The sequence below is a fragment of the Coptis chinensis genome, chromosome 6 (assembly GCF_015680905.1).
Source record: "Coptis chinensis isolate HL-2020 chromosome 6, ASM1568090v1, whole genome shotgun sequence".
NCBI classification, from domain to species: domain Eukaryota; kingdom Viridiplantae; phylum Streptophyta; class Magnoliopsida; order Ranunculales; family Ranunculaceae; genus Coptis; species Coptis chinensis.
This window is the reverse complement of record NC_141461.1, coordinates 7007871-7079959: the sequence shown is the minus strand read 5'-3', so window position 1 is coordinate 7079959 and position 72089 is coordinate 7007871. Positions and strand designations below refer to the sequence as shown.

The 72089-nt window shown below is 38.0% G+C and overlaps 4 protein-coding genes across 20 annotated transcripts; 2 read left to right on the top strand and 2 right to left on the bottom strand.

Moving 5' to 3' along the window:
* Nucleotides 1-15487: 15487 nt before the first annotated feature.
* LOC147491163 (protein FAR1-RELATED SEQUENCE 5-like) lies at nucleotides 15488-17593 on the top strand. The gene is made up of 3 exons (XM_086567193.1): nucleotides 15488-15913; nucleotides 16097-16825; nucleotides 16934-17593. Exons 1-3 carry the CDS (start codon nucleotides 15488-15490, stop codon nucleotides 17591-17593), a joined length of 1815 nt encoding a protein of 604 aa, XP_086423319.1.
* Nucleotides 17594-19305: 1712 nt separating this feature from the next.
* Nucleotides 19306-22974, top strand: LOC147491162 (uncharacterized). 17 transcript variants are annotated; one of them, XM_086568729.1, is made up of 11 exons: nucleotides 19306-19490; nucleotides 19573-19647; nucleotides 19801-19872; nucleotides 20423-20494; nucleotides 20827-20887; nucleotides 20957-21074; nucleotides 21118-21249; nucleotides 21344-22057; nucleotides 22264-22343; nucleotides 22523-22621; nucleotides 22721-22974. In XM_086568729.1, exons 2-7 carry the CDS (start codon nucleotides 19621-19623, stop codon nucleotides 21143-21145), a joined length of 378 nt encoding a protein of 125 aa, XP_086424855.1. In that variant the 5' UTR covers nucleotides 19306-19490; nucleotides 19573-19620; the 3' UTR covers nucleotides 21146-21249; nucleotides 21344-22057; nucleotides 22264-22343; nucleotides 22523-22621; nucleotides 22721-22974. The 17 variants fall into 17 exon arrangements, with proteins under 17 accessions (XP_086424855.1, XP_086424857.1, XP_086424862.1 ...); XM_086568731.1 differs by lacking the exon at nucleotides 20827-20887 and adding an exon at nucleotides 20787-20826; XM_086568736.1 differs by having other exon boundaries at nucleotides 20787-20887.
* A 3483-nt stretch (nucleotides 22975-26457) lies between these two features.
* LOC147491161 (RNA-binding protein 1-like) lies at nucleotides 26458-28441 on the bottom strand. Its single transcript, XM_086565489.1, has 2 exons — nucleotides 28074-28441; nucleotides 26458-27479 (listed from the first exon to the last, which is right to left on the bottom strand). The coding sequence occupies exons 1-2, from the start codon at nucleotides 28287-28289 to the stop codon at nucleotides 26649-26651; spliced, it is 1047 nt and encodes a 348-aa protein (XP_086421615.1). The 5' UTR covers nucleotides 28290-28441; the 3' UTR covers nucleotides 26458-26648.
* A 6-nt stretch (nucleotides 28442-28447) lies between these two features.
* LOC147491160 (Thioredoxin superfamily protein) lies at nucleotides 28448-33913 on the bottom strand. The gene is made up of 7 exons (XM_086565490.1): nucleotides 33287-33913; nucleotides 31554-31600; nucleotides 29599-29713; nucleotides 29184-29228; nucleotides 29046-29105; nucleotides 28865-28960; nucleotides 28448-28785 (listed from the first exon to the last, which is right to left on the bottom strand). Exons 1-7 carry the CDS (start codon nucleotides 33587-33589, stop codon nucleotides 28669-28671), a joined length of 783 nt encoding a protein of 260 aa, XP_086421616.1. The 5' UTR covers nucleotides 33590-33913; the 3' UTR covers nucleotides 28448-28668.
* Between the last annotated feature and the right edge of the window lie 38176 nt (nucleotides 33914-72089).

The window sequence follows — 72089 nt, the reverse complement described above, 5'->3', positions numbered from 1 at the left end:
TCACGGGCATTCCTCACAGTGCGACCGCGTCTTGACTTCGGCGAAGTCCGTGTACCCGCGGACTTACGACCTAATGCTCGACACGCTAATCGAGGGAGAGTACAACATCGGCGGAAATCGTGTATCGGTATTTCGGTCGCGATGGAACCGAGCTAGCGATGACTCAATGGTTGGGACTGAACGTCATTGGCACCTCGAAGCCTTCGGACATCAACAAGACCTTCCTCCACCTTCTCGGATCCTCCGGGGCGAAAGGGTAACTTTTGCATCGTTACCTTTCTTTTGATATTATCACACATGCCACTCTTAGGTCACCCCTCTTGCCGTTCTAGTAGCGCAAGTTATGATTAATCTGGGTTTTTACATGCGCCACCCCACTACTCCTATACCACAATATGAGAATATTCTTGTCTTCAAGAAATGCATCACGGGACCCTTGGGAACCCACGGCACCTAGGGCTGCCGAACGCACGCTAAGCGTAGGATCCTCTCACCCACCATACTTTGATGAGACTGCCATGAGTAAAATCACCCAACCCATAGAGGCCCTACGTCTTTGTGAGCGATGGTGCGAGAGACATGTACACTCTCCAGGTATCGATGAGACGTACCTTGGGCGAGTTAAGGATAGATATGACCACTCGCCACGAGTCGATGACAGACAGCATAGGCGAATTCCAGCAGGAAATGAGAGCCTCCATGGCGCATTTCAGGGACAATATGCTTTTCTCGCGGAACCGGTTTCAGCGAATGTTCATGGCGAGCGACATCGATTTCGAGCTTTCGGTGATGGATACTCTTGGTGATATCCAGGGGCGATTAGCCTCCACGGAGCTCGGATTGCCGCGGCGTCGCGGGACTCACGGTTCTTCTTCTTCGCGCCCAGGGATTACGCTCTGGGGACACGAGGATCATCGGTAGCTAGATTTTTTTTCGGTCTTGTATAATATTTATATCAGATATTTTATTTACATGTTTGCATTTTCCAGCTTAATAGTAGATGGTTCCTAAATATTTCTATCTTGATATATTAGCTATATCTAATATTATAGTATATAGGTAGGAACATATATTGGTAATAACAAATTATATACATATATAAATATATATTTTACATGTCATACTTAAACAACAAATTTTAAACGTAACTAACGTTTTTAAAAGCGTTCAAAACCGATAATGAAAACGCATAAAAAAACGGTCAGAAAACGGTCATGAACCACATCTAAAAAACGGTCAGAAAACGGAAATTTTCTCTCTATAAATAAGTTCAACTCTTCCTCCATATTCACTTATTTTATATTCTTCCCTCTACACTTCTTATTCTAAAAACCATTTTTAGATCACTCCAAGCTCAAGATTCATGGATGCACTAGAAAAGTTTGAGCGGCCGGCCAGATTGAATATGCTACTCAAGTCTTCATGCTCGGTTGTTTTATTATAGTCATGTTGTTCATGTGGCATATAGTTCTATCTAACATTTAGGTTTGTATTTAAGTCATCGTATCATTATGTTGTGTTTCCATACCGTTGTACGTTCTTACATCTTATTGTAATCGTATACCTACATTTTCCTTGTCCTTCTACTTATGTTTTTCTAAAAATAAAAAAAAAAAAAAAAAAAAAAAAAACAAAAAAAAAAAAAAAAAAAAAAAAAAACAAAGGGTGCACTCCTTGTCACATGCCCCATTCTTCTCATCCACACTACATCCACTTTTGCGCATATCTTAGAAGATACACGTGGTCTAACTACCCTGTGACACCTCGAAACGTATCTTTTACATTTTCGGATGGGTGCCTATTTATAACAAGGATAGACACCTCAAAAAATATAACTTCCCTTTTCCCAAAATAATTTTTTTCACCACTCCATCTTTAATGGCCCTCACTCGAAGTTTCGTGCCCGAGCAAAATTTTATGGAAAATTTCCAAAATGGTCTTTTTCATCCTTTTTTTGACACTGAAATATTACGTCGAGGATGGTACCCTCTTTTACACCATAAGCAAGCATTTTATTCAAGAGAATTGGTTTTGTTATTTTACAAAAGCGGTTATTTCCAAAACGGACAATTCTTTGTCCGTGCTAACGAATCTTGAACATGAATTGACTATGGAAATCATCTCGAGGTACTTCAAATTCCTATTACAAACCAAGGAGTACACCTTCGGGATTCACCTTTTCGATAATATCCGGCATCGATGTTTGCAACTATCCTTCACGGGCGAATACAACCGGAAAAACCGTATTGTTTATCGGCAATCTTTACAAAAGAACCAATTATCGTGATCCAATGGGTAGCTCATAATGTCCTAGGCACGTCTAAGACTTCGAAATAACCAAACCCTCCTCCATTTACTCGGGTCTTGTAGAGTAACGCAATGATTTTGCATTATTAAATTTCTCTAGAATCACGATCGCGCGTGCGGGGAAAAAGGCGCTCCTTTACCAACCATTGTGACACTTATCATGATACATTGGGGTTTTTCTAGTACTTCTCCTCATACACCTCTTGAGCGACTAACATTCTTACCATTCACTTTCGGTATGTAGGAACGGATTTTGGAACCCGGCGTTGCAAAGAACCAAGTCGGTCGCGAGGAACCAACGAAGATTGTTCCACCGACAACATCTTTACTGAAAATGCATTATGCAACGTATTTAATCCCATGGAAGGGCTTAAGCTTAATTCAACAAGGACTGATGACATTATTCAAACGTCGAACATTATTATCACCAGCCTTCTTGAATTTCAGGACCTGCGGACAATAAACGAAGAGGAACAAGCACAATTCTTGCACAGCCACAACCAGTTCTTGGCAAATCACACTCTCATAATGGAGAACCACGCCAAGATTTACCAGACAGAAAGCAAAATGTTGCAAAAGTTTGCTGCGGATTAACGACATAGAAAATCTTATAAACGGATCCCTCCCACAAAAGGATCCTCGCCGTTACTTGGGCCAATGAAACCATTTAAATTTTGCAATTTTATATTATTTATCATTTTCTTTTTAGTTTTTAATTTTTTAGTTATGGTAATTTTTTTTTACTTAATTATTCTCATTATACTCTAATATTTGTTTATCCTTGTCTAAAACGGGTCACATTTTTTCACACAATGGAAGCTCCAAAGATGATTCGAACAATCTTTCCATTCATTCTTTGAATTCTCCGGCATATGGACATCTTTTCAGAAACTACATCACTCGAGTTGGTTGGAACTCTCTCATTCTACACCCGCGGACATACTCCCCAAGTTTGGCAACTTATTTTTATGATAACATGGAAGATCTACCACCGGTATCGGGGTTTCCCTTTGAATGGTTTTACACTACGTATTGGTAACACCCGACACGCGCTTTTATGAGCCAACGGTGGCTATGGCTCTAGACCTTCCTCATCTTGACCCGGATCTCCCCATTCAATACATGATAGAGAATGACCTTAATGACTATTCTAGGGAAGATTTTGTTGCCGGTATGGCGATGGCCTTGCCCGTCAAAGAACGTGCGAAGGCGGCGATGGCGAATTCACTATTCCACTAGCCAATATGACCATGAATGTTGGAACTGCCATGTTATTTATTCTTCCGAACATCATGGGCGATTGGCATTTTTCCACCATGCATCAAAGTCGGCGTGTAAGACATTCCATGCATTGGCCCGAAGAACATACCACCTTCGACATTCTGAGAACTAGTAATTGAGAATCTTAAGAAGGCTCGGTCTTTTCGGCAACACTATATCATCACCCTGCCCGCCATTCGGCATCACGGGATAGTGAGGGCGTACTTCCACGAGTTTGCGGCCACCTTTCGGAATTTGGGTAAAGGTCGACTCTATCGTCCAACAAACAAGATAATTAGTTCTTTGCGATTTTGGACATGGACCGCCTGCAAGGTATCTTAAGAAAGTTCGTTCTTTCCCTAATGATGATAAAATGATAGCTCATCTAGACAATGCAAAGAAGAGGAAGTGGAGTGAAGTCCGGAAAGCTATGATAGATTGGCGGGATGCAAAGGAATGGCATTTCTACAGAGGGGAGGCAAGGAGGGACTATCCCCCGCAAGGTTGGGGCAATGTGAGTTGATGCATGTACATATTTGTTTTATGTTTTCATGTGAAATAAATAAATAACCTAACGATTATGCTTCTACTTTTATGATGTATAATATATAGTGTGTTACAATAAATTTCTGTGGAAGATGTCAGCTTTATTTTTGCTCAAAGCCTCTCAGGTATACTCTTTCTTCCTCTTAACACTTTGAGGACCACGGTGTCCATTTGTTTGGGGGGTGGTGAGAACCTTTTGCAAAAATTAGGCATGTATAGTTGTATATAGTTTACTTAATGTCTAAATAAACGTATTTAGTGACAAATTCTCGTTTCTCTTTCTATGATGAAAAATATTTAGAAATCTCACCCTAGCATCAAAATTAGGACTTGTTCTTAGAAACTTAATTTAATACGTATGCAATAGTTTTTACATCTTTTCATGAGCATTCATGCACTGACTATCATTAAATGTACACAGCAGTAAGTTTCTGAGACCCACGGTTAGACAACTTAGTTTCCATATCCTGTAAGAATCTAACCAAAAGCCTCAAAATGTATGATATATAAGTAATGACATAGAGGAGTAGTTCTTCTGAATAGAGAAGTTCACACATCTACTTACTTGATCACTACCCAAATCCTAGGCGAGAATTTAGGCCTTCTTTGGATCGATATAGCCAAAAATTCACACCTGTAAAAAAAAAATTACCGCTATTCGCCCCACTGAACCTTTCATTAATCCTTTCTACTTCACCAAAAAAAATCATTACCCATCTAGTAACCACAAATAAATAAGCATACCTAGATGATGAGTATGAGAAATAGGATGAAGTGCAGAAAAATGAAGAGAAAAACCTTGTCACAAATCAAATTCAGTTACCTGTTTCATAAAAAAAAAATCAAAAATCAAAAATCAAAAATCAAAAATAAAAAATAAAAAAATAAAAAATAAAAAAATAAAAAATAAAAAAAAAATAAAACAAAACAAAAAACAAAACAAAACAAAACAAAAGGGAATACAAAAGCTTGAAAAATCCAAGTATGGAAACCCATGTTAGAAGCAGGAAAGAAAATAAGGATTCTCTAGTATAAATATCTTGAAGACCTTATTCTCTCATACTTATCATTTTTTAACTTTCCATTCCATTTTCTTCTACACTACCACCTAAGCCCCATAACACCTAATAAAGACCTCTAGCTCAATTAGGAATAAGATAGTGTGATAATAAGTAGTAGTTGTGACTTCTCGACCTCGGCTCCTCTAACTGTCATTGAGTATGTGAGGAAACGTGTGCCCACTGCACACTGGAGATAGCAAAGCTTGAGTGGAAAAATAAGAGAGAAATTGTGTTTCGACACATACCTGTGAGAACCTAATTAAGGACGCTATCCAAAGGATCCAGAAACAGCCCTGCTCGTACATTTCATTATTAGATTACTGCATGCATACTCATACGTAGATGTTTCAATTATTGTATGTATATTAACTTGAATTTGAAAGACAAATCCTTGTTTCCCTGCTAGTGAGATGTCTAGATACGAGATTAATTAAGGAAACAAGCCTTTATTCTTGAGTCATTGTAGTATAAATGAAGTTTGTGAGTATCTTCTCTGAAAAACTCTCACGAGGCTATAACTTCGTCCACTAGGAATTCCTAGTGGTTCAAGGCCTTGTTGCATACATCACGGTCAATCTGCAACCGCTCTGCAAAATAAGATTTAGCTTAGAAACACACATTTTGACCACTTATCGTTCTAATGTCTCTTCTTTGCTTGAGGACAAAAGTGTCTTTAAAGGGGGTGGTGTGATAAGCACCCAAAATTGTAATATTAAACCCCGAAAGACATAGCATTTTGGTCGATTATGTGTTTAATAATCATGCAATAATTATATTTTCGCCGTTACTTTTGCAGGATTCCGAATTAAAATAAATATAGTGATAAAACATGCATCAAAGTCACGGAATACGAGAATAATTGAAGTTTCCCACTCGACCCCGTGAAGCCCAACAAAGCGACTAAAGGCGAAGTTTCCAAAAGAACAAAACCAATCTGCGAAGCGGGTCCACATATAAAGAAGCAGCAAACTTTCGATGCTCAAATCGGATAAATCTAGATGCCGACGTTGGCTAGTGAAGCTGCCAAGTACAGGAATATGGGAATATTTGGAGTTTCCCACTCAATCCCGTGAAGCCCAACAAAAGGACGGACTAGAGCGAAGTTTCCAAAAAGAACAAAACCAGTGCAGAGCGGGTCCACATATAAAGAAGCAGCAAACTTCCGAAGCTCAAATCGGATAAATCTAGATGCCGACGTTGGCTAGTGAAGCTGCCATAGCGAATGGGGGCGGCGAACTTCGGTATGAAGGACAAAAAGTCGTAAAAACGCCAAAATCGGTGCCGCCACTGGACACACTAAGTGGACACACTCTGCGGGCCCAGAAGGCATGACGAGTCAGCATAGACAGGTGGCAAAGAATGGTTTCAATTTGGTACCACCTGGCAAGAGAGAAGACACGTACCAACTCAAACCAGGTGGTTTAAATTGAAATGAGCTAACAAACAAAACCTTAAAAGCAAAAAGACAAAAATTAAAACAGTTAAAACAAAATTTTGTTTCGAACCATTCAATTAGCATAAAGCCAAAATCTAAAATATTCATGGATAGCCTTCCTGTATCAGCCTATATATATGAAGTGGTCGCCTTCATTATTACCCGTTCAGCATATTAATGCTTTAGCTTTCGCCTAGTTAGTTTATTGCTTCAATACTTACGTACATTCTGTCATTTCCATTCCAGCAACTTAAATACTGTAAGTTATTTTACCCTTAATAACAGTCAGTTCTTTTCTAGTTTAATTCTTGTCCTGCATTTATTTACTTAATGTATACAGCAAGTTCTATTATTCCTTCTATGACCATGAGCTAATCCCCCCTCATGGGGAGGGTTATGCTACTCGTGTGAAAATCTGGATTGACTCGTTAATATTCTAGAATCACTACTTAGGAATTAGGCATAGATTTGATATCCGGTCCCAAAATGGTCGAGATCGCACAAAGTTGGATTTCTTGATGCTCCGGGGATGAAGATGTAGCGACACTAAAATGTCTCGCGACTCTTTTTGGTGTCAGATAGCTCTCCAATTCGTCCAGCTGATGTTAAATCGAGCCAGGAGCTAAAATAATATACCAGAGATGAGATATTATTGAAACTCCTTATGCTAGTGAAATGCGACCTAGAGATGTGGGCATGCAATAGGGATCAATACTTGACGTCGTCTCCGAACACGCGAGGAGGCAATTAGAGATGTAGTGATGTAATAGTAAAAATGTTGAAAAAACGATTTTTGCATGAGCATGATTAACTCTCTCCCTGTTTCTCCACCTTTGTTTACCTACATAAAAATCACCGTACTAATTTACATTAATTGCATTACCGTAAAATTTATTAAACTAATTAAAAAAAAACCTAAAAATCCTACTCACTAAAAGTTGTAATTCCAGTTGTTAACCTATCCGAGCCCTAAGGTTTGGACGATCCCTTACTCGACCTATCCTACCAAACCCACGTGAGTAAGGTAACTTGACTAAAACGTACGACTATACGGACGTTGGAATTTGGACTTTGGACTTGGGTCTTTGGACTTTGGACTTTGGACTGTGGACCTCGGACTTAAGAAAATAAGTAACTGAAAACCAATAAACGTGTATAAAGAGCGTTTTATCAAAAGCCATAGTGCAGGTGGCAAAGATTGTAGCAGATTGTATGCATAACTGTTTTAGCACATGGTGCAAGTCTGTCTTAGTCCTCGGGAAATCGTAAGCCTTGCTACATGTTAATTTTGTGCCACAAATTTCATTTGGTTTCTTTTTAAGTGACTTTTGAAATTATGTATTAATCTCCAGATGGAAAAGAGTTAATCGTATAAGACCAACACCAAAATGGACTAAAATCGAATGAAGGCGACATTTCAAGGTATCTACTCATAGTTGGAATCAATATATTCTAATAGCGTACCGGCTTATATTTTCTCTAACTATTTTCTCCCTTAGGACCACTTGCCATAACTTTGACGATACCAAGAACTAGCGATAGCATCTGGATTTCCATGAGTTTTGTGCACCTCGATCATATTATCTTGAAGGTTAGACAAATTTTTAGCCAGGCCATTGTTATTTTCTTTTTTAAAAAATCACATAATATGACATCTTACTTGACATCTGCTTCATTCTTCTATATTTTCATGTCTTAGTGATGTGCTTCCCATCATTGCTTAGGCTATCTTAATTACTGTCAATGAGAGTTTTAACGTGTAGAAAGAAATGGGAAGAGATGGGTCTTTCTTGGTAGTATCAAAACTTTCTTTAGACATTACTATCATAAAAAAATTTGACCTTACTATCATAAAACATGGACAATAAATCATACACCTGTAAAGCCATTGTTGGAAATGTCTTTGACACTAACTGGTACTATAATTCATGCAGCTAATGTAAGCGGAAAGTTTTTTTTTTAAAAGAATTCTAGAAAAATGTGTTGTGATTGTAGAGAATTGAAGGAAAGACGACAATAAAAGGTAAACTGCCATTTCCTTAAAACTTGAATTTGCAATTTGATTTTTGAAATTCGGTATGTATATTCTTCTTGCTCAACACCGGTGGAACTCAATAATATACATGTTTCTTTCACAATTTTTTTCAATGCATTTTACTATTTAAATCTAAAATTTTCAAACGAAATGGAGATTTCCAATATGGGCTTCCTGTATGATTTTGAATTTCGTGCTTCAACTATTTGGGGATTTCCACATCAAGTGAAATTTGGATCTCCAAACCAACATAAACTCATTTGGATTTATTATAATTTTAAAGTTTGTACTTTTTAAATCTCTTTGTTATTTCCTTTTCGTGTTAGATTTTGAAGTTGTTGCTTCATCGATTTGGATTATGTGCGTCAATTAAAGGTGTCATTTCTACATTCGTATTCGACAGTGAAAACTTGGGAGTGGAATTTTAAAATGTAAAATGATCTTTGATGTGTTTTGAGTTTTAATGTTGATCTTTTTTTTTCCTTTCAAGGCGGCGAACACTGTTTAGTAGTGACTATTGGTAGTTAAGTATTTCATTCTTCTCATCTTATGTTGCTACGTTAAAGTAATGTGCTCTACTGACACTGTCCTCTTCATTTTATTTTATTTTAGTGCTCGCCTAGGATAACTCTTTCCAGGAAAGTAACAAGGTTATTACAGGGTTGTAAGTTCAGCATAAGCCATATTTTAGCAACAATAGTTTTCTTCCTTGAAACCATTATTTTGAAACTTCTAACATATATATATATATTAGGCGGTTGATTAACTTCAGTTGTGTTTGGCTTGCCTAAATCCTTGGCAAAGCAATAATTACATATATGTATTCTGCAGTTGTTATGTATCTCTCGCAACCCCTTATCCCTCTCAAACTGTCATGTATCTTTTTCCTGATTTCAGAGACTCAGGTTAATGATCTTTCTTTATGATTGTATTTTAAAACTAAATCTACTTTGAGGCGTACAGTGTAGTGCCTCGACCGAATTTGGCACTTGGACACTATCAGCAAAAGCAAAGGTAATATCCACTCTCAGATAGGAGAAGGACAAGTTCACAGTTCACCCAAGGTTATTTTTGGTACCATTACCATGTATCCATCTTAGGCTAACTGACATTAGTGCTTTAGTCTTTTTTGGTGGAAGGAACTTTCAACCCCTATGAAGTCCAATAATTTTCCTCACTGTTATTTGTTGTTTTTTATGTTTTCTCAGAAGTATGTATTGAGAAAGATTTAGTAGATTTTAGCTCCATATTAATGGTTGCCAACATAGTAGACACTTTACAGCTATATGTTGTATGGTTGAAGCCTTCCTTTATGATGCATAATATTGTGCAGTAATCAAAAGTAGAAATTGCATCCATGTCTAAATCTTGCATTATAACAAGAGAGACCTTTTCAATGCTTGCGTGTGAGGATTTTTTATTTTGCAAATTATCTTATATGAAATTTGCTTAATTGTGTATGCATCGGAATGGGCTTCAATTATTTATGGGCATGTAATAGTGGGTTGGGTTTTTAGTTTTTTACTTTGTAGCATTTCTTATAGGATGTTGCTACACTTTAAACAGTTTGTTTGGTTGACTTTGTTCTTTATACCAACGGCATTGCATACTTGAAAACTTGAAGAATTGCATCTTTTAATGAATCAATAGGACAACAGTTCTTTTCATGCATTTAAGTTGTTGCTATCTTACTATCTGTAAGATGAACCCAAATCCTGTTGATTCCTCTCAGTAAGAGGATCCACCTTTTGATCTGTTGCTAGACATGTGGCCATATAAGCTAGGTCCATACTATTTCTTATAATGAAGCTAGGTCATTATGTGCCTCCATACTAACTTATTTTTAGTTTTTAATGAAATGATCTCATTTCTTTTATTGGAGCTATAAGACCAATTAAGGTATGGATATTTGTTAACCTATTTAGTCTATTACTTAGTTCTCCACCTGCCGCGGAGCTATTCTACAACAAAAAGCTTATTATTAAGTGATAAGATTGCGGTAGAAAGTAGGTGTTGCAAAATGGCCTATGTTGGTTAAAGGCTTCAAGCACATGGTTATTTGGAATTAAATGAAAAGATAGAGAAGGCAGTAACTAAGTTGATAGGTATATATGAAGAAGTAAGAGAAAGGGGAATGATTGTATCCCCATAGAATGACTATATATATATAGCCTTGCAACATGTTCATAGGTATATATAGAATGATTGTATCCCCATAGTTGATAGGTATCTCGAGATTGTAATGTAAAGGACAAGTACTACCATATGTATAGCCTTGCAACATGTTCATCCAATGGGTTGTGATTAGATTTCAAGTGCTATGTCTTTTTCTTCTAAACATACTATGTTAGCATGTTCTATTGTATTCTCTTTTGTGGATAGCTTCATGGTATTTCTAATAAAGCTGCAATACTATTATTATTGTATCATAGTATTACAATTGTAAACATGCGAAGATGTGTCGTTGTACTCGCTATTAAAAACAATAGTGTCTTCTTTGCGAAAGAACGAGGATGTTTAAGTATTTGATCGCTGCATGGTTTGACTATCATAGTGCCCGAATATGATTCAAATAAAAAAAATATTGATTGATATAATTCTATTTTTACGATTGATTTTACGATTGATATGATTCTACTATGAAAAGCAACAATAACGACATCTGTGCCGAAAGTGCGGGCAATACCTAGTTTTAAAAACATGACTAAAACATTGTTAATTTCACACACAACAAACTATGCTGATCCGGATTCATTGTGTTCCAAAATTCAAGCTAGCATAAAGCGTATGCAAAATTCAACTTGATAAAAATGAACTGGCACAAACCTTTTAACAAAGTCCCAAAAGAGCAAGTCTATATGAGCCTAAATCAGATTATTATGCAGACAATGGGTTTAATCTCCCGAGTACTTAAATAGTTGCACAAAAAACCCCTGTAAGCGAACAAATGCATAAAATCTCCCTATTATTTAAAACATAACATCAAATCCAAAACATACCAAAATACTCCTGTGAAAACCGGGCTGACGTCATCCTATGTAAATTTGTATTTACATATAACAATATAAAATTACACAGTCTTCTTAACCTATTTAAATTTAAATTTTCATATGAAATTTTTTTTCATAGAAAAATTTAAATTTATATTCTGTCTGGTGTCGTCGAAAAATTTTCAATTCCAAAAATTACTATATAAATTTAAGTTTTCATTAGCTCCAATGACTATTTAAATATAGTTTTACATATATATGACTATGTAAAAATACATTTACATATATTCTGTCAGGTGTCAGAAAATTTTCAATTCCAAAAGTTACTATGTAAATTTAAGTTTTTATAGCTCCAACGACTATGTAAATATAGTTTTACATATATATATGACTATGTAAAAATACATTTACATATAGTCGGGAAATTTTCAATACCAAAAGGGTAAAAAAAAAAAGATAAAATGAGAAATAAAAGCAAACTAGATTTAATCAATTTTTTTGGAAAACAGAGAGATTATTTAACAAGACCTAAATAATAGGGAGGTTATGTGATATGGGTCGATGAGAGAGAGAGTTTAATTCAACCGAATTATAACCAAGAGACTGAGCCTCATTTCTTGGATTATTATGTATTTTCAGGCATGCTCCCATAATTCAACCATACTACCGTGATGTCTCATGTAAAATGTGATTCAACTAGTATTCCATTTTATTATGATATTAATATGAAAACCAAACAACGTTGAGCTAAAAGTTGAAAAAGACGTACCGATGCTGAAACTCTTCAGTGTCCAGAAGATTTTTGATTACTAGTTCCGGTAAACTTCCATTACGGCTTTTCGGCCGAGAACGTTTTGGGCTGGGTCCAAGGCCCAATGTTGTTCGAAAACTATGCCCTCGAATGAATTTTGTGTCAAATTCTATGAAACGTTACTAGGCTGTAGCTTTCAAACAATTTTTGTCATGAGCGAGAAAAAAATGTCGTTTGGATTTTTCACGTGGAAACAGAGAATCTAAACAAGATGACATTATATATCGATGGGACGAAAGTGACAAACGACAGCAAAAGCTTAGGTAAGTATGGACAGCAACTGCCATTGACAAGGAAAGAACACATACCCTTAGAGGGAAAATGACAGGAGTCTAGTATGTGAGTTCCCATGCATGTTTGATACCATTGAACACTTTCCCTGCAACTCTTCTCTCATAAACCTGCTTTACTTTCCTTATCTAGTTTTTTTACCCTTCTTCTTTCATTAATAAGCTAGCTCTGTACCTCTATGTTGTATGAGAAGTTTTATTATTTCACACCTTAGAATGAATTGTCACAGTCCTTGCTAGCTAGGCATGCATTGATGCATGCAGCTCATGTCATCGATAGACTAGACATGCAATGTACTTTCGTGTTTGAAAAGGAGGAGGCAATTTGACTTTTAACTTTAAAGACATGGAATCCAAAATAGACCACGCAATTCACATTTTCACAGCTAAAGAAAGGAAAAGAAAGGCCATTATCTGGCTTCAAGATGGAGGACACATACCCACCTTTCACCATCAACACTAGTATATATTGTGATTAGGCAATTACTTGATTGGGAAGTGCACAGTGCACGTCACAAATAAAGTATAATGTTCACGAGCCCAACCTATATAAGACGGACACAGGGCCAGCCCGGCTCTTACCTTTAGTGGGTTCATGTTTGAATATACTCCAAAAATAAGGAAGTCAAATTGCAGACGGAGGCCATGAGATCAGAGGTGGGGGCACTGCCCTTCTATCAGTTCTATGAATAATAGACCCGACCATTAGAATGTGGGGTGGAGGACCACGCTTTTGTACTTGTGGGTGTCTAGGCCCCCGGCCCAAGGTAATCGGACCAGTAGTGTATCGGGTCTGGTGGTAATATCACAAAAGGTCAACCCGACGAAAATAGAAACTGTCTACCACAGCATTCCAGCGACGCATCTTGGTGTCATGGAGGCTAGCAATGGATTCTCTAAACTGTAAATTATTTCCTCGAGGATACACATAAACATAGAGTTATTTCGTTTTGCCAGGCAACAGTATAATGACAGAAAGAAGAACCTAAAATTGATCTCGTTATCTGAAAAAATATGTGAGTTACACGTCTATAGTGTATGTTTCTTAGTTTCTACGTACACATACACACACACCTTGTCCAGAGTTACACCTGTGTAACAAACTCGTAGCTAAACAATCTAGAAAACTTATACATTCAAATAAACAAACTACTGCCATATATAAGTTTCAAATACAAAGTTCTCAACTCTCGACACCATGAGTCACTAAGCAGGCACTGCAGATAGGGATCATTGGCTATTACGTTTCATAGCAGAGTTCCTGGTTCCACCACCACTGTGTATAACCATAACGGAACCCCACCCAATGGAAATAAACCATGTCTCTCTAAAGTGGTTCTCACAGTCCTACAACATCTATCTAAACAATCAAATCTCTTTTAAGCCTTTCAAGTGCATCATCCCCATAGACTTAGACCGATGAGGCGATAATCAACAATCAGAGATACAAATTTATATACACAAACATGAAACGCACTTCTAAGCTGATGATATCTCCAATTTAGAGTGAAAGCAACTTCTCAGCAGGCACTAGCTGCTGCTAGCTAAGTTTGCTATTTCCCTTCCTGAGTTGAATGGTAGTTTGATCACCGGATGGGAAGCTCCTCGCCAACCTTATTATTGATTCTCTTAAGTTTTGCTTACGCTTTTGTACGTACTTTAGATCATTTTAGCAAACAGATGATTACTCCATTAAGTGGTGTGAATTTGTTACTACCCACTCCACAATTTTGTTTTCCTCACTTTTGAACCGAGTAAAAGAAAATAAGGCAAACCCCATATATATTCTCAACATTGCCCACTTCAAAAGTTCAACTTTATTTTTGTTCAAGTTGACTGTGAATTACTAATATACACAACCAATGTATATTATACTAGTGTCCAGCACAACTCACCACATAACTATATCAAGACCTATCAGGTCGCTCATATATCAAGACCCGTCAGGTCATTCACATCAAGACTTCTGCCAGGTCGCGCATGTCATGACTTGCTGCCAAGTAGCTCAGCCAGGTCTCGTAACGCTCAAAGATAGAAATGCAGACATTACAACAGTTCTGTAACAGCAGCCATACACTTTAGTACATCCGCATTTAAGCTCATTCAAGAGCCACATTGCCAAAAGGTTACGAGCTATAAATGACGAGGGAACTACCAAGGGGGGATTATATGCTTCTTCTCCACTCTATTTTCTCCACTTGAGATGCTCCATCTCCAAAAATCTATCTTCACGAACTATTACTGATAGGGGTGTTCATCAAAAACCGAAAACCAAACCAAATCGGCTAATTTTGTCGATTCTTATTAGACCCGATTCGGTTCTCAATTCCTAAAAGTGAAAACTAAATAGGTTGGTGCGGTTCTCAATTTCGTGCCTCGGTTAATCGGGAGTGATTTTTTGCTCCCAGCGTTGGTTCCTCCAAGCGCTCCAAGGGATTTATCAGCCATACACGTTTCATTTTTTCCATCCAAAAAAGGATGTTACAGCTGTATAAAATCTTCAAAATTTTGGATTTTACTTGTTTGTCCCTCATAATTAGAAAGGAAATAAAAAGGAAAAAGAAAAAGAAAAAAGGAAAAAAGTGGAATGATTAATATCAAACACGATGGAGATAAAAGAAAGAGTTGGAAGTTGGAACCAAAAAAAAAAACCACCCCTCGAACCTCTTAAGTATTCTTCACGTACTCTCTCAAAAAAAAAAAAAAAAAATACACACACATTGCTCAGCTCTCTCATTTATCCTTATACTAGATGGAAAATGATGGTGTTATGGATTATGCATCTGATGATGAAAGTAATGAGGAAGTGGATGTGGACTTTCGAGAGGATAACAAATATTCAGATAATCAAATTCCTGCAGTTGGGATGTTATTGGATAGTGATATGGAGGCATATAGTTTCTATAATAGATATGCAAAGACTGTCGGATTTAGTGTTAGGAAGAACTCGATGTATCGAAATGCGGCTCGTGAAATAATGCGAAAAGATTTGACTTGCTCTTGGGAAGGGTTTTACAAACAGAAGACAACTCCAGTAAAAAAAAGAGATGAAAGGAGGAGTGGATGCAAGGCAATGATGATGATAAGATTGAACGATAATAAGAAGTATGTTGTGGATGAATTTGTGGAAGAGCACAATCATCCTCTTGTGGATCCAACTAATGCACACATGTTGCGGGTCTCACCGTAGAATAGATCTTTTTCACAAAAGGACCTCATACAAAATATATGAGCTCCTCGTGAATTGGAACCAATGATATTATGGGTTATTTGAGCACCGAGGTCGTGGGCTGAATATTTGAATTTTTAAGAATCAGATTTATATAATGTTATTTCAAGAACACGTCTTGAGTCTGTGAAGGAAGGTGATGCACAATGCCTATTAGATTATTTGTCAAAGAAGGAAGAAGCCAATGAGTTCTTTTTCTACAAGCTTAAAAGGGATGGGCAGAATAGGCTTTGTAGAGTTTTCATTGCTGACACGAAGTTAAGGTCGGACTACCATAATTTTGGAGATGTGATGTCTTTTGATACAACATTTAGGACAAATGGTTACAATATGATATGTGCACCACTGGTCGGAGTAAACCATCATGGGCAAACTGTTCTTTTCGGATGTGGTTTGTTTGCGGATGAAACAATACCATCTTTTGAATGGTTGTTCAAGACATTTCTAGAAGCAATGGGAGGAAAGCACCCAGAAACCATTTTTACAGATCAAGTGCCTGCAATTGGCAATGCCATTAACACATTGTTCCCTAACACCCACCATAGATTTTGTTTATGGCATATATATCTCAATGCGGGTATATATAACCCTGAAACAGTTGATGAATTTGAAGAAAGTTGGAAAAAGTTACTTTCTGACTATGGTGTGCAAGCAAATGAATGGCTGAAGAATTTGTATAAAACGAAGACCAAATGGGCACAAGTTTATGGTCACGAGCATTTTTGTGCTGGTATGACAACTACGGAGAGAAGTGAGAGCATTAACAAATTTTTGAAGAAATTTTTCTCGGGAAATCTTATTCTTCGAGAATTTGTAAGTCAGTTTGACAAGGCATTGAATAGGAGACGCGTCAAAAGAAAGGTTAGGCGATACTAATAACAAGAAAACAAAACCTACTTTGTCTACTCTTTGGGTGGTTGAAGCGAAGCATCGAGAAAGTACACAAGAAATATATTTAAGATCTTTCAGGAGCAATGCATCAAAAGTCTGGCTTTAAAGTTAGAACTACTTGGTGTTGATGGTGAGACAAGATCTTACTCAGTAAGATTGGTTGGAAAAGCAAATACTAGGAAGCGGACAGTTACTTACACGGATTCTACACAACTAGTGAGCTGCAGTTGCAAAAAGTTTGAATTTCAGGGGATTTTGTGTAAACACATACTGAAATTATTCCTTGAGTTAGAGGTGTCTAGTCTCCCTTCAGTATATTATTTAAAGAGATGGACAATGGAAGTTGCTACCAATCTTGTGTATGACTCCAACGGGGAAGTGATTCAAGATGACTTAGATCCCGAATTCTCACTACGGTTTAGTGAAATATCCCATTGTGCACAAACACTAGTTGGACAAGGAGCAAGGTCAAAGAGAAGAAGGGATTTTGCTATATCTGAAATGTTTCGCACGATTTCAACACTAGAGTTCTTTTCTGACAGTGAAGGAGATACACATGGAAGCTCACATAATGTTGCAAAGCAAATTGAGGAAAACTTTACTAGAAGTCAATCAGGTGACATTCCACCCTTAAGGAATCCAGTACACAAGAAACATTTTGGTCCCAAGGCTCGAATTAAAGGCGTGTTGGAAACGAAATCGAAGAAGAGTAAAAGAATCGGGAAAGGTTTGTCTTAATATTATTTACATTTGGTTAATGATGTGATATTTTAATTAGGGTTATTTAGGGATTGGACCTACTTATTTAGGGGTATTTAGGGATAGGTCCTAAAATTATCGATTATTAGGCTTTAGTCCTACTTCTATGGATTGACCTTGAGTCAACTCAGTTGACCGTAGTCAACCCATTTTATAAGAATATAATTTTTGTTTTTTTTATGAAAATGGCCAAACTACCCTTTCTTTCTTCTTCTCAATTGACCTTTCTTTCTTCTTCTCAATTGACCCATTAATTAATCAATGATAAACCTTCAAACATCAAATTCAAAGAGTGAAATGAAAACGAAAACATCAATCCAATCCAAATCGAAGTGCGACAACAACAAAGACATAGAAGACTACTTGCATATACGATGAGTCAGAATCAAATTTTAGCAATCCAATCCAAAAGAGAACAAAAACAGCAACCCAACTTCAACACCCAAAACCATTCAACTTAGGAGAATCAAATATGGATAACCGATATGGAGATGATTATATTTTCATCATAATTTCCGCAACCGATATGAAGAACAGATATGGAGGGTTATGATTTATTGTCGATACAGAGCTTCGGTTGAGATTTGATACAAAATGGACGAAGCAAATAATCCAATTTCGATACCGATACCAAGCTTTTCAATTACAGACGGAGGTGTCGGATTTGAAGCTGTTGATTTCGACAGTGGGTCAATAACTTAGAACTGATATCGATATCAATCAATAACGATTAGAAACAACAACAACCCATTTTTCATTCCTCCTGATCTTCACCTCAAACTCTCAAAACCATAATCCAATTTCAATACCAATTCACCAAAAACCAAATTCCGATACCGAACTCCCAGATACTTCATCAAGACCTCATTTTTCGGTAGTAGCCATCGTTTTCAGACGTGGATATGACGTTGGATGTCGGAATTCAACTGAAGACAAAACGAGAAATAGTTGAATCCATACAATAATACCTGGACCATTTGAGAGTGAATGTTGATATAAAGATTGTGTTGCAAGTGAAATTGCATTAATACAGATAACTAATACTGAGATGACTTTGGTTTCATGGATACATTTTCAATACCGATACTCAAAATGAAGCAAAATTCTCATTCAATTCGTTATTAAAAATGGTTATGTGGACACGATTTGGTTGTTGACAAAATCTTTCTGCTGCTTTGTTTGCTGGTGGGTTCAAGAATCATTGATTAATTAATGGGTCAATTGAGAAGAAGAAAGAAAGGTCAATTGAGAAGAAGAAAGAAAGGGTAGTTTGGCCATTTTCATAAAAAACGAAAATTATATTCTTATAAAATGGGTTGACTACGGTCAACTGAGTTGACTCAAGGTCAATCCATAGAAGTAGGACTAAAGCCTAATAATCAATAATTTTAGGGCCTATCCCTAAATACCCCTAAATAAGTAGGACCAATCCCTAAATAACCCTTTTAATTAATTAACAATTTAGTGGCCTTATCATCTCTTTATTTTATGACAACAAGGTGACAAGAATACTGTTCAATTTGGTTAATGATGTGATATTTTAATTAATTAACAATTTAGTGGCCTTATCATCTCTTTATTTTATGACAACAAGGTGACAAGAATACTGTTCAAGCTACAAGTGACGAGGAAAATAGTCATTTTAACACTGCAGAAGAAGTTGCTCCTCAATACACTCAAGTATAGTTTTCTTTCACATAGATAATGCAAGCGATCAATTTTCATTTACAAAGTGGTTATGTGCACATTCTTATTTGTCTTGCTAAAGCGTATTTGTGAATTGTGATAGGGAATTAGTGCTCTAGAAAATGGAGTCGGCTCTGTAAATCGCTTTGCAACTACTTCTACATTCAGTTTTCAACAACTATTGCAACAGGTGATTCAATTCCATAACTTAATTTATACACTCTTTTTTGTACCAAATGAAATTATACTAAAGTTTGAATGGCACAAAGCAGGTTTCCATAAACCATGGAGGACAACCACAATCAAGCAGCTTTAATTCCATGATCAATGATACTGAGTTTAGACAGGTACCATCTAAAATAACTATAATCTAGTTAGAGTCATGCTATTAGTATGCCAAACACTAGTACTACAACTTTAGATACTTCAATTTTTTCGGTCACAAATTTATCATATCATAGAATCATAATAATTAGAAACAAAATGTACACTTTATGTAGGGATTACCACGTAGAAGGCTTGATTTCAGCGAAAATGATGACATGGAAAGGGAAGCAACAAAAAAAATTAAGGTGAAGAGAAGTAGAAAAAAAAATATTAGGCCGGAGATAATTCTAAAAAATGAAGACCTCAAACATAAGTGGGAAAATGTTTTGGGTGACTTTAATCCTTTGATTTGTGATATGATTGAGTCATTGGCCGAGGTAACTCCGGATGGGCATTGTGGTTATAGATCCATAGCTACACTGCTAGGATATACAGATGATTTAGCATGGAGGACCATAAGGGGGCTTATGTTGAAAGAACTTATGCAATATGTGGATTACTATACAAAGTTGTACGGTCATGATGTGTTTGAAAACCACAAAAGAAACTTAGAATGTACCAAGTCTTTTACAATGAATGAGAAAGAATGGCTTGATCTACCGGACATGGGTTCCTTAGTCGCAAGTGCTTTTAATGTTGTTTTTATCACTATAGCACCACCAAAATTATGTGTTACGTACTTTCCGCTGAGGACAGGTCCAAAAGAATTGTTTCGGATAATTGTCATTTGCCACATAAATGAAGGAACACATTTTGTGCCAGTTGTGCTAAAAGATATTGCTCCTCTACCTCCAGTTTGGCGAGGTTGGCAGCTTGTTACATAGCCAGAAGCAGCAATGTGGGAATCTGTTCTGCAAGAAAAATTGGGTAGGTGGGATGGATCGGTTCCGACCAATATGCAAAAGCTACAGTACGTTTATCTAGAGTAGTTTTAATTGTTGGAAAGAAAAATAAAATAGTACTTGTTTTATATTTGATTTATGTAGGAAGTCTTGATTTGTAGTTAAATGAGAAAACTTACATACATTTTGTTTTTATTTGTCGTTTGTATAAAATTCAGTGAACTTTGTTTTTATTTGTGGTTTGTATAAAATTCAGTGAACTTGTAAAGGGAGTGTTTTCACTCTAACTTGTGTTCTTAAATTATTACAATTCAAAGACAGATTCAAAGAAGAGGGGTCTGAATTTTGGGATTTTAGGTATTGGGAAGTTCTGTTGCTTCAGTATTTGGGATTTCAAGTGCAGCATTCTATCTCTTCGGTATGGCTTTACCATTTCCTCTCAATTTTTAAGGCTTTCGTCTAATATACGCATTTGGGTTTATTTCAGTAGCTTCTGGGATCCCAAGACTTTCTGTTGGACTTGATTATGGTGGTCTTCTTGGTCTCTCTTATCACTTCATGGATTCTCTAAGATGTTGCTGCTCCTTCATTCTACAAAATCCCATGTGAGCCTTTTTTTTTTTTTTTTTTTTTTTTTAATGGATGCAGAGGTAAATTCATCAATTGGATGGAATAAGTATCAAATCTGCAAATTTGATATCCTCCCCATAAGGGATAAAGTACCTTTTGAACTTAGGTTCTCTTCTCTCTTTCAATTTGGTGTTGGGAAGTTATCTAGAGGTAAGAAATACTTCTACATTTTGTTAACATGCATAGTCATTTCATCTGATTGAGTTACCAATTTCACTTCACTTATATTCTTATGATCTTGTAGGAGCCGGTCTGTAAATATGTTCATCCTTAAGTGAGCGTTTACTCTCCTGCATCTTACGTTACATGCAGCAGCCAGAGTCCCAACTGTCTTTGCATCAGCAGAACACCGCTCTTCCGCAACAACAAACATCACCCACTCAGCAACAACAATACTTGCAGGGCAGCAACGACAATATCAGTTAAGCGGTCAAAATAACGTCTCAGATTTGCAACAGCAGCAGCAACAAAGGTTACTTGGCCAGCAGAATAGTCTGTCAAACATGCAGCAGCAACAACAGTTGTTGGGTTAGCAAAATAATATCTCAAACTTAAATCAACAGAAGCTGGGATCACAAATTAAATGGTGCTGGGTTACAGCTGCAGCAAGTGCTTGGAACTCAATCCAGTGTTCCAAACATGCAGTCTCACCAGTCATCGCATATGTTGTTACAACAAGCTAAGATTGGGGGGCAGCAACAACAAACTGCACAGGCACCATTGACAATGATGCAAATGCCATGGCAATAGTCACAGTCCCAACCACTACAGCAGGCACCGATTCCCCTGCTTCAACCTCAAGCAGGACAATATTAACAACAATTGGGATTGCAACACCAGCCTAATACATTGCAACGTGACATGCAGAAAAAGCTTCATTTGTCAGGTGTTCAGCGTCAGAATGTAATGGAGCAGAAGCAAATTCAGGCACAAAGAGTTCTTCCTGAGGCCTCGTCAAGTATGTGATTTTAGTATAATATCTTTGATAATTTCTTTTCTATATCTTTTGGCCCTTCTTATACTTGTTCACATCTTCACATACTAATGAACGAACTTTACAAATTTGACGTTGTCCTTTCTATGAAAAACCTTACAAACAACTAGGTATATTTGTTTTCTCTACTTTAAAATAGTTACTTAAATACTTGCCTGCTTTTATTGCAGTCCTTGAGGTTGGTGATGGAGTATTTGAGGTGTTATCTACATCTGGAGATACACATCTTGGTGGAGATGACTTTGACAAGGTTTGTTCGCATCTGTTTACTCTTTCAGGTCTTAATTTTAATATGTGTCCCTCTACTTACTAATAAACCTCGTAAAGAGGATTGAAAGGTTTGCATTGGAATGACTACTTTGTACATATGTCAAATATCCACTTTTGTGGGGGTTACTAATTTGTATGAAATTCTCTTTCACTATTAAGCTTTATGTTCGGGAAGGAGCAGCACCAACACCTTTCATTTCTACAGCCGAAATGGTGAGGAAATTTGAGTCCAGTACAAGGGACCGTTCGATCTTGCATGTAATAATCGATTTCTGACTTTGTGTTTCCCGCTTAACTGTTTCATCCCGTCACTAGCATGTTCAACCTAATGTAAATTGTGTGGGTATTTCTGTACAGGTAAACGCCACTTCTAAACTCACATTGACGAGACCTAAGGAGCCTGAATTAGAAACATCTCACCGTGCTCGGTCTGTCAAGGTGAAAAGCTGTGCTGAGCTTGAAAAGGATAATTGTAGTGATGCATTGAACTTCATATCTTTTAAACATCTAATGCTTGTGATGATACTTTTGTACTTGGGATGTAAGAAGTATGATTTCTTTTTATTGAACTTGTCAACTTTTTTTGTTGATTAAGATGTGTTTGATTGTTTTATGTCTCTTTAGATATGATGTTTAATAAATTATAAAATAGGATTTCAGGATAAAATTGAACTAATTTCAAAATCAAGCTTTTCATCAGCAAATCAGCAATAACCTTCTGCAACACATAAAAGGGTGGGCAAAGGTTGATTCATAGTACCACAGCTACAACTATTTCTCCTGGACTTCAGTCTCCATGTAACCAACTTCCTTAGCTAAATTAAATATGAATATGCAAAATAATGCTCAATGAAAATTCGTCTAATCTATTGAGTTGCACCTTTTTATGGGCAGAACTGTCATTTTGATGTTATCCAATTTCCGTAACTGTTGGGAGGATTTTGCTCACTTGTTTAATTGATTTCATACTCAATCAGTCCTAAAATCAAAGATCTGTAAGTCTGTCCATTTTTGTCCTCACATTGTTAATGTAGTAGGTCCCCAATTTAAACGCACAATGTAAGAAGATGGTTAGAAGAAGAATTGAAAAGAGTAACTGGTTTTTGCGGTAAGAAGTTGAAGATACTGCCGCATAAGAAGGAACACACGTTGGTTTATTCCACTTTCCTTTTTTCTTTTTCTTTTTCCTTTTTATTTCCTTTCTAATTATGAAGGACAAACAAGTAAAATCCAAATTTTGAAGATTTTATACAGCTATAACATTCCTTTTTGGATGGAAAAAATGAAACGTGTATGGCTGATAAATCCCTTGGAGCGCTTGGAGGAACCAACGCTGGGAGCAAAAAATCACTCGTTAATCGGTACCAACCGAACCGAATTGTGTTTAGTTCTTAGTCGTAGTCAACAACTTTGAAACACAACTTACGGGGCCTATATTACTGAGTGATTACCAACCACGTGTCCACTAAAAAGAGATTGACAGTTATCAAATTCCTTCCTTAGAACAAACTTCATGATTTGTCCCCACTAAAAATAGAAATAAATAAAAAGAAAAAGAATTAAAAAAATCTCATTGTAAAATATATAGGAATTCTTCCCATCATTAGCTAAAGATTTTTTTTATCTTTTTTAGTTTGAAAGAAGTGTCACTAGTTCAGCACTTCAAGTTTTTTATTCCTTTTTTTCCAACAATTAAGACCAAAAACTAGATTTTGTAACTGGTTAAGTTTTTTTCTTTTATTTTTTTTAAGGTTGGGGGTAAATCAGAAAGCATATACTAAGGTGGAAATTTGATAATTGTTGACCCATTTTCAGTGGACACTTGGTTGGTTCCTGTTTGAGCTCTTGGAGCAAATCCCGCTGGGAGCAAAAAATCACTCTATATTACTCATATATATATGAACTTCACATTTTTTGTTAATTAGGCATATGCGCTGAATATGGGACTATAGCAAAACTGGTAAGAGGTCGTTCCACCTTCAAGAAACTCTCAGCTCTCACACACCCCCTCTCTTCCACCTTGTTGCCTCTTGCATCTCTCCTCTATCTTACCTCGAAAGCTTTCGGATTCATCATACAATAAACACAAAATGAAGAAAAATGAACAAGTTCTAAAAGTCATAGAAACATTTAAAGCAAGCTTCTCAAATTCTAACAACCATCTCACAACCCCACTTCACAAAACGATGATTCCAACTCATAAACCAAATTAAAATTTTGTTCGAAATCCAAAATGAAGGAGAAAGCATTCTCAATAATTACTAGTTGAATTGAAACATATATTAAAGCATGGATCGATCAATTAATCTTAAAGTCATCTCATGTTCTTAAAATTAAATTAAATGGAGCAATAACCAAACTCATAAACTTGATAAACTCTTAACATTATGAACCAAAGTGATAAGAACGGATAATGCGCTTGAAATTAGATATTGGGAGAAAGAAACAACAGAAGCTATGATAGAAATGGGGGTGGGGGTGTTGAGAAATGGGGGTGATGTTACTCCTGAAGTTGCCATATAGCCAACGCGGTTTTGGCAAAAACCGCCATCAAGCCCAACCGACAAAGCCCAGAAGTTCCACGCGGTTTTGCCAAAACCGCTGGCGGTGTTCGTGAACATCGTGCTACTTCTATATAAAGCGTTCTCCAAGCGAAGCTAATTTTTCGAAAAAAGCGCCGCCGGTTTTGCAAAACCACGCCTATCAAGCCCAAGCCCATGCGGTTTTGCCAAAACCGCGCCATAGAAACCCATTTAGCAGCCCAAGCCCACGCGGTTTTGCCAAAACCGCGCGGTGTTTCTCAAACCGCGTGAGTGATTTGATACAGCATCAAACCTGGAACCAAATATTGGTCGATTTGGTGTTTGGTTTGGTGTTTTTTTAGTGTTTTCATCAATATATAGTACTGCTGAAGTTGAAAAAACACCAAATTCTTGAATTTGGTTGATGCTAGGTTGATATCACTGCTAAAGATACTCTAAGTGAACAACTATTAGTTTTAGTCACATATTGCTTAAAAGACCAAAAGTAATACTGGAAGGAATGTATAAATACATTAGCTGGGACACAGGCTTTTATGGTTGCACTTGAGGGTTTCATTACATGGACCTGTCGGTGAGATTTATTAATTGTTTCAAGCTGTTGGCAAAAACCGAAATTTAAAACCGAACTGAACCGAAATTTCGGTTTGGTTTTCAATCAGTTTTAGACAGATGACGGTTTGGTTTCGGTTGCTACTTTACAGAACTGAGTACTTTGATTCGGGCCAAGTTTTCACCTTAAACCGGACCGAACCGTGGACAGCCCTAGATTGACTGACTTAACTGACAGGCCACCAAACTCAAAGACTGATTTTCGACGCACCCCAACTGGCCTATATGGGCTATATCAGACACTCTTTGATTTATAAATGCCTAATTTGGTATTGAGTAGGCAGATTCACAACTCACAACTCACTTAAAGGAGTAATCATCTGTCCTATATCACAACTACAATAAATAGAGAGACTAGCATTGCTGAGAATATATCAAATTGAGGGATTGGATGACGGATCTTCAGTGGAAGCACTTCAAAGTCATCCTAATCAATCTCCTGAGAATATATCTGCGGCTATTATAGATCTTCTTTGGGCCTCTCATATGGATATAGCTGGTTACTTTTGATAATGTAAATATTAAGTGGATCAATAGATCTGTCAACTCTGTAGCCCACAAGTTAGCATCTGTTGGGCATAATTTACTTCCTAGTTCTGAGTGGTTAACAATCCCACCAAGTTGGTTGAAGCACTTTTTGGAAGATGATATTCTGTCTGTAACCTCATCACTTTCAGTATCTTAATATATATATACATATATCTGTTGATTATCAAAAAAAAAAAAAAACATTGCTGAGTTCAGATGACTATAAAATTGAAGATTGAACAATAAAAAAAATAAAAATAAATAACCTTGTGAAGATCTATAGGCCTGGAGTGCATGTAAATCTGTTCTTCCGAAGTAACATCCAGTGGATGCTCAAAAAAAATCACTTTACATGCTATGTATAAAACAAGAATATACATTATTTTGGTAACCAACAAACATACACATGAAAAAGGGAAAATGAACTGCAAAATAATATTATCGCCACGAAGACAGAAAAAGGTTTATAAACAGGAAAAGTTAAGTACTGCAGACACACACACATATATATATCCAATTAAAGAACAAGAACAAGTTCATTTCACAGAATGCACCTCAACCATATATATGGAACAATATGTTGAAGTCTACTCTGATTTTGTCTGTCACCTCACATCATAGTTTCCTGTAATACCTGAAGAATCATTGTCAGCAGTTTGACCTTCAAGTGTATTAGCCACCATCTGTTCCATATCAATGTTAACATCCTGATTCTGGTCCTCATTGCTAATAGGTCTCATGAGGTCGTAATAGCCACCAGCTGTAGCATCCATATAGCCAGCAGCCACAGAAGTCATGTAAGCAGGATAGATGCCACTATTTCCATATGGCGACATGCTTCTTCCCGTGTACCAGGGACTTCCTGTAGAGTTCCCATAACTAACTCCACTATAATCTTCATGAGAGTATCCTCCAAACGTTGTTGCACCATAAGGATAGCTACCAGCATAAGGATAGCTATCAGCATAACCATGAAAAAAAACAGGCCCGTAATACCCATAATTGGGGGGACTATAAAATGGAAAATAAATATAGTGGTTACTCCAATCTGAATCTCTTCCGGCGAAAACTCCATTATTATAACCATTACGTCTATTTTTGGAGTTGTTGTCGTTATAATTGTACCCAATCCTTTCTTTCGGTATAGCTCTTTTAACTTCGACAGTTTTTTCTTTTACTACGTGAAAATTATTCCGCATTACGCTGTCAACAGCTTCCTCCGAATCAAATGTAATGAACCCGAAACCTCTTCGCCTACCGGTGCTATCATCAATTACAACAACATCTGTAATGTTACCAAATTTCTCAAAGTAATTCTTGAAGTCGTCGTCAGTAACCTTAGCAGATAATCCACCTACAAAAATCTTCTTAGTCTTATATTGGTGTTGCATGTTATGGTGTTGTTCAAATCTGGGTGCTGCTATTCTCACGTCTACCTATAATGGCAGTATAAAATAACCAACACAAAACAACAAAACCTCAGCAGAAAATCCATTAACGAAACTGACAAATAAATAAAGGGACAATAGCCTAAACAAATTGACATTCTAGATTTCTAGCACTAGTGAATGTGATGCCCTCATACCAGTTATATATAAAATTGGCATCATCCATCATTATAAACAAAACTAAGGGATAAAAAAAATAAACTTTTGGTAGAAAACAAAACAACCAAAATACGCGAAAGGTACTTCAAGTTTTAAAACAAACTCTAAATTTCTAAACGACAACACGTACAATCTTGCATGAGTAAACATGAAATTGAGACAATAGTCGCTCTAAACTACAACAAGTACAATCTTGCATGACTAAAGATGAAATTGAGACAATAGTCGCTCTAAACTACAACAAGTACAATCTTGCATGACTAAACATGAAATTGAGACAATAGTCGCACACAAACTTAAAGCAAAAAACAAGAGCAAGCCCAAGACAATTAAACTACTAAAAAATTAAACTTTCATGCACAAACATTGACTACGAAAACAGGATAATAAAACCATGGGTTGAAAAAAAAAAAGTAAACCAACCGTTTTTCCACGTATAACATGGTTTTCTTGAAGAGCTTTCTCAGCAAGAGAAACATCAAAGAATTCAACAAACCCGAACTTTCTAACAATCCCATTGTCTCCTTTTCTAATCACAAAAGCATCTTTAACTTTTCCATATTTACTAAAGTGTTCGTACAATGCATCTTTTTCAGTTCCTAGAGAAAGCCCACCTATGTAAAGTTTTACACGTTCCATTGTTGTTAAACTCTCAAAACCCCCTCTAAACCTCTCGCTCACTCTGCAACCAAGAAGAAAGTTTTTTTTTTTCTACGGTCATACGTTTATGGAAGAAGAAGTTGGGTTGGGCTTATATATATAAAAAGTTATTACGAGGCAATTGGGCCCAGACTCGGTTTTAGCTTATTGGAAAATCTTATCTCGAAAAGTAATAGAATATTGAATACATTACAGACTTATACATGACTATCAATTCATCTAAAATACCGGAAAGTGAAACTGGTCGAAACGGCTTGATTTTAGTAAGTTTCGTTTAAACCAGCGTATTGTTATTCACAAAGAATCTGCCCAAAGTGTTGATGCAGTGCATAATAACGTTGAAACTTGGGGCTTTAGTTCATGCTGGATATGTGCAGCATATATCAAGGATTTCACTTAAAGGGGCATGGTCACCAGTCCCTTCGTCTTTTCTTGAATATAATAATTGCTTCCCTTTGAAGACAAACATCCCACCCTGAGAAAACAAGGTAACCAGGAATGAGTGTGGGTTAAACAATATAAAAACAGAAACCAAAGAAGGCAAGCTCTTAAACCTGTTGCAATACACTACTTCTATCATCTGGAGTGGCTTCAATGGTATAGTTCTTTACAGCTTCTCTCAGAGTATTAAATCTTGAAAGCACCTTGGCCTGCCACATTGTAGTGAGTAATAAGTGTGTGAAGTCTAGAAATGGCGGTTCACTATCCAGAAAATAGAAGTTAAAAAACTTATACACTGGCGGGGTTGAAGAATGTGCGGCCGAAACCATAGTATAAGCCCAAAACATCGTATGCCTGAAATCGAGTCATGATGTAAGAATATTTTATCGACAGACGAACTAATCACAATGTCCAGAGCTTGAGTACTGTTACCTTACGGTCAGGATCACAATAAAGGCAATCCAGTGGAAATGGTAGCTGCCCAAATAAGATCAAAGAGAACAATTATCTCAAGTGAACAAGAGAAAATATCTTGCAAACCGCTGCAAATTGCAGTACAGTACAGGATTGTTACCTCCTTTTTACGAGAACAAAAAAATCTTACCCGGTTGTAGAGACATGCAGCTTGTGACTCACTAACTCCCTAAACAAAATATGAATAACAACTTCCTACACCTGAGGGTAAAAAGGCTTATTGCCTCACTTGGGATGTCAGTTCACTAGTAGTAGGTCAATGTTATTTGGGGTAATGGCTAACACCAGACCTTGATGATTGAGGCAATAGGCTACCCATCAGGGAAATATTTCTAGGGAATGAGCATACTACAAGTACAGGAGGAAAGAGTACCCTCTCAGCTAGCATCCTGGCTTTGTTAGGCGTGCCAACACCAACAGCTATTAGCTTAACACCAGCTGAATCAAACCGTGACTTTGAATCTTTGAGTGCTGAAGCGAATTCCCAGCTTAAAAAAATTCAAGTAAAAGGAGATCAAGAGGAGCAGTTGAGAGATATTATTAACAATAACTGGTTGATGCTAGATGTTAAGACTTGGTGTGATACTGATCTTCCTCTTACAAGAACTAATGCCCGATACACAAGTACAATGACAATAATACAATATGAAGCCTACTGGTAATAATTAACTAGCAACAATATTTTGTTTTAAATTAATAACTTGTATTGGGGGATAGATTCTACTAGAATAACTAGTATACTGCATTGCAGTGGGGACATGAGCGGAGAAAGGGTGGAGAATAACACTCCCTAATCCCTAGATACCCTTCGAGAAATCCAGTTACCATCAGGGAAGAGTGGGGCTCTCTTCTCCAAAACATTCTCAAATGAATTCAAAGAAAATCTCATCTAAGAAAACTACATTATACGTCACAAAAATTTCAAAGCATAGCAGGCCTAGAAAGTTGACTGAAAGAACTAATGCAGACTAATGCATTTTCCCACCAGAAAAAGATAAAAACAGGGAACTCACACTCATGCTAATTACAAGGTGGTCTCTGATTATAATGTCGACTGTCAGTGTATATTCCTTCATATCAGGACTACTTGTTCATCATATTGATGAGAAAGTCCCATACCATTTTCTCTGACAGTACCAACAACATTGTTATTAGCCTAACTTTGAATTAACAACACCCATATCAAACCCCAAACATCAAGTACATCCCTCTAAGTCCTGCTTCCACTAAAAAATCAAATTTCATTTCGTTTTAGTAATCTCATACTATCAATCTATTATCTAAAAACATGAAAAACACGTCTAAGCTACAAATCATGAAAACACAAAATTGAAAGCACCAAAATCATGAAAACGAAAAAAAATAAACACCCAGAGCATATAACAACAAACTAATAAAAACCCAAGTAGTACAACTACAAAAAACAACCAACCCATTTACCAACAAGTAAAAAGGACAGAAAATTGAACATAAACAACTTACAAAGTAAAAGGGAAAAAACAGTTGGATGACAAATCTTACCATTAAGGAGAAGCAAAGAAGAAGAAAGAAGAGTGGTGAATTTCATTCCACCATCACGTTCTCTAGCTCTGTGTTGATGAATTTGGAGTGGATTTTTGTTTGTGTAGTTTGTAGTTTGTAGTTTTGCATAAATAAGGAGGGGGGAGAAACTCGATGGTTAATGGTGTGAGAAGAAAGAGAAGGAAAGAAGTGTGGGGCGTGAGCGGGGAAGCATTTGGAGGGGGGGTACAGACAGACACCAACCAAGTGACTTTTCACCTCCCTTTTCGAAGTGAACACAAAAGCGTTCGCTACGCTCACTTGATCAAATCAAAGACAACTACCTAAGTGAAGTGGGACTAAACCCACTCAGGGCATCACAGTAGACCTACTTCTAACCAAGTACATTCAAGTACCATTTACATACATAGGGAAAGTGAAAACCGCACAATCCAATAGACAACTTAATCAGCATCGTAATCTAGTATATGGCTCAGGATTCCGTCGTGGAGTGTGACCTACCGTTTCATGCATATGGATTAGCAATTATCAGGTATTTATGTAATATATTCCAGATGGCATAGTAGATTATGAAAGATTATGTAACTTCATGTACAATGTACTTTTAAAGACCTCTGATACAATAATTTAACAAATAAATAGGATGTAAAATGAGTAACACATTTATATCTTAAAAGCTTTGCCCCTCATACGTAAGCAATCGGGCATTTAGCCCTGTTAACTACTGAGGTGCTTTCATTTATCATGCCTTCAGGTTGTTCACGAGTATTAGGGAAGTAACATCTACAATTTAAATGGTATGCTTACCAGCAAGGGCATCCAAAATGCCTCAATAAAGCAACCACAGCCATTCCCTGAAACAATGAAGGATAATGGCGATTAATGTTTAGAACCAGGTTTCGAGCCATGCATATCCAAAATTCACATCCTAGTATCAAGCAATTCAAGTAGCTCTGAACTCGATATTCGTTTTCAAGGAAGAGATAAAGGAAATGCATCCCTTGTTCACAATCAACATATACGAAGGAAAAATAGTTTAATAAACATGAAACCAAACATGCTACGAGGAAAAATATTTTTAGGTAAAATATAAGTTGCTATCTATCTCTCTTTAACATTTTCTTTTCTTCCAATGGATACTTGGACCAGATTAAAATCTTCTAAATTCCTAAAGAAATTTGTGGTCTGACAGCCCAAGAGTTCACTCTCAAAAACCCCAAGGCCATCTTCCTCTGGCCTCCTCCCTCGAATTTTACTGAATAATGATCCCCAAACAGCATCACTCTAGTATAAACAACAGTTTTCCATTCTCCAAACTTCCACTGCCGCCTCAACATTCGTTGAAGAAGTCATCCATCATCTGTATGTCAAAACACACCATCTGAAGATCAAGATCTATCTATCTATCTATCTATCTCCAACAAAACACAAAATTGGAGAGCTTGCAATATTGGACCTGTTCCATTTCTGCAGTACGCAATCACCATCATGCCCCCTCCGAAGATCTATCTATCTCCAGCAAACCACAGCATAGTTGGAGAACTTGCAACTAACATTAGACCATTTTATATTTCTGCAGTCTGCAATCACCACTCAGCACATGCATAATATACCAGCAATTCATACCATAATATGCTAGTGGCACAAATAATTACCCCCAGGGGATCTCAGTCTCATAATCACATAATTTGCCAACTCTCTATAGGAGTACGTCTGTACGTGCTATCTACAGTGGGATTGACAAACTTGCACGGTTGCACCTAGGCTGGAAATGGTACGGGTTTGGGTCGGATTCTCACTCAAAACTCTTTACCATATCTGGATTCGGGTCGGATATCCATATCCATTAAAAAACACCAAAAAATACACTATTTTAATGATTTTCATATATAAATGTAAGATATAAATTAAATTTTAGGCTTCAAAATATGAATTCGGATATGGTCGGATTCGGGTTGAATCCCGTACCATTCCCAGCCCTAGTTGCACCTCAACACAATACAATGCTGCATCTTCACGCATCTGATGGAATTACTTACTATTACTCTTGATTATCGGACAAAATATAAACATAAGAACTTGTTAAGTTGGTACTCTACTCTAGGTACTTTCGATCTGAAATTTTTAACCAATGGTCTTTGTCTAGATTCTATAGAGGTTGATAGTTGATATTCATCACCATAGTTCTAGTTTCTATCCTCACTTTAGTCCTAGGTTATGATTGTTCTCCTTTATAAGATAAATAACTACAAAGTCTATTGGAATTGTAGCTCAAACAACTACACCAAAATGTCATCCAGAAATATATTCCAAACTTTTAACGTGTCATAACCTCTCTATCTCCCACTAAATACTAAGGAGCTAAGATTTGGAGAGTTGCACCATAAGAAAAACAATTATCAATTAAGAACCCAATATTTTTTTTTTTTTTTTGCAACTAGAAACTATCGCAACTTCATGTTATAAGTATAAATTCCCAAACAATGCAAAAATAATTAAACGAAAGACAAAAAAAAACAACTAAAGTTGTGAAACTGAACCTCTTTTTGATCCCAAAGATCTTTAAACAAGACAGGCTCACCAGCTGCAGTGAAAATACCAACATCACCAAGGATCTCACTAATTGCCTCGTTAGATTCATACGTAGTAGTAGAAGCTCTTACAACCAAGTGGGCACTTTGTTTTTTCTTCAATTTCACACCAACTGATGAAAAAGAAGACTTCAATTTCACACCAACTGATGAAAAAGAAGAAAAAAGTGTGGAAAGTGGAGTAAAGTGGGAGAAAGAAGGAAGAGAACGGGGTTGTTGGAATAGTAGAGTTTGTGTGGGCAACGTAGCCATGGATTCGAATTTGGGTGGGATCGGAACAGAGCAAATGAGTAGATTTTTTTTTTTTGAGTCGGGAGAAATGTCCCAGCTTTTACTAAACTAACTAGTATACTGCGTGGCAGTAGAGACCGAGTGGAGCTGCGGCGGAGGGAGAGAGTTGGGTGATGCGGGGGAAGAGGTGGGCGAAGGAGAAAAGTATTTGGACGAAAAAAAAAAAGAGAGAAGATGAAGACAAAGTGACAAACAGACAGAAACCAACTAAATTGGTTTTTGTCTGGCATAGCCCCTTCTCCCAAAATCGTTTGCTTCGCTCACTCGATGATAATGGACGGTTATGAATTGAACAACAGTGAATATAGTTTTGTGGGTTTCAATTCGATTCAAAACAACTCTTATGGACAGGGTTTTTTTGATAATCACTTTCAACTAACTAAGGAACCCAGTTTTTTTATTTTAATAATCCTCAAGAGGACAAAATAAATTGGCCCAGTATTTTTTTCTTCTTTTTTAATACCACTTTCACCTTTTCATTTGTTTTATAAATAATCAAAAAAAATTAAAATAACCCTTCGTCTTTTTTTTCAGAGTGAGTGAGAAAAAAGGTACGGGCAATCCCAAGAAATGAGTAGCGTTCATGCTGATTGATGGCTTGGGCAATGTGTCGTTGCCGAAATTTTGTATCAGATACTCCTTTGCAAGTTGCCAAGACACCCAATTTGGATGGCATTGCTTCACCCTTAGTAAATGGACTTATGGATCCTGTTGAGGCAGGGTTGGCTTGTGGGAGTGATACAGCTCATCTCTCTTTATTGGGGTATGATCCAAGAGTCTATTAATGTGAGCGTGTACCTCTAATTAAATGTCTACGCACAAATATCTTCTTTTGAAGATGGGTAACTTCTTCGATGAGGTTTCACTCTTGTAGAAAAGGACTACGGAACTATCTAGTTGTTGTCAAGCTAGTCTTCAACTACAACCTCATGGGGGGGTTGGGGTGGGGGGGTTTGGTATGGCAGTAAACGTCAGAACCAATGGTTTGATGCATCTTGTATGGATGTCTCAATACTAGACCATTTTTCCTGATAGTACGTGACATTGAGTTGATTAAGGTTTTCTATGTTATAAATCTCTAAATGTAACAAGAGTCCGGTTTCTCTATAACCGGTACAGAGATTAATCTCTATAACCGTGTTATTTTACTGTTAAAACTGTGTCGAGATACACAACACACGGAATTCGAGGTCGAAGTCTGTATTTCGAGGCAAATATATGTATTTCAAGACAATCCAACGGTTAAATAATATTGTTACAGAAATTAATCTATGTACCCGGTTATAGAGGAACCGGACTCACGTAACAAAGGCCGGGTAGCTTTTGATAAACGTGAAACACTGAACTCGCTTCTTGTAAGACCTTTTTTTTTTATACGTAATAAATCATATTGTTTTTTATTGATTGACCTAATTCTTAATAGCTTATTATTTGTTGTTATATTTTACTTCTCAAAATGTACAGTATTTGAATGTTTATTTCAACTGTTAGTTAGTAAAAAAAAACACACCAATAATGGGTCTTTAGCTTAAATGGTAAATCACTTGGAAGATGATTTCAAGAAAATGGCGGTTCTAATCCGCCAAAATCCTTTGATAACATAGACTCGAAGCAACACATTGTAAATTCTTTACGTTCTAACTTTGTTCTAACAAAAGTACAAAAGCGCGTAGCCCACTTCGAATTACTAGGTATGAACAATGATTTCTCATAGTCCAATAGTATTCTCACTGATCATTCCTCATATTGTTGAGGTATGAACAATCATTGTTCATAGTCCAATAGTATTCTCACTGATCATTCTTCATGTTGTTGAGGTTATATTGTTCATAGTCCAATATGGGTATTGATAAGAGCTTAAAACTGTAGTTTTAACCCCTTAATAATACTACTTTTAGACCAATTATGCGAGTAATAAATAAGAGTTAATGCTAATTACGTGATTTTATGTATTTCAGGCATAAAACTCAATTATGTGCATAAATGTGCCACTTTGGCGATATAAAGGAGTAAAGGGTTGGTTGCTAAGAAGTTCTGTGATAAAGGCCAAGATACAAAGAGACAAAGCCTTTATGAAGCCCGGTCAAAAGCTGAAAAGTCAACACGCGTAAAACAAGACACAAGTCGTGAGAACTTCAAAACCATATCTTTGGACTCAGGCCTCGGATTTTGGCCTACCTTACGTCAAAACGACTGGCTCAGAAAGAGCTTTCCAATGGTCCAAGCCTTGACCCAATCAGAGGAGCAAAAGTGGACGAAAAGTCTACTAAAGTCAAAACCAGCTGAAACAGGCTCTGTGGACTGAAGAAATTGGGCTTTGGGCTCAATTTTCCGGCCCAAAACATGAGACCTCAGCCCATGCACGAAATTATGGATCTGGTATCCTCCTTTACATAAAACAAGAGTTAGCTCTTAAGAAAGAGATAGTTAGATCATCTAGAATAGAAAGTAGCCATTAAAATAGCTTGTAGATCTAGTTTTTGAATTGAATTAGTTAAATTAATTAGTTTCATACATTGTTTTAGATTAATTCTTTGAATCATAGTTCTTTATTGATTAGATAAATAAAATAGTTATTTCTTGTTTATTTCGATTTTGTCATTTAAAATTGTTAGATCTAAATTCAGTTGTTGTTATTTAATTATTAGTTATTAATTTAGAATTCAATTATTGTTAGTTAAATTTAATAAAGTTATAATCTTTATATTACGTCTAGTTTTAATTCACATCGTAGTATAATTCCCACCATTGCTCTCATTAGACTTTGAATAGATTAGTTAATCTAGGAAACTTGAATGCTAAAGAACTAAGAGTGGAATGAACTTTTTACTCCACTCTATTTCAATAGAATTGAGAGTATAGAAATTTTTGATAGCAACGCGTAATTAAGTTTAGTTTCACTTGCGTTTTGAGTTTCATCGTTCATTTCGTAGGTAAATTATTCAATTTTACGTATATCAAATGGCACCACTGCCATCTTAGTACTCTTTAATATTGTTTTCTATAGACTTGATAGTTTTTCAAAGTCCCATAACCCACCCACCCTTGTTTGGATTCTCACTGTGGTTGTCAGTTTCAGCATTGCAAGTTTCCATGAAAAATTACTTTCGCGCACTGCCTCGGCAAAGCCAAAGTGGAGCGCACCCTATGCCCCCACACCTGAATCCCACCCTTTGGCCGAAGCCACCACTTGCACCCTACCAAGGCCAACTTGAGCTTGGGCGCTTCACATGCCGGAATCCTACCTTTTGCTTTACGAAGCGACTGCGCCACCCCTAAAGTATATTCGAAAGCCTTTGCCCTTTTGGCTGAAACTGCCCGATTTCCACAGGTTTGTTTTGAACTTCCATTTCTTCAAAGTTTTCAGTGTTCTAACTTGTGTTATACACTGAGCATGTGTAAACAAGACGTTATTCATAAGCGAAGCAAGGAGGCTTTCAGGTACTCTTTTCTTCCATACCTCGCATTTTCTGTTAGAGGTTCATACTAGCATATCAGGATTGTTTGGAGTGTTGTTGTGTCTCATTAATATTGGTTTTAGCCTTGCATGAGATTAAGGTCGGGCCGAAGAAAAACACCTAACGTAATTAACCGACAACGGCAACAAACAAGTCTTTCTAGTATACCACTCACTACACCTCTAGCTAGCATACCACACACACCACCACCGGAAGTAATGGTGAAGAAAGAGAGTCTCCTCTCTTTGACTTTTACAAAGCCTTGAACGATAGCCCTAAATCTTGCATCGCTCTATCGGACCCCGATGGGGATTTCCGAATCTCCCCAAATATATTTAATTTGTTACCCGTTTTTCATGGGTTAGACCATGAAAAGCCCTATCAGCACATGCGTAGGATTGACCAAGTCCTTACTACATTCCACCATCCTACGGTAGGTCTTGAACAAATTAAACTAAGGGTATTTCCCTTCACCTTAGCCGATAAGGCGACGCGTCTTTGTTAACTGCCCAAGCACCTAATTCTCTGGACTCGTGGGCTAAACTTGTTCAACTATTCATGGAACATTTTTACCCACTGTTTCGACCCCCACCTACGTGGCGAACGTCCATTGGTAGGAATCTCCACTTTATTCGTTTAATCGACAGGGCTAAAGCCCAATTTGCAGTACCATGGATCAATGTACAGGCCTATTAACTCATGTGTCTAAGGCTGAACCTTAGCCACATGGCTTGCCACTAATGTACATTGATTTATGTCCAGATTCATTTCTTATCAAAGAGATAATTATCAGTTGAGAGTTATATTCTATCACAATGACTCAAGCTACAAGAATACTTGAGCTACAAGGATTCTCTACTCTACTTATATAAATACAAAACTATTTTTCATTCAGAACTACGTTCTTGAGACTTGATCCCACTGATAATTTGAGTACGTAGGCAACCGAAAGGTACAGTCTCATCATTCTCCCAATCACCATCACTTTTCTACGTTCTTCGTCTCTTTCGTCACCACTTAGTGTTTTGATCATATTTGGTCGAAACACCCACCACTGAAGATCGATGAAATGCTTTCCAAGATTCATTTCTTTCGACAAAATCCTCATGAATCATTTTCAGAGGATTGGAATCGCTTCACCGATCTACATATAGAGTGTCCACATCATAACCTCGCGAAAGACACGTTAGTTCGTGCCTTTTTCAATGGACTTCTACACCACCATAAAATAAGTCTTTGACATAATGAATGGGAGTAGTTTCTTAAGTAAAGGAGCCTCCGAAACTTATAAATTTTTAGAAGATCAGACTAAGCGTAATAATAATTGGGGGGTAGTGACAATATCTCCCGCAACGCTAGTTCTTCTACAACAGTAAAGGTCGCCGGTATGTTTGAGATGAAACCCGATCCGGAACTTAAAAATTTAATCGAATCTCTAACTAAAAAGGTAGAGGCTATTTCTGTTCAACAAACATATATCCCCGTCATGAATGTCAACTCCAATCCATGTAATTTCTGTTTAAGTCCAGAGCATCCCGACTCCTATTGTCCTTTCGCTTATGAGCAACAACAATCACAATAAGATAACGTTTGTTCCATTAATAGCGAACCTAACGTAACTTGGCGACAAAACCCCAACTTCGGTTGGCGGAATAATCAACAACCTCCAAGGTTGTTTAACCCAAATGTTAGGCAAACAAACAATTATAACCAAGCTCAACCACGACAAAGTCAAGCACAAGGTCAGGGTAATTATAATAATTATAACAATAATAATTATAATGCTAATAGAGGTATCATTCGATAAATAATAACTACCAAAATCCATTCATTAATAATCAACGGACATAGTTCCTCACACAACCAAGAGTAAATACTACTCCACAACCGGATCATTTTATACCTTTATGCAATCTCAACAACAGATTTTACAAGCCATCCAACTTTCCTTACAAAGAAGCTTAGCTCAAGATAAAGTACAACCCAAAGGTGTGTTTCCAGGACAAGCAATACCTAATCCTAAAACACCAAACACAGCCTTTGAGGTGAACGGTAATACTAGTACAAAAATATAAACGTAGGTGAGCTAAATGTCATCACCACTCTCCGTTCTGGTAGAATGGTTGACAACAATGTAACTATGCCTATAGTTACCCCACAAGTAGTCCCTACACAAGAGATTGAACTAGATACCGAAATGGAAACTGAAGAGCCTACCCCTGTAGAGGTACCAGTTAAACCACAACCTAAGAAACAAAAAGCAAAGGTTAGTGATAGAACGCTCTTTACCCACGTTTATTGGTTTTCAGTTACTTATTTCTTAAGTCCGAGGTCCACAGTCCAAAGTCCGAAGTCCACAGTCCAAATTCCAACGTCCGTATAGTCGTACGTTTTAGTCAAGTTACCTTACTCACGTGGGTTTGGTAGGATAGGTCGAGTAAGGGATCGTCCAAATCTTAGGGCTCGGATAGGTTCACAACTGGAAATTACAACTTTTAGTGAGTAGGATTTTTAGGTTTCTTTTAGTTGGTTTTTAATAACGGTAATGCAAATAATATAAATTACTACGGCGATTATATGTAGGTAAACAAAAGTAAAGAAACAGGGAGAGAGTTAATCATGCTCATGCAAGAATCATTTCTCAACAGTTTTTATTACCAAATCACTACATCTCTAGTTCATCTCGTTTGGAGACGGCGTCCGAGTATTGATCCCTAGTGCATGCCCACATCTCTAGGTCGATTTCACTAGCATAAGGAGTTTTAATAATACCGCATCTCTTGGTATATTATTTCCGCTCCTGGCTCGATTTCACATCACCGGACGAATTGGAGAGTCATCGACACCATAGAGTAAATAAGCGAGACATTTTAGATCGCTACGAGATCTGGAGCATCGGCAATCAACTTTGTACGATCTCGGTTTTTGGGACCGGATGTTAATTCTATGCCTAATTCCTAAGTAGTGATTCTAGAATATTAACGAGTCAATCCGGATTTTTACACGAGCAGCATAACCCTCCCCCTGAGGGGGGGGGGATTAGCTCATCATCATGGAAGGAATAATAAAACTTCTTTGTATACATTAAGTAAATAAATGCGGGATGTAAATTAAACTAGAAAAGAAATGACTGTTATTAAGGGTAAAATGACTTACAGTATTAAGCTGCTGAATTGGAAATGGCGGAATGTAAGTACTGAAGAAGAAAAAAAAAACTAAGCGTAGCTAAAGCATTAATATGCTGAAGACCTTATAATGAAGGCGAATCCCTCATATATATAGGCGGATGTCCCTTCACGTGAATTCCTAACAATTAAATCAGGTTTGTTTGTTACCTATTTGAAACGTTCAAAACTTTGAGAATCAAAGTTTTGTTTCACCTGTATTAAATTTTTGTCCTTTAGCTGATTTTATGTTTTTGTTTGTTAGCTCGTTTCAATTCAAACCACCGGGTTTGAATTGGTGCGATATCTTCTTTCTTGCCGGGTGGTATCAATTTGAAACCATCATTTGCCACCTGCCTATCTTTGACTCATCATGCCTTCGGGCCCAGAGTGTGTCCACTTAGTGTGTCCAATTGCGGCTACCGATTTTGGCGTTTTTACGACTTTTTGTCCTTGTGCAGAGTTCGTCGCCCGGGTCGCTATGGCAGCTTCACTAGCCAACGTCGGCACCTAGATTTATCCGATTTGAGCTTCGGAAGTTTCCTGCTTCTTTATATGTGGGCCCGTTCTGCACTGGTTCTGTTCTTTTGGAAACTTCGGCTCTAGTCAGGCTTTGTTGGGCTTCACGGGGATTGAATGGAAATTCCAAATATTCCCGTATTCCTATACTTGGCAGCTTCACTAGCGAACGTCGGCACCTAGATTTATCCGATTTGAGCTTCGGAAGTTTCCTGCTTCTTTATATGTGGGCCCGTTCCGCATTGGTTCTGTTCTTTTGGAAACTTCGGCTCTAGTCAGGCTTTGTTGGGCTTCACGGGGATTGAGTGGGAATTCCAAATATTCCCGTATTCCTGTACTTGGCAGCTTCACTAGCCAACGTCGGCATCTAGATTTATCCGATTTGAACTTTGGAAATTTCCTGCTTCTTTATATGTGGGCCCGTTCCGCACTGGTTCTGTTCTTTTGGAAACTTCGGTTTCACGGGGTCGAGTGGGAAACTCCAAATATTCCCGTATTTCTGTACTTCAATGCATGTTTTATCACTATATTCATTTTAATTGCGGAAACCTGCAAAAGTACGAAAATATAATTATTACATGATTATTAAACACATAATCGACCAAAATGCTATATCTCTCGGGGTTTAATATTACAGTTTTAGGTGCTTATCACACCACCCCCAAACAGCACTTTGCTTGTCCTCAAGCAAAGAAGAGACATTAAAACGATAAGTGATCAAAAATGTGTTGTCCTAAGCTAAATCTCATTTCGCGAGTCGCGGTTGCATTGACCAGATGCAACAAGGCCTTGAACCACTAGGAATTCCCTAGTGGGCGAGTTATAGCCTCGTGAGAGTTTTCCGTGAGAAGATACTCACAAACTTCATTTATACTACAACGACTTCAAGAAACAAAGGCTTGTTTCCTTAATTAATTTCGGTATCTAGACATCTCACTAGCGGGGAAACAAGGATTTTATTCTTTCAAATTAAAGTTAATATACATACAATAATCGAAACATCTACGTATGAGCATGCATGCGGTGATCTAATAATGAAATGTACGGCGGGGGCCGTTTCGGATCCTTTGGATAGCGTCCCTAAGTAGGTTCTCACGGTATGTGTCGAAACACAATTTCTCTCTTATTTTTCCACTCAAGCTTTGCTATCTCCAATGTCGCGGTGGGCACACGTTTTTTCTCACATACTCAATGACAAATGAGGAGCCGAGGTCGAAGTCACAACTACTACTTATTATCACACTATCCTATTCCTAATTGAGCTAGAGGTCTTTATTAGGTGTTATGGGGCTTAGGTGGTAGTGTAGAAGAAAATGGAATGGAAAGTTCAAAAAATGATAAGTATGAGAGAATAAGGTCTTGAGATATTTATACTAGAGAAATCATTTTTTTTTTCCCCGCTTCTAACATGGTTTCCACACTTGGATTTTTCAAGCTTTTGTATTCCCTTTTGATTTGATCTTTGGGGGGAATTCTAACCTTGATATTTCTTTTGATTTTTGGAAACATATTTCTATTTTCTTTTTCTTTTCTTAAAAGCGCACGTAACCCATTTTGATTTGTGACAAGGTTTTTCTCTTCATTTTTCTCAAGACTTCATCCTATTTCTCATACTCATCATCTAGGTAGGCTTATTTATTTGTGGTTACTAGATGGGTAATGATTTTTGGTGAAGTAGAAAGGATTAATGAAAGGTTCAATGGGGCGACTAGCGGTAAAAAAAAATTTACAGGTGCGAATTTTTGGCTATATCGATCCAAAGAAGGCCTAAATTCTCGCCTAGGATTTGGGTAGTGATCAAGTAAGTAGACGTGTGAACTTCTCTATTCGGAAGAACTACTCCTCTGTGTCATTACTCATATATCATACATTTTGAGGCTTTTGGTTAGATTCTTACAGGATATGGAAACTAAGTTGTCTAACCGTGGGTCCCAGAAACTTCATCTTTGTGTACATTTAATGATAATCAGTGCATGAATGCTCATGAAAAGATGTAAAAACTATTGCATACGTATTAAATTAAGTTTCTAAGAACAAGTCCTAATTTTGATGCTAGGGTGAGATTTCTAAATATTTTTCATCATATAAAGAGAAACGAGAATTTGTCACTAAATACGTTTATTTAGACATTAAGTAACTATATACAACTATGCATGCCTAATTTTTGCAAATGGTTCTCACCACCCCCAAACAGTCGGACACTGTGTCCTCAAAATGTTTAAGAGGAAGAAAGAGTATACCTGAGAGGCTTTGAGCAAAAATAAAGCTGACATCTTCCACAGAAATTTATTGTAACACACTATATATTATACATCATAAAAGTAGAAGCACAATCGTTAGAGTAGCACATTGTTAGGTCATTTATTTATTTCACATCAAAACATAAAACAAATATGTATATGCATCAACTCACATTGCCCCAACCTTGGCTGGGGATAGTCCTTCCTTGCCTCGTCCCCAGTAGAAATGACATTCCTTCGCATCCCGCCAATCTATCATAGCTTTCCGGACTTCACTCCACTTCCTTTTCTTTGCATTGTCTAGATGAGCTATCATTTTATCATCATTAGGGAAAGAACGAACTTTCTTAAGATACCTTGCGTGTCCATGTCCCAAATCGCAAGGAAATAATTATCTTGTTTGTTGGACACATAGAGTCGACCTTTACCCAGTCTTGAAAGGTGGTCGCAAACTCGTGGGGAAGTACGTCCTCACTATCCCCGCATCTTTAGAATCGGGGGGGTGATATAGTCTTGCCGAAAAGACCGAAGCCTTCTTAAGATTCTCAATTACTAGTTACAGAATGTCGAAGGTGGTACGTTCTTTGGGCCAATGCATGGAATGTCTTACACGCCTTTGATGCGTGGAAAAATGCCAATCTCCCATGATGTTGAATAATAAATAACATGGCGGTTCCAACATTCATGGTCATAATCGGCTAGTGGAATAGTGAATTACGGCCATCGGCCCGCCTTCGCACGCGTTCTTTGACGTGGGCAAGGCCATCGCCATAGCGGGCAGCAAAATCTTCCCTAGAGTAGTCATTAAGGTCATTCTCTATCATGTATTGGATGGGGAGATCTGGCTGAAGAGGAGGAAGGTCTAGAGCCATAGCCACTGTTGGCTCATAAAAGGCGTGTCGGGTGTTACCAATACATAGTGTAAACCCATTCAAAGGGAAACCCTGGACAGCTGGTAGATCTTCCATGTTATTATAAAAATAAGTTGCCAAACCTGGGGAGTATGTCCGCTCCGGGTGTAAAATGAGAGAGTTCCATCCAACTTGAGTGATGTAGTCTCTGAAAAGATGTCCATATGCCGGAGAATTTAGCAAGGAATGGAAAGATTGTTCTGGAATCATCTTTGGAGCTTCCATTGTGAAAAAAATGTGACCTGTTTAGACAAGGATAAACAAATATTAGAGCATGATGAGAATAATTAAGTAAAAACAAATTACCATACGAAAATTAAAAACTAAAAGGAAAATGATAATATAAAATTGCAATATTTAAATGGTTTTATTGGCCCAAGTAACGGCGAGGATCCTTATGTGGGAGGAATCCGTTTATAAGATTCTCTATGCCGTCAATCCGTCTGTGAATGACTTGTTGCAACATTTTGCTTTCTCGCGGTAAATCTCGGCGTGGTTCTCCCATTATGAGAGTGTGATTTGCCAAGAATTGGTTGTGGTCGCGTGCAAGAATTGTGCTTGTTCCTCTTCGTTTATTGTCCGCAGTCCCCGAAATTCAAGAAGGTTTGGCGATAATAATGTTACGACGTTTGAATAATGTCATCGAGTCCTTGTTGAATTAAGCGAAGCCCTTCCATGGGATTAAATACGTTGCATAAGGCATTTTCAATGAAAGATGTTGTCGGTGGAACAATCTTCGTTGGTTTCTACACCGACATGGTTCTTTGCAACGTCGGGTTCCGTAATCCGTTCCTACATACTTGAGTGAATGGTAAGAATGTTAGGCGTTCAAGAGGTGTATGAGGAGAAGTACTAGAAAAACCCCAATGTATCATGATAAGTGTCACAATGGTTGGTAAAGGGGCTGCCTTTTTCGCACGCGTCGCGATTCCGCATTCGGAGAAATTTTATAATGCAAAAATCATTGCAGTTAGTCCGCAACACCCGAGTAAATGGAGGAGTGGTTTGGTTATTTTGGAAGTCTTAGGCCTAGGACATTATGAGCTACCCATTGGATCACAGATAATTGGTTCTTTTGTAAAGATCGCTGATAAACAATACGGTTTTTCCGGTTGTATTTGCCGTGAAGGATAGTTGCAAACATCGATGCGGGATATTATCGAAAAGGTGAATCTGAAGGTGTACTCCTTGGTTTGTAATAGGAATTTGAAGTACCTCAGAGATAATTTCCATAGTCAATTCATGCTCGCATCCGTTAGCATGGACAAAGAATTGTCCGTTTTGGAAATAACCGCTTTTATAAATTAACAAGACCAATTCTCTGGAATAAAATGTTTGCTTATGGTGTAAAAGAGGGTACCATCCTCGACGTAATATTTCGATGTCAAAAAATGATGAAAAAGACCATTTTGAAAATTTTTCCATAAAATTTTGCTCGTTCAACCTAAACTTCGAAAGTGAGGGCCATTAAAGATGGAGTGGTGAAAAATTATTTTGGAAAAAGGGAAGTTAAATTTTTTGAGGTGTCTATCCTTGGTATAAGTAGCCACCCATCCAAAGAGTATCCATCACCTAAGCTAAGCCCCGAATCTTTGGTTAGCCATGAACATTCGCTAAAACCGGTTACGGGCGAGTAAGCATCTTGTCTGAAATGCGGTCATGGAGGCTCTCATTTCTGTTGGAATTCACCCATGCCGCCTCATCATCGACTCGTGGCAAGTGGTCATATCGTCCTTAACTTCGCCCAAGGTACGCCTCATCGATACCGGCGAAAGTGTACATGTCTCGGACCAGCTATTCGCTCACCGCGCGTAGGGCCTCTATGGGTTGGGTGATCTTACTCATGGCAGTCTCATCAAAGTATGGTGGGTGAGAGGATCCTACGCTAGCGTGCTCGGCAGCCCTAGGTGTTGTGGGTTCCCAAGGGTCTTGTATGCATTTCTTAAAGACCAACATATTCTCATATTATGGTATAGGGAGTAGTGGGGTGGCAGACAGAAATCCCAGATTAATCATGACTTGCGTTACTAGAACGGCAAGGGGGGCTGACCTAAGAGTGGCATGTGTGATAATATCAAAAAGAAAGGTAACGATGCAGAAGTTACCCTTTCGCCTCTGGAGGATCCGAGAGAAGGTGGAGGAAGGTCTTGTTGATGTCGGAAGGCTTCGAGGTGCCAATGACGTTCATCCCCACCATTGAAGTTCTTGCTAGGCGGTTCCGTCGCGACCGAAATACCGATACGCCGCATTTCCGTCGATGTTGTACTCTCTCCCTCGATAAAGCGTGTCGAGCATTAGGTCATAATTCCGTGGGTACACGGACTCGCTGCCGAAGTCGATGACGTGGTCGACCCGATGGAATGCCCGTGATCCCGAGAGCAACACGGTGTGACTTCGTGTCGCACACCCCTCGATGGTGACCCAAAATGGTCGCCATTAAAGCTTCCATTGTCGTAGAATTTCATCACCAAATCCTTAGAATAAAGACCTCCATTGGCATATAACAAACTCTCCCATCCTCTAGACTGAATTTCGTGATCAAAGAATGGAGCAAACATCCCGTTTTCAAACAAATTCCCAAAAAAAATTTCAACACAAATCCGCCTGTTTCTGGCCATTGCTGGTCGTATAGAGAGGATGGCTATTGATTACTGATGAAGGGGAGAATTTGGATAATTTGACGGAAGGAAATCTTGATCGGAGCTGTGAGGGTCTCGCGCGAGACCTGGTTTTAGTGTGGGCCTGTCTCGTGCGAGACTGATTCGAGAGGGGGCAAGATCCGGTTTTTTAGGAAGACGAATCGTGGAATTGTGACGCGTGTTATCGGGTTGTTTGGGTTTAAATGGGATGAGAAATCGATATTTTGGTTGGGCCTAAAATTTTCTCGAAGCCCAAATAATCAAGCCTAAAGCCTGATTTAAACCTAAAAATCTAAATGCGTACCCACGACTCGTTTGGACTCCGAATTGGACGAATGAGATATCGAAACGATCGGCATGAAAAATTCTATCCAATTATGTGAGTCATTCTTGAAAGTCACATTTTTTTTTAAGAGAAGGAAAGTGTAAAGGTTTTATTTACATACAAGGGAGATATACGTGAAAAACACTGGATGTCCAGGGGAGTCATCATCTTAAATCATAGACAAATGTCATGTCGGCTCTAGAGCGAACCCAATCCAGCCAGATTGTGGCTTCACCTCTATGTATTATGGGGTTAGGGGCAGGACGGTACCATCCTGGACCGTGCGCGCTACGGTCTAATAAAATTGCCTTTTTTACATACGGCTATCCTCAAACCGCCCCAAGGGACTCAAAGTAACCAATTCTAGGGTTGGTCTGGTGGAATCCATTGCCCGTTTGTGTTCCAAGTATGCAACATCTGAGGTTTGACACGAATCCCTTGTGTAAAACTTAATGCAAAGGGAAAAGGTAACAAAATAAACATATTTACAAGGTGGGTCTTTTAACGTCAGATCCTCAAGACGAATCCCATCCTGTGGGAGAAATGGTGCGGCAACGAAGATTATCCTGCGCAGTTGGTGTTAGACAAAAGTATACCTTAAACCGGGCTAGTATCGGATAGGAAGTCCGGGCCTAGACGAAGGTGTGTTGGCAATGCATACACCACCATCCTTCACGCCGTCGCCTTTTACGAGCAAAAAGAACTACGACCATTTCCTATTAAGTGATGAGTGAGACTTACACCAAATGATTAGATGAAGTTCGCGATGTAGAGAGTAGAAAAGGGAAGAGAAGGAAGGAGGTGAAATTTTAGGTACCCATCGTTTACCGAAAAGCACGTTTGCTGGTGTTATAGAAGACATTTATACTCAGTTCTGCAAAAGAGTTTTCGTGGACTAAGGTTCCGGCGCTTGCAACCACACACTTCAAAAAACTTTGGAGATCATAAGATAGAAGATGGCCCGGCTACCAAAATGGCGTACCCTCTATAGAAACAAGATTGAGTACGCCAAATGAAACATCTAGTCAGTATAAACTGGATTCTGAAAAGAGTTTGTTCAACATCTGGTGAGCGTAATTCGTGGTAATGTTTTAGGCGTTGTCCATTTACTTGAAATTCACTGTTATCTTTTGGATTAAGCAAAGAGATTGCCCCATAATGTTTCACGGCTGACACAATGAAAGGACCAGACCATCGTGTTTTCAATTTACCAGGAAAGATGTGTAATCTGGAGTTGTACATTAAAACTTTTTGGCCAATTTTGAAATCCTTATGCAAAATGTGCTTGTCGTGTGCACTCTTTTCATATTAACTTTGTAGGATTTCGGAGATCATAAGCATCACTCGAATCTCCTCCACTTTCATTTAATTGTAGTTTTAAACTTCTCCGCCCTCGATGATATTGTAATTGGTGCTTTTGATGGCCCAAAAGGCACGGTGCTCAAGTTCAACCGGCGATGACAAGGTTTTCCAAAAACAATGCGGTAAGGAGACATCCCTATAGGTGTCTTAAATGTTTGCTCGTATGCCCACATGGCATCCGACAAAGGAGAGACCGATCCTTTCTTGATGGGTTGACGGTTTTCTCGAAATAGATTTTATCTCTCATTGGAGACTTCCACTTGGCCACTCGTTTGTGGGTGGTATGGAATAGCAACCTTGTGAGTAACTCCATATTTCTTCATTAAAAACCCAAAAATTTTGTTACAAAAATGTGTACCCCCATCACTGATGATAGCTTTGGGGACACCAAAACGAGAAAAAATGTTTTCTTTTACAAATCTCACGACAGTCTTATGGTCATTTGAGCGACATGCGAGTGCCTCAATCCATTTGGACACATAGTCTACAGCGACAAAAATGTATAGAAAACCTTGAGAAATAGGGAAGGGTCCCATAAAATCAATGCCCCAAACATAAAAAATTTCCACAATCAAGATAGGATTTAGGGGGCATCATATTTCGCTTGGTAATTCGACCTAGGTCGCGACAACGAATGCAAGCTATGCAATGTTAGGTGTGCATCGCGAAAAGGGTAGCCAGAGAAACCACATTGTAACACCTTGGCCGGTTTTTCTTTCCACGAAATGACCTCCAAAGATTGTTCATGGCAAAAGGATAATACGTCGGTGTGTTCCCACGGGGAATGCAGCGATGAATGAGTTGGTCGAACAATACTTAAAGAGGTAGGGTTCATCCCGAAATAATATTTTCTACATGGATAAGAACTTTTATGATCGGGGCGCGACCAAAAGGAGGGGACTTCCTCGAGAACTAGGTAGTTAACGATATCCGTACCATGGAGATGAGAAAATAGAGTACAAGTATTCGTCTAGGAAGAAATCACCAATAGCTTCGAATCACTATCGATGTCACCAACCCAAATTTTGATAAATGGTCGGCTCACGACATTTTCGGTTCCTTTCTTGTCTTTGATTTCCGGGTGAATTCTTGTAAAGAAGGATCCAAATGGAACAATCGTTGTTTTCGTCCTTTTTTCGCTGAGTAAGTACCGAATTGCGACATGGTCGTATATATACGATGGTCGATGTTCCAACTAGGTAGGGGCGAAACTTATCCAAAGCATAGACAACAGCTAGGAACTCTTTCTCAGTTGTGGTATAATTACGTTGAGCGTCGTTAAGAGTTTTACTATCGTAGTAAATGAGAACGGGTTTGTCGTCATGTCGTTGGCCTAACACGGCACCAATAGCAAAATCGCTAGCGTCACACATCAGTTCGAATGGTTGAGACCAATCAGGGGGTTGAATAATAGGAGCGGTAGTCAGAGCAGTTTTTAGGGTATCAAAAGCTTGTTTGCAATTGAAATTGAAGTCGAATCTGCATCATCCTTAAGCGGGAGATTGGTTAAAGGTCGAGCAACTTTAGAAAAATCCTAAATGAATCTCTGTAAAACCCAGTGGCCTAAAAGGCGCGGATATCCCGAACTCCGTTAGTGGGAAGGGTAGCGAAGAAATTTTAACAATTTTAGCTTTATCAACCTCTATCCCGTCTTTTGAAACAATATGACCTAGAACAAGTCCTTTGGTAACCATGAAATGACACTTCTCCCAATTGAGTACCAGATTTTTCTCTTCGCAATGAGTTAATACTTTAGAAATGTTGGATAAACAGTCGTCAAAAGAATTTCCGTAAATGGAAAAGTCGTCCATGAAGACTTCCATATAACGTTCCACCATATCACTAAAAATGTTAAGCATGCGGCGTTGGAAAGTGCACGGGGCATTACAAAGACCAAAAGGCATTAGATGCGTATGCAAAGGTTCCAAAGGGACATGTGAAAGTTGTCTTTTCTTGATCGGTGGGATCGATGACAATTTAGAAGTATCCGGAATAGCCATCAAGAAAATAGTAGTAAGCATGACCGGCTAAACGTTCTAGCATCTGGTCAATAAATGGGAGAGGGAAGTGATCTTTACGGGTTCTGGCATTAAGTTTGCGATAGTCAATGCAAATTCTCCATTTCAAAGGAATACGAGTGGAGATGCACTCACCATTTTCATTTTGCACAACTTGAATGCCGGACTTTTTGGGAACAACGTGGACAGGACTAACCCAATCACTATCTGAGATAGGGTATATGATACCCGCATCAAGTAAACGTAGAACTTCCTCTCGCACTACTTCCTTCATTGCGGGATTAAGGCGGCGTTGTGGTTCTCGCGACGTTTTGGTGCCGTCATCAAGATGTATACGATGCATGCATATGCTAGGGTCTATTCCCTTGATATCATCTAAGGACCATCCGATAATGGGCGGTGTTCACGAATGACATGAATCAAACGTGCCTCTTCGTCTGTAGTCAAGTGAGCATAAATTATTATAGGGTGACTACCATCGGGATCGAGATGCACGTACTTCAAATCCGGGGGTAAAGGTTTTAAATCCGGAGTTGGAGGATTGGGGATCAAGGATTCGTGAGGGATCATCTCTTCAATGGAAAAGAGCGAATCCGGTTCTTACAATTAGTTTGCACCAGAAGCATTAGGGTCAAATAGTGGTAATCGACTCTAATAATGCATGGACATCCCTTATGTGCGAGTCATCGTCAAACTCGGATTATCAAAAGAAAGAAATTAGTGTATCTCGTCCCGGGGAAAAGAGTTTGTGAAATAATCATGTTCCGGACTATCAACCAAAGCTAATCTCGCCCTCCATTATAGGATCGAAACTGTTTCATTAATTTGAACACGTTGAGTTCGAGAAAAGGTTCCCGAAAAGACAATGTCATTGAACCGTCCCTACAATTTATGAGATGTTGGCGGTTGCAAGGAAAAGGACGTCCCAAGATGATAGGGATGGAGTCACGTGCTACTTCAAGATCTAGAATGACAAAATCAACCGGATAGTAAAAATCTTGGACCTTTACTATAATGTTTTCTACTATGCCTTTTGGGTACTTGATGGAGCGATCCGCGAGTTCGAGTCATATTGGTAGGTTTCAATTCATGAAAACCTAACCGCTTAAATAAGTAGTAGGGGAAGTAGGTTAACACCGCACCTAGGTCTAAAAGTGCGATGTGGCGGTATACTTTGTCGCCTAACGTGCATGGTACCGGTTAATTCGACACAGGTCCTTGTACTTTACCACACCATTAGTAGTAATCGAGGAAACCGCCGATGAGGAACGCTTGTTGAGGTACATTCGATGCGTCGTTTGATGGTGCACATGTCCTTCAAAAACTTGGCATGCTTGGGCAAATGCTTTAGCGTCTAGGAAAGGTAAGTTTATGGTCAAATTTTTGAAGGTTTCACGGATCTCATCAAAATGTTCGGTCATGTTTGTTCTTTACCAAACGGGCGGGAACGGAGCTTTTGGACCGAATCGCATAAGGATCAATGGTATCTTTTCCTAGGGACGTAGGTGTAGATTTTGATGGTACAACTTCGTCGGTTATAGGTTGCGCAGGTAGGAGTTGGAAGGGCGTTAGTCGTGGCTTCCGTTGATTCCTCGTCCCGCATAATGATATTATTGTCGATGGTTCGGCCGAACGAAGAGTGGTAATGGCATTTACCTCACTCGGCTTGGATTACTAGGTCCCCGTGCATTGTTGAGTTCAAAGGCGGTGTTTGTAGGCTTAGGGTTTGAACTGCTTGGCGGGGAACACCATACTTTTTGACTTTTATCCCCGAGCTAACAAACCGAAGAGGCTGGCGGATAGAAGCTAGGATTTGATTCCTGTTGATTCATGTATGTCGGGGAAAGTTTCAGCCGTTTATCGGCGGGTGGATTGTACTAAGGGAGCAGCAGGAACTAGTTCCGCGGTTATTATTCACGGGTTGATTTTGGTAGCCATATCCTTGGTTAAGCGGAACAAGGTTGCGGTTGTTTTGGTATCCCATATTTGCGTTATTGGGAAAATTACTTTGCCCTTGCTGAAATTGTGGAGGATTTCCTTGACAATAGGAATTGTAGTTCGCGGGTGGTCGTCGACGAACGCGTTGTTGCCACACCGAATGAGCTTGTTGTTGGGCCGGGGGTGCCCAAGCTAAATTCCCGGATGTTGTCGCCAAGGTACATTAGGGATGTTGAAAGCACAAGCCTCTTCAAAAGGTTGGGGAGGACACTCGTATACCAAAGGACAATAAGAATCGGCGCTTTCGGGACTTAAGCAAAGAGGGCATGGGGAGCGTTGGCGATAGCCATGACCGTTTGGGTTTTGTTCATTTACTTGTACCGAAGAGAGCATCGACCTTTTGTTTAGGGACTCGATTAGAGTTTTAATTCGGATCGGGTTTGACCTCGAACATAGACGTAACTTTGGTAGGAGTGTCTTTAGAAGATCTAGAAGAATCGGTGTTTCCCCAATGGGTGCTTCGTGAGGCCTGTTTCTCAATAAAAGTGTATGCTTCAAGAGCACCCTTGTCCATGAAACAACCGCCGCTCATGATATCTAATGTTTCCTTTTGATGGTCGAGAGACCATTAAAGAATGAAACGGACTAATCTACCCGATTGTCGAGTTGATGATGGGGACATTCGAAGTAGATCAAGAAATCTGCTCCACGCTTCCGAAAAGGATTCCCGGGGTGCCGGGCGAAAGAATTGAATCTTTTGAAGCATTTCTGTAGTTTTCTTCTGAGTATAGAACTTTATCATGAATGCTTGAACAAGTTTGGCCCATGTGTCAATGGATTGCGGCGCTTGTCCGGCGAGCCAAACTGAAGCTTTATCATGGTCTAAACCATGGTAAACAAGACTTGTTCGTTGGTCTAAACCTAAGCAAGACTTGTTCGTTGGTAACAGTCGGATGGCGAAAAGTAGTGACTACTTGTTGCATCCGGCGAAGATGATCATGACGGTTTTTCATGGTCTAAACCATGGTAAACGAGTAACAAACCGAAAATGTTTGGCGGAATACGAAAATCACCTACAATCGCGATCGAGTTTAATGCTGAAGCGTGTCCTTCTTGTAAGGCAAAGATAGAAATCGAAAGGGTTTCTCGATTGTGAGATTTTCTTCAGCCCATAATTAAAGGAGATAATGGAAACGGAGATGTTTGACGAGGTTGATTTACGGAGGAGGAACTATGCCTAGGAGATAACATAAACGGTTGTTTCTTGTATTTTCGACGATGATATGTAAGTTCTAATTCCTTATGTTTACGGATCGTAGTCTCATACAAATATGAATTTTAATTTAGTGCTCATAAGGAACGAATAATGACCGGAGTTTTAGAAGTTAGGAAGGAGGGAGTTGAAGTTGAAACCTTTCTTCTTTAGCTGTTGCTAACTTCGGCGGGGGAAGCTAGGATAACGTGTGAATATTCCAAAGAGCCGGGTTACCCGAGAGAATCGAGGAGGTTGTTCGTAAGCTAGACGTTCCTTAATTAGGCAACCTCAATTTTTTCAAGTTTCCTAGGCACTGATGGAATATGATGATTTATGATGGTGTATTATGCGGGGTGTTATTAAGATGATTTAGATGAAATTTTTAATTACTATGATTTTTTTTTATTTTTTTTTTATTTTTTTTTTTTTTTTTATTTTTTTATTTTAATTTACGTAATTAGTGTATGATGGAGACTTGATTACGAAATATGCAATTAAAAACGATAGATGCCAAAATAGAAACTAACTAACATATACTAGTTTACGCAGAAAGTCTACCCATGCAAATCTATATTACCTATACGTGCAACTATGTGTAAGTTATACATGAGCTAGGGGGATGTCAAGAACGAACTCATGCAATTGAATACCGTGTACGTGAATTGATGTAACATACACATACAAAAATATTCTAAGCAGGTGGTTTGACGCCACGCGATATATCAAAATATATTCAATCATATTAATTGTGTTACGTGAATATGTAATGACGAACCATCTTTACATGCACCGAGTTCTCATGCCAACATATACATATCACGAGGTAAAACAGGTTATAGCAAATAATATCCTCGACAAAGTTTAAAAGTGTTTAAGAGTTTGAAACCAAGGCCCCGCGATTCCTCGTTATAGCGATCGACTACTCCCAAGCTTATGCTTACTAGAAAAACAGGACCAAAGAGTCCAAAAGAGTAATGAAAAGGAAAGTGGCTCTCAGACCTGAAAACCGGAGTGTTGATACTCCGGTTTAGTTTCGCGGCGTTTACTAATTCAGTCTCCGTCCGAGACTCTTTTGTCATTTTTAGTACTTCAAATTCTACTGAGTACTTAGGACTTTTAGTGCTAATGAAAATAAACAAAACTTGGCTCACAGATATTTGTTAGTAGAAAAATTACGATAAAGAGTTAGTATTGTAACATAAAATGAAAATTAAAAAGATGAGGAGGTAGGGAGGGTTTTTATGGATGTATTCCAGTTATTACGTTAAGTCCGTGAGTCCTTCGGCGCTTGTAAAGCCATTTGATAAACTTCTTTTTACACACGTTTATTGGTTTTCGCCACTTTATTTCTTAAGTCCGAGGTCCACAAAATCAAAGTCCAAGTCCACAAATCAAATTCCAACGTCCGTATAGTCGACGCGTTTTAGTCAAGTTACCTTACTCACGTGGGGTTTGGTAGGATAGGTCGAGTAAGGGATCGTCCAAACCTTAGGGCTCGGATAGGTTCACAACTGGAAATTACAACTTTTAGTGAGTAGGATTTTTAGGTTTCTTTTAGTTGGTTTTTAATAACGGTAATGCAAATAATATAAATTACTACGATTATATGCGGGTAAACAAAAGTAGAGAAACAGGAAGAGAGTTAATCATGCTCATGCAAGAATTATTTTTCAACAGTTTTTATTACCAAATCACTACATCTCTAGTTCGTCTCGTTTTTGAGACGACGCCGAAAGTATTGATCCCTAGTGCATGCCCACATCTCTAGGTCGCATTTCACTAGCATAAGGAGTTTTAATAATACCGCGATCTCGGTATATTATTTCCGCTTCCCCGCCTCGATTTCACATCACCGACGAATTGGAATTGGAGTCAATCGACACCATAGAATGCCAGCGAGACATTTTTTCGTCGCTACGTAGGATATCTGGAGCATCGCTGAATCCAACTTTGTACAGTCTCGGGTCATTTTGGGACCGGATGTTAATTCTATGCCTAATTCCTAAGTAGTGATTCTAGAATATTAACGAAGTCAATCCGATTTTACACGAAGCAAGATAACCCTCCCCGAGGGGGATTAGCTCATCATCATGGAAGGAATAATAAAACTTGCTGTATACATTAAGTAAATAAATGCAGGACAGAAATTAAACTAGAAAAGAAATGACTGTTATTAAGGGTAAAATGACTTACGATATTAAGTTTAACTGCTGAATTGGAAATGGCGGAATGTAAGTCTTGAAGAAGAAAAAAAAACTAAAAGCGTAGCTAAAGCATTAATATCTTTGAAGACCTTATAATGAAGGCGCTTATCCCTTTATATATATAGGCGGATGTCCCTTCATCGTGAATTCCTAACAATTAAATCAGGTTTGTTTGTTACCTATTTGAAGCGCTCAAAACTTTGAGAATCAAAGTTTTGTTTCACCTCAGATATTAAATTTTTGTCCTTTAGTCGATTTTATTTTTTGTTTGTTTTTCAATTCAAACCACTTTGAATTGGTATGCCTTTCTTTCTTGCCGGGTGGTATCAATTTGAAACCATCATTTGCCACTGCCTATGCTTGACTCATCATGCCTTTTGGGCCCGAGAGCGTGTCCACTTAGTGTGTCCAAAATGCCGATTTTGGCGTTTTTACGACTTTTTGTCCTTCTAAATAGAAGTTCGTCAGTTTATTGCTATGGCAGCTTCACTAGCCAACGTCGGCACCTAGATTTATCGATTTGAGCTTCGAAGTTTCCCTGCTTCTTTATATGTGGGCCCGCTACGCGATTTACGTTCTTTTTTCAAAACTTCGGCTCTAGTCGCTTTGTTGGGCTTCACGGGGATTGAGTGGGAATTCCAAATATTCCCGTATTCCTGTACTTGGCAGCTTCACTAGCCAACGTCGGCATCTAGATTTATCCGATTTGAGCTTTGGAAATTTCATGCTTCTTTATATGTGGGCCCGTTCCGCACTGGTTCTATTCTTTTGGAAACTTCGGTTTCACGGGGTCAAGTGGGAAACTCCAAATATTCCCGTATTTTTGTACTTTGATGCATGTTTTATCAATATATTCATTTTAATTGCAGAAACCTGCAAAAGTACGAAAATATAATTATTACATGATTATTAAACACATAATCGACCAAAATGCTATGTCTCTCGGGGTTTAATATTACAGTTTTGGGTGCTTATCAGTTAGACATCCAATTGAACCATACGCTAAGCATAGAGAGACACCACCGTTTCCCCAGAAATTAGCTATGTTAAACAGAGATACAAACTTTGATGAGATTAGGAAAGTATTCAAGAATCTAATGATTAACCTACCCTTTCTCGAAGCAATTAAAAAATTACCTCACCACGCTAAGTTTCTTAAGAAGTTATGCACTACTAGGCGTAGGACAAATATTCATAAAGATGCCTTTCTCACTGAACAGGTTCCAACTTTATCAGAACATAATAGAATAGTTAAGTACAAGGACCCTGGTCGTCCTACTGTATAATGCACCTTAGGAGATACTCATACGACCACTGCTTTATTAGACCTGGGGGCGAGTGTTAACTTACTCCCTTATTATTTATATAAACAAATAGGTCTACAAGAAATACAACCTATAACAATGACGTTGCAATTAGCTGATAGGTCTATCAAGTATCCTAAGGGTGTAGTGGAAAATCTCTGGTTAAGGTTCAAGATTTCTACTATCCTGCGGATTTTGTTATCCTCAATACAGAAGTCGCTAACGACGCTGTCCCGATCATTTTAGGGCTCCCCTTCTTGGCAACTGCCAACGCGCTTATAAATTGCCGCGATGGTTCGATGTCCTTATCTTTTGGCCATCTTTCCGCTGAAGTCAATGTATTTAAACCGATCACACAGGTTCCTGATACCAATATCGATAGAGAGGTTAGTATGATCGAGAGTTTAGCTCATGATTATGTCAAAACCATGTTTCCAAATAATCAGATGCACAAATTCCTTTCCTTTGGACGTTCCAACTTTAATAAAGACTCCTTGGACGTGGAGGGAATTGAGGAAGATTTCCTTCAACTCTTTTGCAACTCTTCTCCGCCACCTCGAGAGTCCCCTCCTATTGATAACCATTCACCCACCTCACATCATTCCCCTTCAATCAATGTATCCCATCCGACACCTTTTCAAAAGAAATTAGAGTTTGCACTTAACTCTCTTATTTCTTCTGTGCTTAATGATTTTCTAAATCCGCCTAATATGGATATAATTCCCGAAGAAAAGGCACATGACACCTACATTTTCAGAATGGAGACAGTTCCTACCTACACCATGAATGAGTTTTGTGCTAAACCCACATTCTCATTCTTTCCATTCTTTCCTTCTAATACTTATCCTTATCCACCATATCTTCCAAAACCATCTATTTTTTCACATTCATTCACTTGGACAACCTCTCGTTCAAAAATGAATAAGAAGGTGCATGCTCGGTTACGTTCTAGGTCTATCAGACTTCGTTTTCATTCCAATAGGTTGCACTGTAGGAAATCTTGGTGCATGATTATGTTTGGGGGTGCATTCCATGTTATTTATTTCTAGAAAGACCCACAACTCTTTAAGCTATTGATATATGGAAACTGCAGGGTATTAATATATATATCCAGTTATTTGTTAAAGTCTCGCGTATCTGACTATAAACGACTCATTTGGTTGTCTAGTGTACTTTCTATCACTTCCGTATATTGATAAGTGCACCATTCAGGTAACCGGGCTCTCCCTATGGAGTGTGTGGTTGTAAGTACCGAATCCTAAATCCACGGTCAACATAATTCACGTTTTCCACTCTTGCATGTTTTCTCAGTTTTTGAGTCATGTTCTTCTATGGTGTGAATTATGCATTTATTGCTTTCTTGTTTTTCTTATATTAACTTTTATTCAAAAAAAAAATCAAAAATCATTAAAATCACAACCATAGTAAGTTGAGAAGTCTCAGGAATCTGACTTTAAAAGACTCACTTTTAAATATTAAAAAAAAAAAAAAAAAAACCAACTCTGTGTCTAAAATTTGTTTAGGGGTGGGGTGTTCGTTCCATCCTGGATTGTTCAACTCTTCAGTTGTGTTGGTTAGACCGTTTAATGGTATTACGATTCGGATTGACATTTTCTATTAAGTTAGATTTCATTCGTTCGCATAACTTATGTCATGCACGCACTTCGAGACATTTTTCATCTTTTTATATGTCACCCACGGTCGGAATAGATTGTTTTATGGATCATTAGATTGGAAATTCTCTTCTGATCATTTCCATATCTCATTCGCATAAATCGAACCCGACGGCTTTGAAATTTTAGTTTAAAGTTCTTGTAAAAAATCGACAAAAATCGGAAAATCAATTTGGGCTTGGACCCAACGCACGCGCGTGTGTTTCCTTCCTCCAAAACAAACCGAATCGCGATTCTTTCCAATTCCGCCATTTCCAATTTTAAAAACCTAACCAAAAATAACAATAAAAATAAACCTCAATACACCCACGCCCACAATACAATTCCAACTTTGATTCTTCTCCAAAACACTCTTCCACCAATCCCAAAAATTTCCACCACCGAAAATCACCCAAAACCAAACGAAATTTGAACTACCGCACCACCACTACTGTTTTGTTAATAAGGGAGACTCAAACTCCATTCCCACAGTCCTTTTAAACCCCAAATCGTTCTAAGATATCAATAGCTCAAAGACGAAGGTTGTTGCCGGAACAAGCGTTTACGACCTACCGCTTCAAGCCGTTTTATGCTGATGAGATGATTAGCAAGGGTTGAAATCGGTTGTGGTACTCGACAGATGATTTCTACCACTCCGATTTGGTCGAACAGTTCTATAAGAAGAGAGAGTTGGCCGGTCACAAAATTGTCATGAAAGTGGCTGGGACTCAGAGAGAATTATCGAAAGAGAAGTTGGCTGAAATTTTAGGCATTAAGCCTGGACGCCACATAGAAGTCACCGTGCAGGAATCCCAGTATACTGGTGTTCCTACATTGATGAACGACACCCTTATGGAGGGTCAATATAATATGACTTCTCATTGTGCTCGACAGTCATCTCTGCGCACCAACCAACTGGCTGTAGCTCAGTGGATTGGTAAGAACATCATTGGGAAGGAGAAAGTGAGCGACATCAGCTTCACATGTCTGCACGTTCTCTGGATATTGCAAGAAAAGAGGTATGAATTCTGTATCCTCGAGTTGTTGCTAAAGATGATTAGAGGAGTTGGGAAGAGTATCGCACCATTTCCTGTTTTAATTACGAAGATAATGTTGTCTTGGGGGAATAAACCAAAAACTGAGCGGATAATGTTGAAATTGCATGCAAATGAAAGTAGTTATAAGGAGTGTATCCAAAAGACTTGGATGTTGCCGGAGGATAGGGTAGTAGATTCGGATGAGGAAGGGGAGGACATGACATGGTTGGATGAAGATGCCTTGGAGAGGTGTACGTCTAATTCAGAATGCATGTCAGTGTTGCATACTAGCGTGCATTGCATTTACGCTATTTGTGAAGATATACGAGATAGACAGATTATAGTTCGAAATAAACAAATGAACCTTAACACGAGTTTTGGAATACTTGAAAAGGGTCAGGAAGATATCTTGAGTAACATGGAGAATATCCACCAGCGTCATCAGGCCCAGTATACAGCAATAAAGGCTGAGATGGAAGCACATCGCTTGTTCCAAGTAGAGATTCTACGACGCATGCCACCTTTGGAGGGTTCTGTTTCAGATGAGTCTGAGAGGCATGAGCGTCGTCGCCAAAGAACGAATGGATCGGACCCTTCTTCATCCCATGACCAATCTCCATCTCAGGGCCCTTCTTCATCACATGGCTAGGTGTTCGAATAATTTTGTGTTTCGTTGTAATTTAGTTATTTTTATTGTTTTATTAGTCGGATATTAGTTAAGTAATTAAATTTGAATTTGGTTGTTTTATGTTGTTTGAATTAAAATTTAATATAATTTGGTTATTTTTGAATTGTGCGTGGTTGTTATCATTAATCCCACATTCCCGAATTGTTTGGGGGTGATATTAAATAGCTTAGCATAATTCGTTTATATGATTCTTCTATTTTAGAATTTGTTTTGGAGTGAGGGTTGAGAATATGACCGATATGGCCATCGCTTTGAATAGATATTGTGGTAGGATAAAATCTGTATGAGTTAGGCAGTTTCTATTCTCAATTCAACCTAAAAGATATTAGGATTGTCTTAGAATCAAGAATATGAGTTATTTCTGTTTTCGAGTTTGGAAATTTTATTATTTCCGGCAATTGCCTTAAAGCTTTTTGGCAACTTCTCGATTCGTTTTAGCAATTTAAAACCTATAAAAACTACATTCATTCTACACTCACAACCTCAACTACATCTCACATTCATCTCTCACGTTTCACTCCCACTTTACCTTATTTTTCCTTCGCGACTTCGCCTCAACAACCCGAAACACTCAAGGCTTCCGAGGGAGCCACTTGCTCTAAGCCCGCGGAGAAATCATACCCTAAGCGCGACCTGCGCCCTACTCAGCCCAAACCAGAGAGCTACCTGCGTCCAAGTGCCTGGCCCTCAAATATCACCAGAGCGCCACCCACCCCCATCCTGTGCATAGCTTGGCGCACCTCGCATACGACCCACCGTGGCGCCAAAAATTTCTAGTTTTCCGAGGGTTGTTCCAGGATCCTTCGCATCTTTTCCAGCAAGTTTATTGGGGATGACATTCCCTTGTATCATACCGGAACAGTCATTTGAAGATTTATTCTAAAGTGACACCTATGGTGTGTGGTTTCGCGAAGTGATCATTCTAGCAGGATGGGAGCCACTATTGGTAAGTCCTGATGAAATTTATTCTCCAGCACTTACATCTTATTTTTATGATACTGTAAGTTCTTTGATAGACCAGATGGAGAACAAGTGTTCTCCACCACCATCGGGGATGAACCAATGGAAATTTCTAGGTTCTTGATAGCCTTTGTGCTTGGACTTGCTATGCCGGCCGAAATACAAGACTCATGGCCCTATTTGGTAGATAATATGTACATATATAACTATGATGATTTGCATGAGTATTACGGGGCAGGAATCTTTAGGATAGAGGACCAAGGGGATTATAACGTCGCCCTTGGTAGCCTGTCTATGAACGTGGGTACTATTATGTTTTGGATTATGCTCAATATTAGAAGGGAATGGCGTTATTCTTCTGTGAATGACGAAACTTATGATATTTTCCTTGCTTTAGCTGGGGGACGTACACTCTATGATATTCCCCAGACCTTAATATCTAGTTTAGCCCGAGCCCATGGCAAGAGGCATGAGTACCTTCTTATGCCCTTTTTAATTTGCCGTATAATGTTATGTTTCTTCCTCTATTTTTGTGCCCGTTTCACGGATTGGGTTGGGGTTAGACATTGTAAGACCCACCAATTGTATTATTTTGATCGTTCCGCAATGACTTGGCAAGGTGGAGGATACAACCTTATCGTCATTAAGCTTTACACCCCATCCGACCAAGTGGCGCTTGATAGGTTAGCTATAGTAGATGATAAGTGGCGTGAAGCCTGGCAAATTACCATGGCATGGCAGGATGCGAAGGAACCTCATTTCTTTATTAAGGATAAAGAGGGAAAGGAGGAGGAAAATGTTTAAACGGGAGTGCAGGTAAGTTTTTATTTCAGTAAGTGTCTGTTTATGTCCTAAGCAATCTATTTCTCATTAACCCCATAATGGGTGGAACTCTTATAGAGTTGCGTCAGTTTTTCTTTTCTATATTAGTATGTTATAACCTTGTTTTGCAGATGTTCTGGAATTTCACGCGTTTCAATGGTATTTTCCTACCCTCTTTATTTAAAATACTTTAAGGACAAAGCATGCTTCTTGTTTGGGGGCATAGAAACATGTGTAATTCAGACATCTGTTAGGATATAAATATGTATAATATGCACTTGTTTTCTAGCTAAAAAATTCAAAATTTTAAAAAAATATATAAATAAAAAGTATGCTATACACTTAGGAATATTGGTATTGTTTTCTTTCTCTATGCTCTCAACAATCTAGAAGTATCACCTAGCTTTTGCATTAGAATAGTTTTTAAAAACTTAGGCTAATATGTAGGTAATAATCCTTGCATCTATCTATAAATATGTTACATGAGTATCTATGATTGTTTGCAGTAAGTTTCTGAAATCTAGGCTAGAGTACTTATTTTACAAATCCTGTGAGAATATAACCTAAAGCTTTATATGAGTAAAATATTTGAGAAATGACACAAGGGAGAAGTAAAATCCGGATAGAGAAATCACACGTCCACTTGCTTGATCACTATACTATATCCTAAGCGAGAATTTAGGCCCTCTTTGGATCGATATAGCCAGAAATTCCAACCTATGAATTATTTTCCGCTAGTCGCCCCTCTGAACCTTTCTTTAGCCTTTCATAAACCACAAATCCTTTACCCTGTTACAAAACAAAACAAAATAAAAAAAATCAACCTACCCAATTCTTTGAATAAGTTTGAGAATAGAGATGAAGAATAGAAAAGAAAATAACCTTTGAAATCAAGAATTCGTTAGTCGCTTCAGAAGAGAAAAGTAAGTTTCCATCCAAATAAAAAAAAAAAAAGAGTTAGAACTCCAAAAATAGAATCAAGGAGTCAAAAGCCAAAGAAAAAGAAAAATATATATATATGGCTAAGGATGGAAACAAAGTGTAGAAGCAAAAGTAAAGAATAAGGTTTTCTCTAGTTACATAATATGAAGACTCTATTATCTTAGACTTGTTCTTTTTGAATATCTATTTCCTTCCTTCTTAAAACCATCTCATAATCCCCACAACACCTAATAAAGACATCTAGCTCAATTAGGAATAGGTTAGTGTGATAGTAAGTGGCAGATGTGTTTGATCGACTCCGGCTTCCTTGTGTGTCATTGAGTTTGTAAGATAAAGTGTGCCCACTGCACACTGGAGTAGCGAAACTTGAGTGGAAAAGTCAGAGTGGTTTTTGTCTTGACATTTATGTGAGGACCTACTTAAGGACGCTATTCCGAGTTTTCAGAAACAGACCTGCTAGTTCATCTCATAATATTACTCATTGCAAATATATTTATTCGTAGATGATAGATTATTATGCATATATTAGCTTAGGTTTCGACTTGATTATTCTGTATTCATTATTAGTGAGATGTATAGATAATTGAGACATATATAGATAAGGAAACAATAGTTTTATTTCTGAGTCGTTGTAGTATAGATGAAGTTTGTGAGTATCTTCACTGGAAAACTCTCACGAGGCTATAACTCGTCCACTAGGGAATTCCTAGTGGTTTAAAGGCTTATTGCATATGGTCAATGCAATCGCACTCGGCGAAATGAGATTAGTTAGAACTCCATTTTTGGTCACTTATGCTAATTTCTCATATTTGCTTGAGGACAAGCAAAATGCTGGTTGGGGGTGGTTTGATAAGAGCCCAAAGCTGTAGTTTTAACCCCTTAATAATACTACTTTTAGACCAATTATGCGAGTAATAAATAAGAGTTAATGCTAATTACGTGTTTTTTATGTATTTCAGGTATGGAACTTAATTATGTGCAGAAATGTGCCACTTTGGCGATATAAAGGAGTAAAGGGTTAGTTGCTAAGAAGTTCTGTGATAAAAGCCAAGATACAAGGAGACAAAGCCTTTATGAAGCCCGGTCAAAAGCTGAAAAGTCAACACGGCGAAAACAAACAAGAAGTCAGTCAAAAACTTCCGAAGACCATCTCTTTGGACTCAGGCCTCAGATTTGGGCTTACCTTACGTCAAAACGACCGGCTCGGAAAGAGATTTCCAATGGTCTAAACCTTGACCCAATCAGAGGAGCAAAAGTGGACGAAAAGTATGCTAAAGTCAAAGCCAGCTGAAACGAGCTCAGTAGACTGAAGAAATTTGGGCTTTGGGCTCGATTTTCCGGCCCAAAACATGAGACCTCAGCCCATGCACGAAATTGTAGATCTGGTCTCCTCCTTTACCTAAAACAAGACTTAGCTCTTAAGAAAGAGATAGTTAGATAATCTAGAATAGAAAGTAGCCATTAAAATAGCTTGTAGATCTAGTTTTTGAATTGAATTAGTTAAATTAATTAGTTTCATATATTGTTTTAGATTAATTATTTGAATTGTAGTTCTTTATTAATTAGATAAATAAAATAGTTATTTCTTGTTCATTTCAATTTTGTCATTTAAAATTGTTAGATCTAAATTCAGTTGTTGTTATTCAATTCTTAGTTATTAATTTAGAATTCAATTATTGTTAGTTAAATTTAATAATGTTATAATCTTTATATTATGTCTAGTTTTAATTCACATCGTAGTATAATTCCCACCATTGCTCTCATTAGACTTTGAATAGATTAGTCAATCTAGGAAACTTGAATGCTAAAGAACTAAGAGTGGAACAAACTTTTTACTCCACTCTATTTCGATAGAATTGAGAGTATAGAAATCTTTGATAGCAACGCGTAATTAAGTTTAGTTTCACTTGCATTTTGAGTTTCATCGTTCATTTCGTAGGTAAATTATTCAATTTTACATATATCAGGTATGAACAATAATTTTTCATAGTCCAATAGTACGTGTTCTCATTGATCATTCATCATATACGTTGTTGAGGTATGAACAATCACTAGGGGTATGAACAATCATTGTTCATAGTCCAATAAGTATAGGTATGAACAATGATTGTTCATAGTCGATCCACTAGGGGTATGAACAATAATTGTTCATAGTCCAATAGGTATATGTATGAACAATCATGGTTCATAGTAAATCCACTAGGGGTATGAGCAATGATTGTTCATAGTCGATCCACTAGGACTATGAACAATCATTGTTCACAGTCCACTAGGGGTATGAACAATAATTGTTTGGTGTGAACAATAATTGTTTATAATCTAACAATCATTGTTCATGTTCATAGTCCAATAGGTATATGTATGAACAATGATTGTTCATAGTCCACTAGGGGTATGAATAATCATTAAGTAGACTATGAACAATCATTGTTCATAGTCATCATTGTTCATAGTCGATCCACTACTGGTATGAATAATGATTGTTCATAGTGCAATAGGTATGAACAATCATTGTTCATAGTCGATCCACTAGGGGTATGAATAATGATTGTTCATAGTCGATCCACTAGGACTATGAACAATCATTGTTCATAGTCTACTAGGGGTATGAACAATGATTGTTCATAGTACAATAGGTATAAATAATCATTGTTCATAGTCCACTAGGGGTATGAACAATGATTGTTCATAGTTGATCCACTAGGGGTATGAACAATGATTATTCATTGTAAACAATGATTGCTCATAGTCCATTAAGCTTATGAACAATTAATGATTGTTCATAGTCCACTAGGATTATGAACAATAATTGATCAGTGTCCACTAGGGTATGAACAATGATTGTACAGTATGAACAATCATCGTTCATAGTCCAAATAGATGGTGAGCATATTACAAGGTTTTTAGAAATGTATTATGTTCAAATTGAAGTAAACAATGTGTATTCTTTTTTCTTCTCGTCTTAAGCAAGGAAACGCCACTAACTCCCTCCTCTATAGAAAAGAAAACATTTGCTCACACTAAGATCATCTCTACAACTGTAAAAAAGCCTCCCTCAAATATAGAATTCTGGTTCCCCAAAAGCTGTGATATGATGGTTGTGCTTGCAAATTGCAAATATGGCTCTGACGAGTGATATAATAACGGAAAATCAACAAAAATTTTCGATTTTAGGAATTAATTTAATTCCTATTGGTTAGTACATCCACATGTGGGGCTTTATTTGAATACTTTAGAATGCTTAGTTGATTCTGCCTCAGTGTTTTGGGTTGTGCGCGCAATTTTGGGGAGTTTCCAATTTTTGGGGGTTTTGAAGAACAGACGAAGGATGGTGGGTGGTTAAGTTGGCTTTTTAAGTTTTAGGGGTAGACTACTGGAGATTTGATCTACCCAGTCCTTCTGGCTTATTATGAAAAAAAAGTGATTCTGTGGGTGACTATTTTGTCGATTTTGTCCTTGAGACTCACTCGTTGTTCAGTAAATTGGATTGTCGAGTGGCATCACTATATAGTAAAGTAGCACTAATAGTCTAATATGACTGGTATCTCCAGAGTTCCAGGGGCTGGGGGTTTGGGGGTTTGCAATACGGGCTAAAAGCATTCCCAATGCAAGCAACTTTGAGGGAAAATAGCAACTTGTCATCTTTATGAGCCAAAAACAATTGCCTAATGCAAAGGTGACAATGAGGGTCCTTTTCACTAAGTTACAATGAGGGTAGCACTTGCTACTAAGACAGTTGCTGACTTATGATATTCGGACAGAACTTTTTATTCCGTCTCGCGTGTTTTTTCAATTTTTTTCCCAAATGGGATGTTTCATTCCGTCCTGCGATTTTTTTCGTTTTTTTTTCTTCTTTCGGATGGATGGTTCATTCCGTCCGGCGTGTTTTTTTCTATATAATTTTTTATTTTTTACATTCAAACGGAATAAAATATCCCGTCCTAATTTTAAAGTCACATTTGCATTAGGGCAACCCCTAGCAGCTTCTCACCAAAAAAGTAACTATGAGAGAAAATAGTTCCATGTGGTGCCTATGTAGAGGTAACAAGTTGTTGCTTGCATTGGGAATGCTCTAAAGGCAATATAGCACCCCAAACTACACAAAAAATGTTTACAATGGAATTGCTATAGGAGTTCTAATTTTGGCTGGTGTGATAAACTCGGCTAAATTTGATATTTGAGGGATTGTGTAGCACTTCTATAATTTAAGTGACTGACAGATGTGATTGATGAAGGACTTTGTGGCCATTTGTGCTATAATTTCTTACGTGTATTGTGTACATGCTAATGGATGGACGATAGAATTGTACCATCTATATCGTTTTAGCACTTCAAAATAAAAACTTATATTGAAATGACTTTACGGCGTGAAAACAAGGTCCCTGGGAAAGAAGACTCAAAGCTTTTGACAGGGAAAATCTAAACCCCTGCCTTTTCTGTTAACTCTAACAATACACTTACGAATATAAATATTAATCATAGCCCACATGTTTCTACATCAACTGGTAATAATAATAATAATATATCTACTTTGCATTATCATATAAGTAACCTCTCTCCCATGCCTGATTCTGTAAATGTTAGGTTTGGTGTTGCATTTAATAAGAGATCTCTATCAGGAGCTGCTGCTATGGCTTGGAATGAAAGAGTTTTACTTGTTGCTGCAGTGAGGAGATTCACAACAAAGTCAGCAGAGGAGAGTGAACTTCTCGCAGTCGAAGTACCACCAGTGCAGCTGGCAAAATACTTAGGAGGAGGGAAATTTCTTTTTGAGGGTGACAACATCAATGTTATCAACAATTTAAGCTCCCATGAGTCCAGTATTGTTTAGTCTTTATAAAACATTACTATCATAACTGTCAGTAAATTTAATTTTTTATGTTTTAGATGGTTAAGAAGATACTTTAATGGTGAAACTCGTGATTTAGCTAAATGGGCTTATAGCTCGTCTAACATGAGTACTCTACTAAAATGTTGCTCAGACTTTCAGTGTACCCATTAATTTTATATATATGCGTGTGTGTTTTGGAGCCAAAAAAAAAATAAACAAACAAACTTGCGGGGTTGAATATACTAGGGGTGGGATAAATGCTAAAATTGTGATGCGGCACCTATTTGGGCTAAGGGTGTCAAAATGGCCCTCAAACCCTTAGCCCGCCCGTCCCGACCCTGCCCATGGGCTGAAAACCCCCTCAAAATGAGGCCCTCACACATTCGTGGGTTGGGCCTATCCGGCCCTCAAGCCTTTGAGGGGAGGGTAAGGGCCTAGACTTTGAAACTTAAGCCCGGCCCTCATTAGGCCCTCAACGTTTATTAGATATATTTTAATAAATATTTTTACAATATATTTCATTTTAGCATTAATATGCTAAAAATCACTTAAAATAACGTTTATCTATTAAGTTTGTCAACCTTATAATTTCATTATAATATTTTATGAAATGAATTTAACTGATTTTAATTGATTAATACAATTTTAACAAGTTTTTTTAGTAGTTTGAAGGTTTAATTGTGAAGTGCATTCGATTTTATCATTTTTAACTAATGTTTCTAAATTTATTTTGTAAATCAAATGTATAACATAGTATCCGGCCCTCACGTTTGGCCCTCAAGCCTGGCCCTTCAAGCCCTCTCGAGAGGGTTGAGAGTAGGGCAGGGATCGGGTCGGGTTCGGGTCGGATATGGCTATATCCGAATCCGAATAGTTTCATAATATCCGAATCCAATCCGAATCCGATTATATCCGAAATTTAATATCCGAATCCGACCCGAACCCAACTAACCCGATCGGATAACACTAAAAATTCAAAAAAAGCCAAAAATTATATCCGAATCCGAACCCGAACCCGATTATATAAATGGATATAAAAATCGACCCGAACCCGATATATTTGGCAATCGGGTCGGGTCGAATTCAGATCTACCCGACCCGATTCCCTGCCCTAGTTGAGAGGCGGGTAAAGACTTCGAGATTTAAGTATTGGCCCGACCCAACCTGGCCCTCAAGGTAAATGGGGGTAGGGCTGGCCCGGCCCTCAAAGCATGAGGGCTTTATTGTTTGAGGCCGGGCTGACACCACTATTTTGGGCAGACCATATTTAAAACCCTCATTAAACTTTCTCTAGTGGTAGTAGTTGTATTGAAAGGACTGGAATAAATAGATGAGCACCCAACCAACCTTTCCAAAGGTATTTGGGATGCAGTGTATTGGTGTCGCTTTCAGACTTTCAGTTCCCTCAACCTACAAAATGTTTCATGCCGAGGGCACATCTGATTTCAAAAGAGTGCATGATAATTAAGTGGATCAGTAGATCTGCAAATCATGTCGCACATATGTTAGCCTCTAACGCGCAGAAACTCCATCCACGTTCTGAGTGGCGTACACTGCCACCATGTTGGTTGATGGACATATTGGAGGTCGAGAGAAGTAGAGAACTAATGTACATATTCTTCTGCAAGTTTAATATAAAATTATTATAAAAAAATGATAATGTGGTACCCATATATATATGAGCAAATTATAGGTATCTAACTATATCAGATTACGGTAACAATTATTATCTCCATCAACTTTTTCTAGATTAAGCACAAAAAGATTTGTTGGTTCGATCCACAAGGACTTGGGACGAATGAAGTTCGACCCGTTATAGGGTTTTCCAAAAGGGCACGGTATTGACACCTCACTTTATGGGATTGGCATCCCTTTGCCAAAAAATAGAACAATAATGCAGAGACGGATCTATGATTGCCACTCAAAGGGGCTGCTACAACTAACATACACCACAAATATCCAAGATTGCTACTCAAGGGGATACACCACAAATATCCAAGATTGCTACTCAAGGGGGGCTGCTATAGCTAACATACACTACAAATATTTTTTTGGGGGAATTATATACACTATTATAACTAGTATTTTTTTTTTCGATTTGAAAAGTCATGCAAAGAACCCCCAAATGGGTCGGTCATCGAAATGAGCTATTCGTAGGAGTAATTCGAAGCTTCAAATCGACTCAAACTCGTCAAGACAAAAAGTATGAGTCGAGTTTGAACTTAATTTAAAGCTCATTCTAGATAGCGAGTAGTTCGAGTTTGAGTAGCTTGCGAGCTACTCGTTTTATAAGTCCATACGAAGTATATAATTTATAATTTATATGTCATTTTATACTTTATACCCAACTATGATTTACAATTTATACTAGTTTTAATGTTTTATATACATTTTTTTCAAGTTTGAGCTCGAGTTCGAGTTCAAACGAGCATAACTGAACTTGAACTTGAACTCGAGCTCGAGCTCGAGCTATTAGTAGAACTAGATGAGTCAAGCTTGAGCTTCAATATTAAGTTCGAATGTGAGTTCGAGTTGAGCTTCTGCATGTGCGAGTCGATCTCGAGTATAGCAAAACTCGACTCGGGTAGCTCGATGACCAGCCCTACCCTAGATCTGCCCTTGCAATAATGGTTATTCCTTATATATCCTTTTACACCCCACATGCCCGATAGTTTTACGGTATCGGGTTGCCGAGAGATTGCACAATCCACAGCATCGGGTTGTCACGAGATCCCATATCCAGCGGCAGGGAGTTGTCGCGGAGGATTGTTTTGTGTTTTTTGTTTTTTTATTCTTCAAATTTTGCGTATTAAATACACACGATATATGTATACCTCATTTTCTTCTTTAGAGCTTCTTTATATATTCTAAGAACAACACCAAAACCATGAAAAAAAAATACAATCGAAGCATAATTTTGCTATCTCACGGCAAATATTTTCATATGCTATAAGAAGAATTTGTGATCAAATTAACGAAGAAGAGTTTTGATAATTAACACAAACAAATATTTTATTTTAGTAAACACAACTATCTCGCGGCAACTAACTTTTTTTACGGTTGGCTATTAAAAAAAATTAACAAAAAAAGATCAACGAAAAAAAATTTAAAACAAAAAATGACCTACATCAATAACCTTTTGTGGGATATGGGATATCGCCGCAACCCAATGTCATAGATTGTGCGATCTCGCAGCAATTTCTTACCGTATTTTTTTCAGTTTTCTAGCTTTACCCCCCCCCCCCCCCCTCCCCCATAGATCACACCACATCCAAGTCAACTGTTATCTTTTTGGTCAATACATGTACAAAGACTTCATTGCCCTTTTAATAGTTTTCTAACTTTACCCCCCAGAACTTAGGCCAATTAGCTTTATCCCCCCAATTTTTTCATCTAGAGGTTACCCCCTCCCCGACCCCCTCAGTTCTTTCATCTAGAGGTTCCCCCCCCCAAAACCACAACACATCCAAGTGAAATGAGTTTGACCGTAATGTTTTTGGTCAAGATAAATGAAAAAACTTTAATGCCCCTTTTTAGGTATAATTACATAAATACTCTGTGATTTTGGCAAAGACAAAATTATAATTCAAATCATCTAGGACACATGTTATGATCTTATGAACTCTATCCGATGGCCATACACCATCACTACCATTACTATAGCATTATCTTCTCCAAGCCATACACCATTACCACATAAAAAGACTTCATTGCCTTTTCACGATTGGTTTTCTCCTATCATACATGTAGCTTTTAACAACCGTGAGGTTAATTATGTAATTTCATAATGTTAAGGGTGTAGATGTCATTTGATAAGAATTTGTGGTAGCCGTCGGATAGAGTTCACAAAATCATGACATGTGTCCTAGATGATTTGAATTCCAATTTTGTATTTGCTAAAGTCACATGGTATTTATATAATTATATCTAGAAAAAGGCATTAGAGTATTTTCATTTGTCTTGACCAAAAACATCACGGTCAAACTCAGTTGTTGTGGTCTTGGAGGGGAGGGGGGGGGGGGGTAAACCCTCTAGATGAAAGAACTAAGGGGGTAAAACTAATTGGCCTAGGTTCTGGAGGGGTAAACCTCTAGATGAAAGAACTGGGGGGATAAAGCTAATTGGCCTAAGTTCGGGAGGTAAAGCTAAAAAACTATTAAAATGACAAAGAGCAATAAAATCTTTTTACATG

Coding starts and splice junctions, on each gene's coding strand:
- LOC147491163 (XM_086567193.1), top strand. CDS start 15,488: ATGGAAAATGATGGTGTTATGGATTATGCATCTGATGATGAAAGTAAT. Junction 15,914..16,096: donor CTAATGCACACATGTTGCGG/GTCTCACCGTAG, acceptor GAGTCTGTGAAG/GAAGGTGATGCACAATGCCT. Junction 16,826..16,933: donor GGAGACGCGTCAAAAGAAAG/GTTAGGCGATAC, acceptor AAGATCTTTCAG/GAGCAATGCATCAAAAGTCT.
- LOC147491162 (XM_086568724.1), top strand. CDS start 21,961: ATGCAGAAAAAGCTTCATTTGTCAGGTGTTCAGCGTCAGAATGTAATG. Junction 22,058..22,263: donor TCTTCCTGAGGCCTCGTCAA/GTATGTGATTTT, acceptor CTTTTATTGCAG/TCCTTGAGGTTGGTGATGGA. Junction 22,622..22,720: donor GGGACCGTTCGATCTTGCAT/GTAATAATCGAT, acceptor ATTTCTGTACAG/GTAAACGCCACTTCTAAACT.
- LOC147491161 (XM_086565489.1), bottom strand. CDS start 28,289: ATGGAACGTGTAAAACTTTACATAGGTGGGCTTTCTCTAGGAACTGAA. Junction 27,480..28,073: donor ATGTTATACGTGGAAAAACG/GTTGGTTTACTT, acceptor CTGCCATTATAG/GTAGACGTGAGAATAGCAGC.
- LOC147491160 (XM_086565490.1), bottom strand. CDS start 33,589: ATGGCTACGTTGCCCACACAAACTCTACTATTCCAACAACCCCGTTCT. Junction 31,601..33,286: donor ATCTTTGGGATCAAAAAGAG/GTTCAGTTTCAC, acceptor TCATTGTTTCAG/GGAATGGCTGTGGTTGCTTT. Junction 29,714..31,553: donor CATTTTGGATGCCCTTGCTG/GTAAGCATACCA, acceptor AATTTTTTTAAG/CTGGGAATTCGCTTCAGCAC.